The 72089-nt window shown below is 40.5% G+C and overlaps 2 protein-coding genes across 2 annotated transcripts; one reads left to right on the top strand and one right to left on the bottom strand.

Annotated features, from left to right (window-relative positions):
• Positions 1-18146: 18146 nt before the first annotated feature.
• LOC147885105 (uncharacterized) lies at positions 18147-40643 on the bottom strand. Its single transcript, XM_087397384.1, has 7 exons — positions 39203-40643; positions 22186-22251; positions 20668-20812; positions 20347-20565; positions 20019-20232; positions 19719-19917; positions 18147-18775 (listed from the first exon to the last, which is right to left on the bottom strand). Exons 1-7 carry the CDS (start codon positions 40354-40356, stop codon positions 18658-18660), a joined length of 2115 nt encoding a protein of 704 aa, XP_087253510.1. The 5' UTR covers positions 40357-40643; the 3' UTR covers positions 18147-18657.
• On the top strand, positions 40433-51575 carry LOC147885106 (uncharacterized). The gene is made up of 5 exons (XM_087397271.1): positions 40433-40498; positions 50237-50426; positions 50527-50923; positions 51034-51281; positions 51412-51575. Exons 1-5 carry the CDS (start codon positions 40433-40435, stop codon positions 51573-51575), a joined length of 1065 nt encoding a protein of 354 aa, XP_087253397.1.
• Positions 51576-72089: the final 20514 nt, after the last annotated feature.

A 72089-nucleotide genomic window follows, 5' to 3' on the forward strand; every position in this document is an offset into this window, starting at 1 on the left:
GGAATGGAGACATCTGAGATGAGAAGCATCCAAACATCCAAAAGAGTTTCCCAGATCTGATAGAGGGAAACCGAAGCCGCAGCAAATGAGAAAACTATATTCATCAAATAATGTTGTTTATCAATTTTTAGCATACCCCCCCCAAAATCAAGACCCCCATTGCAAAGAAAGGTAAGGAATACAAGTGCTTGTTCTTATGCTCATGAGACAACAAAATGCATGAAATAGGCAACCAATGGGGTCCTACTTTTGCTGTATGTACATACATACATACATGCATACATATGTACATACGTACGTATGTACGTACATACATACATACATACATACATACATACATACATATATATATATATACACACATATATGTAAGAAACTGAGTAGATAGGAGAGCTCAAAGCAAAGATGAAACAAAAGCTGATGAGAGAGAGACATGCTCTCTCATTTTATAAATCATTGAAGAGGAAATGTGCCACCTTTCCCCATACATCACGTATGGATTATGTTTTTTTGCAACTTTCTTCTTTTACAAACTTTTACCTTTTTTCACTTTCATAATTCTCAAAATTTATTTCATTTGAGATTTTTGAAAGGGTAGGAGCTTCCTATTCATGAATTGAATATGTAGAGTTTCATTTTTACAACACATGAAGATAAATCCAATAAAATCTAATGGCCCCTCTCGTTTTATGCATGTCCTTCATGGTGAGGGATAACTAGGGAATCAAAAGAATCTACCATATGTATGTATGTATATGTATGTCTATATTGATGTATATATTCATGCATACAATTTTGATAGATGGAGAAAATAGGCATGAAAACCATCTAAATTAGCTCTTGCCATTTGATTTGATGTATGACATGACCCCATTTGGATTTATAAGTCCAAAGATATGGGGTCCTATGAATGCCCAAAATAGGTAGCGCATCAATGCGTTGCCTATTTCATGCATTTAGGCCTAAAAAATAGGACCCTGACCAACCTATTTCATGCATTTAGGCCTCAAAAATAGGCTGGTCGGGGTCCTATTTTTGAGGCCTAAATGTAGGTTAGTCAGGGTCCTATTTTTGAGGCCTAAATGCATGAAATAGGCAGCAGATTGACGCATTGCCTATTTTAGGCATTCATGCCCTAAAAGTAGGACCCCATATCTTTGGACTTATAAATCCAAATGGGGTCATATCATACATCAAATGGAACAACAAGAGCCAATTTAGATGGTTTTCATGCCTATTTTCTCCATTTAATAAAACTATATGCATCAAATAATGTTGTTTATCAATTTTTGGCATACACCCCCCAAAATCAAGACCCCCATTGCAAAGAAAGGTAAGGAACGCAAGTGCTTGTTCTTATGCTTATGAGACAACAAAAAAGAGGCCTGGCATCCCAAAAATGGAAGCGCGTTAACGCGTTGCCATTTTTGGGCTACCAGGCCTCTTTTTTGTTGTCTCACGATCAAGCATACATATGGAGGTTATTATACAATATAACTAAGCAATAGTATTGAAGTAGTTCTACAATTTGGATGCATTAAGAGCATTCATATAGCAAGGAAGAATATAATAATTGAATACATTTTTTTTTTCAATACATATTGCTAGTAGTGAGGCTACAAAAAAGAGGCTCTACCCCTCATGATGTCTCTCGATATAGAATATGAGATTGCTTGATGCTTGGATTGTAGCTGTCAGCATTGTGTGGGCATGGAAATTGATGTATGCCTCAAGTGCTATAATGTGCAAATCATGGCCAAAGTCAAGACCCCTTAGAGATTCCATGAGGGCTATCATATCCACATTTTTCTTCTTTTACTACTACACACATCACCTTTAGTAATGGGCAGAACCATTCATCATCACAGGCAGCAGGTTCATGGGATGCCATCCCATGATCCAAGGCATTATTCAAAGACAAAATATTTCTAACCATTCTCAAATTGATTTTGCCAATTCCTAATCTGATTGATTTCATTCATCACTAGACTTGCAATGCTTGCAAAGCCCTTGCTTAAGCTTGAATGAGCCTCTTGTTACACCCCCAAAAACAAGAGGATCATTCAAGCTTAAGCAAGGGCTTTGCAGGTCTTGTTTTTGGGTGGCAGAAGCACGAAAATGGCACTGCATTAATGTGCTGCCATTTTCATGCTTCCCCCCTCCAAAAAGAAGACCCCCAAGCTTTTCATTGGAGACACCCAAATGAGGGAATATCGGAATCTTGCAGATGTACATGGCCTTTAAACTAGTCGATGAGGGAGAGTGCACAGTTGAAGGAGCCTATCAATGAGGGGAAGGACAACACGAGGAGTAGAGGAGCTGGCCAATGAGGGGAGGGATGTTCTTGGAATCACCAAACAAGCAGGATGCAAGGAGGTGAGAAGGCAAAGAAGCAAGGAGGTGAGGAGGTGAGGAAGCAAGGAGGTGAAGAGGCAAGAGACAGTCTTGAAGGGCAACAAGAGGGTGGAGGTGGCTGGAAGGAGTAAGCAGGAAGGGGAGGGATGGAGATGTGGCCCTTAATGAGGAGTGAAGTAGAGGAGAAGGGCAAGGAGTGGAGGAGAGGAGTGGCATCAACAAAGAGTGGAGCAATGGTGAGGGAAGGATGGATTGAGTCTTCTATGTCATTCATGATGCTAGCAAGGGAGTTCCACATGAGGGGTGGAGTGGAGAGGGAGAGTCGATGTGAGGCAGCCATTAGTGAGGACTGTAGCGGGTCTCCATTAAATACATGAATAATTTTCTCTCTATTAATAATTGCATGCATGTCATTACAACAAATAAATGCATGCATGCAATGGTTACAATAATCCATGTCTTGTCTCTTCTCTATTCATGATTAGAGGTTGAAGAAGCTTGTGAAATCATTATTATTGTTGAACTATGTATAGAAAATAGAATGCGGAATGAAAGATTTGAGGCCACACAAAGGGCCTTACAATCATATTTCATATAGGGATGCATGAGCACTCTTACCAACTCTAGTCTTGTTGAGTGCATGGCAACCACCTATCCAATATTACATCATCCACGTTTAGATTTTTCATGACTGGATGCATGATCTTTGAATTTTGTATATTCATAAAGGACTAATATCCTATTTCACATGGGGATGCATGAGCACTATTAGTATACAAAATTGAAAGAGAGGACGATGCAACTCTAGGCTCGTCGAGTCCATGGCAACCCCCTGTTCACTATCACATCATCTAGCTTTAGATTCATCATGAGTGGTTCCATGCTCGTCTCTTTGAATGGAATAATACTGACTATCTTTTTCATGGTCCAAATGCTTTTTACAAAAAGGACGAATATTTAAATATATGAATCCAAGGGAGGGTTGCCACATGTACAATGCAAAGTTTGAGGCAAGAAGAGGAACGCAAACATTATGTTGCTACCATACGACTCTCCATTATTTCCTTTTTTTAATCGTTCCATTCCTGCTTGTTTTTCCCAATCTTAGGCATGAATTTATGGTATCATGTCCTCCAATTTTTCAATCAATAATATAATAATTGTTTCACCCAAGAATCCAACCTAATAGTTTAATCATTGTTTCCATTAATAGATGCTCAACCGTTAATATGGTCTCCAACACACCAAAAATCATTTATTCAATAAAATAGGTGTGCTCCATCTGTTGCTCAGGTCCTGACTCCCTCTCCTACGTGCTCTGCTCCATCCCCACCCGCTCAGATGGAAAGCTCTACCTTCTTCCTCCCAGCCATCAGCACCCCCTTCTCACCCGTGCGCTCCTGCTTGCCCGCTCTTCTTTTGCCCCCTTCTTCCTCCTCCATCCTTGTTCTCCCTCCTCCAAGCACCAGCAACGTTTCCCAACATCTCTTCCATGCAACATCTATGCATGGAAGTAGAGAAACGGCCCTGTCCCCCTACATGAATGATTCCTTCCATGCTCCTCCTACAGCTCTCTCCTCCCAGTTCTCCTTCGATCCTCCTTCTATAGCTCCCTCCTCCCCTGCCGTCATGATAATGTTGATGTAGCATTTTATGTCATGTTAAAAAAATTGGCTTAGGTAAAGTGCAGTCGATTGTTTGCAAGAAATGCTTGGATTAATGCTACAAATGCCTTTTTTTTTGTGTGTGTTTTGCAGCATGAAATTTTTATGTCATTTTTCTATTAAAAAATTACAACATTGTTGTGATTAATTGTGCTACAAACAACTCAAGCCATAAAGCACCATGGATTAGTACAATAGTATACATCAAGATGGATGCATACACTCATATACATCACCGATGGATGCATACACTCATGCTCACATCAATTTCCAATATTGTATTAGATGGACCCTTAGCATACATGTGTGCATAAAAGACCATTTCCTACATTGATCCGTGATTTCATAGTTAAATTATTCCCTTTCTCACATCCGTATTATGGGCATATTATATTGCATTTTATGAGACTAACTTTTTTAATGAATGCTTGATAAGTACTTGTATTTGGTGAAAGAAGGTATATTATCATTTTTGAATGACAACGTTACTCTATGCTCCATTTAATCCTATATTAGAAACTATGATCACTAGATATTACATAAATATGTTGCTCCATTATATCCTATACTAAAAACTATTCTGACCCAAATACATAACGCCAATTGAGGTTAGTACTTATGACAAGTGATGAAAACATTCTAATGGTGTGAATGAGATCTTGTAAATTTTGGATTATAATCATTAGGGGACAAATGGGGTCTCAAAAGGGCCTCCAATTAGTGTTTCCTAATTTCAAGGGATTAGAGAGAGATTTGAGGTGTACCAATGAGAGTACTCCTTTGTATAGGGCACTGGTATGTTGATGTGTACAAAAGGCCAGGTTGAGCATTTATGGGTGGGTAGATATCTCACCCATGGTTTAGACCTTGATCTTCACTCCTAGCCATTGATCTGATCTACAATCTAAGGGATACATTCAAATTTGGGGTATAACACTTCCAGCAATTAGATCAAGGTCTAGATCCAAGGGATACAATCAAAGGATAAAGGGATTAAATCTAAACCCTTGAAAAAGGGAAGGATCTAATGGATGAGATCAAAATAGAAGGCGGGTCATTTTCAGCCATCCATGCAGAGATAGATCCAAGGGTGGAGATGCAAGAAAAAGGCACTAGAATTTGGGCCCTTGATTCCATCAAGATCTAGTGGAGGAGATGGATGCAAAAGGTGCTGAAATCTAGGCCGTCCAATATGCGCTTCAATATCATCCCTTGATATCAATTCCATCATCTGCACCCTCCAAAATGCGCCTCAATCTGAGCCTTGACCTCATCTCCATCAATTGCTTGCATCTCCATCCTCCAAAAGGTGCCTAGATCTCAGACCTTAGTTTGATCTCTTCATCTCCACCTTTGATTTGTCCAAGATCCAATGGTCCATAGCATATGGCGACTTCTCCCTCTTTATTAGACCCCCCTTTTGTCAACTCTTGCCAATTTAGAGCCCACCAAAGGTTCCTTCAAGCATTTTGAGCACCCTAGGCCTTTGATCCATCCACCATCCACCTCCATCCAAAGGCCAAGGTTGATCAATTTCAAAATAAAGGTAACCATTTCAATTGAGTAAATGCTAGGGGACCCTTAGCCCGTGGGTTACCATAGTGGGTTCACTTGGTCTTAACTTAATCCATTTCTTAATCCATTCCTTATGAGGCCCTTTTGAGACCCCGATTCTCCCCTAATGATGGGTACTATGTTGATTCAGCTATGACCCTTTTTAAAGGGAATATTTTCAACTTAATTAATAGATACATACTTACAATGGTGAACTAATTCCCATCTATATGTATATTCAAGTTTTACTATGTGTAAAAAAAAAAGCTTTTGTATAAGGTTAAAATTTGAATATTATTTATATTTGTTTAAGACTACCCATTGAGCTGGCTCCTATCCTTATATTGAACATGATAATGTTCATAAAGATTTTATGAATAAAAATAGATAGCATTGGATACCTTTTTAGTGATTGGGAACGAACCCTAAAAGTACTCTAAAGCGACTATGTATTCCCTTATTTGTAGCATGGAAGTGATCATGGTAGAGTGGCATAATCCCTAGTTTCCCTTTTCCACAAGTTCTTTTGCTACTCATGGTTGGCCACCATAGCATAGATCCGAATAAATATTTGGTTTTTTGCTTCAACTTGCTTGACTAGACTTTCCTTGATGATTGTTTGATTGTCCCTGATGAGTGGTCACTGTCTTAATTGATGCATTAAGTGCAATGTTTTCCTTAAAGTTTTTCATACTACAGGATACAAGTTTGCTTATAGGGGTGGAAATAGAAGCTTGTTAACGCTTGGTGCATATTTTTTGTTAGATGCAGTAGGATACAAGTTACAGTGTGTCTTTGCCAATTATTTCACTTGAATCATGCTCTTCTTATGCTTGAGTATGTGGTCACGTATTGAGTTTAACATAATAGTCTATAGGATATTAGTTCCGATAGAACTATCATTCAGACATTGGTCATAATAGAAGTATGGAAGGATAAAATCCTTTTTTGGGTCCCTAACTTTTTCAAAGCATGATATTGTCCAGATTACATAGGTATTTTCACTAAGAAAAATTAATACTGATGATGAAAATTAATCCTTATGATGAAAATGTGCTTTTTGTTTCTTTTGACATAGTCGGTTTTGCTTCCATGTTTCTTGATCAAATGTATGGACGATATTCTGCAAGCATGGAAGGCATGATATGTATATGTAGCACATGATTATGTTTATATATTTTTAATCATATATTCTACCTTATGCTCTGTCGTTATCTTGATGTGTGGATGTTCAATTTGAGTAGTGTTTGCTTTTTTAATCGCAAATTTTATCTATTGTTGTGTCTCTACCTCCCCACAATGACCCAAATGTGATAGTATGAGGATGAAAGAGAAGTTAATTGTGAGTTTTAGGCATGCCTTCACTATTGGAATATGTTTGATTTGCTTATGATCAAATCAATTGTTTCAATGATATTGAGAGGAATAAGATACTGGATGAGGGGCTCGCTCGCTTGAAACCTATTTAATCTTGCTTGCTTATTTGGGGCCGCTCACTTTTCTCTACTCGCTTTTTGGTAATCCTCAAGGCATAGCAAGATGACACTTTGTAGGGGAAGCAAAGAAAGAAAATTCCTCTTGATAGGATACTGGCGGCCAACACTTTGGGCAAATTCTTATTACTACATAAATAGACATGATGTATGCCAAATAACAATTAAGCCCAATACAAAGTCTTCAACCCCCTAACAATAGTTTTTGCACAAAAATCATTTAAAAAATAGGGGATTTATTTTGTGGGACCCATTCATCTAGCTGTAAAGGGAACATAAGCCTGCTATATCATTGTGGCCACGAACTACTTCACCAAGTGGGCTAAACTAAATAATTAAGAAATGCAAATGCTAGAAGCATAGCAAAGTTTGTATATGAAAATATGATTACATTGTTTGGATACCCCATTGAAATTGTGTCAGTTAGAGGCATACATTTTGTCAATGATGTGATCAAGGAACTTTTGCTTAGCTTTATGACTATTCATAGAAGAAACACACCCTACTATCCTAAAGGCAATAGACAAGTTGAGCCCACCAACAAAGTATTATGTATTGTCCTCACCAAGATAGTGGAACCCAAGCTATATTGTCCTCACAAAGATAATGGAACCCAAGGGATCTTGCTGGATATAAAATCTCAATGCCACCTTATGGGAATATTTAACCACACTTAAGGTTAGTACATGATTTACACCTTTTCAGTTGGTGTACAGCTTTGAAGCAGTGGTCCCATTGGAATTTGTAATACCAAGCCTACACATAGTAGTACAAGAATGCATATGAGTCCCTCAAGGAAAGGATCTATCAATTGGAAAATCATATGAAGACAAGGTTAGCTGCCTACCATTCTATGACAACAATAAAACAAATAAGGCATGGTCTGAAAGAAATCTTAAGGATACGAAGGTCAAGGAAGGTGGCCTAGCTCCACTATATAATGCCAAGGTCCACAACCTAGCAAGCTCAAATATCTAGTTCAAGGGCCATATAGAATCAAAAAGATGAATCCGATTGGATCTGTGCTACTAGAAACATTGGATGGAGTCCAATTCACCTTGATAATCAATGGGAGCCAATTGAAGTGCTACTACATCAACACACAAGCCCTCTATAAAACTAATGAAGATTTGGGAGCCCTTAATTTTCCTTAGCTCGAATTAGATTGTATCATGAGCTCTCACTTGCACATGTAAGTTTTCAAACATATAGGTAGATTCAATCGATTTGCACTTAGGCTCAGAGGTGATGACTGAGTCCTAGTTGCCTTCTAAACTTCTTGGCAAATTAAGCATATAGGAGGAATTCCCACCTCACTAGTCATGCATAGACCACTCAAAATTTTGAGCACCACAAATAAATTGTGCAAATAAAATCCCCAAGAGAATCTTACTTTTGTCCACACTCATGGCACCCTCATCATAGAAAGAGTAAAATGCATGAGTCACTTACAAAAGAAACATGCACTGTTGGTACATGACACTCTAGACACATGGCACTTTTGGCTTAGATAGGGATCTAAATCATGTATGCAAATGCCAGGCTGAAGATTGCTCAATAGTATGTGAGAAAGGCCTACATCACCATCGATAAAGAAACACCATTCCAAATGCTCCAAACCTCAACCTCGATAGCACTTCCCAAATCACTGACCTAAATAAAAACAACCCAAAGTTTAACCCCAACACAACCATGGATGGTGATTTTGGACAATGATAGTGATGAGGAAATCAATGCAACATGCCAAGGAGAGATGTGGAAGCCTTGGAGAGCCTAGAGTCAAGAGAAGTAGAGCTAAAAATGGAGTCACTACGTTCAACATGTCAGTCAATTCATGCAACTTCTTACAGTCCAAGGGACTAGGAAAGTTTTTTGAGAAGCCACAATCCTTCTTACCAACACTTTCTATGATAGGATACATCATTCACTTCATAACATCATATCAAAAAAGAGAGTTGGAGATGGATAAGTATGGCACATTGATGCATAATCAAAAATTCTATACACATTGACCTCAAGAGATCAACAATGCAGAAAGTTTTTTCATCTTTAGATTCACTAGAAGAATATCCAATGAAAGACTTGGATGCAAGATTATTAGAAATTTAGGATTGGTTCCTAGCTGTCAACAAAGTCACAAGGCAGGAGAATATGCCATGATATGATTCTAGACCCAATATGCCAAGAAGCAGCCAAGTTTGTGGTTGAAATTTTAATCATACAAGAGTGAGGAATTACATGTCAGTAAAAACTCTTACACTCCTTGGCAAGTAAAAAATGCAAGGTTGGGCTCAATACATATCCTTGTTTCTAAAAAAGTACATATCCACCACTCATAATAGCAAGAGATACATTGCCCATTTACTGGCCATTATCATTGGGTTTGAAATACAGTAAGAGGAATCTTATACACCCCTCTCAACACAAGAAATAGAGGACTTTGATGCATTAATGTTATCTCCTTAATGGGAACTTGAGTCCCCACCCACTCGAAACTCAGATGACATGAACAGGTCAAGTGGATATCATTAAAAGAGATCAAGTAATCATCCATACCCATGCTTGCATGAACATATTACTAAGGTTGACAATGTGGAACTTCATGAAAAGATGTTGTAGCTTAGATTAGAATTGCTACCACAACAACCAATGGATATTGACTCAAGGGAAGGAATAAAAGAGGTAGTGACATCTCACAAAGACTTCACTATGGACTAGATAGTCTATCTCTTCAAGAATCACAAGTCAAGAATGTTATTGATTCTACTGCTTTGTTGCCACACAATAATAACAAATCTAGTGACACTCTATAGTAGCCTAAAATTCAAAATAAAGATTAGGTTACTAGATGGGTGCATGGGAGCCAATTATATAATTAATACAAGCAAGGCAATCCCATATTTCACATCATATAGCATCACAGTCAAAATTGCAACAATGGTCAAACCTATTTGCTAGTATGGCATCAGAAGAGCAATAATAAGAAATGGAAAGATAGATGATCCCATCACTCTAAAAAAAGTTGCAAAATGCAAAGATAAATATTCAAAGACTCAAGGAGAAATTGCAACAACAAATCCTTATACAAAGTGCTCTAGAAGAAAGTAGGAAGGATGCACTACAAGCCGCATTAATGACCCTATAACAAAAACACCTTCAACTTTTAGATGCCTTTAGTTAGGAAGAGTTGGAGCATTTTATCTCCCAAATGAAAGTCTCTTGCGTGATGAATTGCAAAATAAAATAGTGCACTTAAAGGAAAGCATAATGCTTAAAGATAATAAAATCCATGAAACATTAGACACAAACACTGAGTTGCAGAAAATTCTTAGAGATTGGAAATATCAAGTTCAAACACTAGAGTAGGAATGTTAAGCATCAAAGGAGAAAATTGTGAATGCCAATGTAGAAATTGATGCTCAAGAATAAGAGATAATCCAACCCTACATAATGATCAATTTCTAGGATAATAAAAAGTAGCTCAACAATCCAACATCTAAAGCTTGCCTACCTACACATCAACACTTGGTAAGTATAAAGAAAAATGCATAGAGCTGCAAAATCAAAAAGCAATTATTTCTAGATTGGAACTTTAGCTATGAATCAAGCTGATGATCTAGAGGAGTCAACACAAGATATTTTGCTATACAAGGAACCACTATATTGTAGCAAGATCTTGTTGAAGTCCTTAAGAAAGAGGATCATCTTGAAAGATGAGCTCAAATTCAGTGCCGACATTTGTAACTCAAGATGCTACATGCAATATCTAATCTCAATTGGAACAAGTTGGTGGGTGTAAAGAATCTCTATGATCTATGCCAACAAATGGATGAGGATGTGAGAAATGTATTATGCCTCTTTGTTCATGCGAATGTCATACAAATAAATCCTAAGGCAATGCTTTTATATAAATTCTTGATGGGAATTTCTCCTCTTTAGGTAATAGCAAGACTCTTACCCCTATTGCAACAAGCTCCACTGCTCCTTGGGGTATAATTCCAATACACATTCAACCTTGAAGCTGACTATGCCTTCAAAAATTGACCAAGATTTGTCATACAAATATGTGCTCTACCATAAATCTAATCTTCCCTACCTCACTACTATCTTTTCTAATCTTCCCACATCCCTTCCTAACTCTAGTACCATACTCTATAATTTTCTTGAGATCCATGTTGCCCCATATTCCTTAACATGCGTCTTCGATCATGCCTCTCAACACTTCCTACTAATCCAAGATTCTTGATCCTACCATCCAGTAATACCTAGCTTTTTTCCACCACTTGAAAAAACTTCCCTAGAGGATTATGAAGTTGCTAAATCCCTTTGCCCTGCTCTTCCTCCTCTCTCCACCAATCTTCTCTAATTCACTACTTTCTTCCACCTCATGTCTCTCCCCTATAGCCTCTTCCTCTTCTCTGAGACCACATATTCCTCAAATACACATTAATTTTACAATAGAAGGCACAATCAATGATCTCAACCATGAGCTTCACAATCTACATAATTGAAATCAAACACCCACATGGATTTGGTAAGGATACATATAGGATTTCAATGCCTGGTAATCCCCTATGAGAATTTCAAAGGCAACACCTAGACATGCAGCCAAGAGGAGGATGGGACCTCTTAGGAAAAATAGCCAAGCATAAATCACTCTAGGCATAAGTGAAAAATTGGATCCACAACCTACATGGTGATGAAGACACACACACCATTGATGATGACCAACACACACATAGTTTCAATCTAAATGAATAGATAGATGTGCAAACACTCACCTAGTAGTAATCCTAGAGGTGTCCCTCACCATTGATGACCATCTACACACACAGTTTCAATCTAAATGAATAGATATATGTGCAAACAACTGGTCACCTCCTTCAACAAGCTATATCTCTTGAAGGGTGGTATGTGTATCTGTTTAAAGAAATGGTTGATACTAGCTTTTTAAACATTGATCAAACAATCTGTAGTGTTTGACTACAAGGAAAAGATAAAAAACAATCTCGATCCATCTATCACTGATGCCATCTTTTACCATACTCATTGGGTAAGAGAAACCGCATCACAACATCACCTGCAGACTCAACCTAACTCAAGGACAAGTAATAAATGAGTCTAGGGAAGTTGTTAAGCTTGTGGAAACAAGGGCATAAAGTACAATCTAGAGCAATGAAGATGAGATCATTGTGTATATAATTATGCTTGTCATATCTTGAGCTTGATAGATGGTAAGATGAATCTAAAAGGATGATTATAGCTAAAATTCTCTCTAGAAAAGATCCAATCATGCTTCCAAAATTAGAATCTAGAGAGGAAAAAACTAAAACTAGAGAAAGAAAGACTAAAACTATATTCTTTTTGAGGTACCTAGAAAAAGTGAACAGACCCCAAGAGGTTCCTCCAAAAAGTATAAAGACTATTACTGAAAAGGTCCCCTACAAATATGTCCCACCCTTGAAGTTCCTACAAAAATTATAGAGACTTTTACCCAAGAGGTCTCCTACAAAAGAGGTCCCACCCTTGATGTCCCTATAAAAAGTGTAGAGACTATTACCCAAGAGGTCTCCTACAAAAGAGGTCCCACCCTTTAAGTTCCTACAAGGGTTTAGAAATTAGGGATTAGGATTTAGGGTTTAGGAATTAGGGTTTATGGTTTCAAGGGTCGAATTAGGGTTTAGGGTTTGGGGGTTAGGATTTAGGGCTTAGGGTTTGATTAAATTTTTAAACAAGATCTAGATTTTTAAATCATTAATAAAGTAGATTATTGAGAAGAGACTAATGTTCTTTATAGTGGTTGTTACAGCTTGTTTGCAAAGGAAACTCACAAAGGAGATGGCTACAAAATTTATTCCGGGGATGGAGGTTATTCTATGTTGCAAAAGAGAAGTAGTTGCATTTGCTACAATCCATGAAAGTGATCCAAATTCTATTTGTCACTTTAGAAGACTTTGCGAAGATAAGGTGGCGGTTATCGTATCAAGGATTCTTAGTGCACATGTTGAGCTAAAGCATAAGTGTGGGGATATGGAAATCCTTGGAGATGTTATGCCCTATAATACTTCCAACAAAGCATTTATTGCATGGGACAGAGATGAGACTTATCCAACACATGTCATCAGGAATACAAAGTGCATATCTTTGGATTTTAAAGTGGGAGATATTTTACAAATGTTATCATTTGCAAATATTTGAACAAGTGGAACACTGGACATTTGCGTAGATGAGAATTCAAAAAGTTACTGATGATGGTATGGATGATAACTCAATGTCATTGGATGGTCCCTACTATGAGGTAGGTAAGGATTTGAGATGGAGCATGCAATTTTTAAAGATTGGAAAGACTTGGCATGTGGTTTTTAATGATAAACATAATGTATACTACAACATCAAAGAATTGAAAGAATATGCCAATGTACCAAGCTCTATTCCTTCAGAGATGAATGATTCCAATGCACTCAACTATAGCACTGACGTCTTATCAAAAGTCGATGAGTTCATTGGTACCGAGAAAGAAAAATATTTCACAAGTGATGCCTTATCCGGGGTGGATGAGTTCATGCACATTGAAAACTTGGGCAAAGATGTCAAAAGTGATATATTTTCAAGCATGGATGGCTTCATGGATACTGATAAAGTTCTTGGAGTCAAACCAAGTAACTATGGAATTATGGTAATCATGCATGATAGTATAATGAGTGATGTTCTCTCTGGAGTAGAGGAGTTTCAAGACTTTGGAGTTATGAAATCCATAGAAAGTGCATCAATGAGTGATGTTCTCTCAGGAATAGATGAGTTTGAAGATCATTCTGGACACTCTATCACCACTGACTATGGAGTTATGAAATCCATAGAAAGTGCATCAATGAGTGATGTTCTCTCAGGAATAGATGAGTTTGAAGATCATTCAGGACACCCTAATGCCATTGTGACAAGTGGTTCTATGATTGTATCAAAAGTAGGGATGAGATCAACAAAGGACTATTCAGTATTTGACTTTGATTGTGAAATAGTTAATGTTACAAATGGTTTGACGAATGTATCAAAAGCAAGGATGACATCAACAAAGGAATATTCAGTATTTGACTGTCAGAGTGATAAGATCAAGGATGCAACATCTCATGAAAACAACGTGACAAATAAATCTTACAAGGAGAACTACACAAATCCAAATAAGAATGTACAGAGGGTCCCAAAATGGACATACAGATGCATGAAAAGACAACAAGTCTAGGCAGATCCAGAAAAGCAACCAAAAAGAATAAGAGTAATGAATGAAGATGTTATGCTAAAAGCAATGCGATCTACATGCTGTAAGCGTACATGTATGCGATCCATTAACTTACATGACATCAAGGGTTGTAGAGAACGTGTCTGGCAAAGGAAAGGAAGCAGAAGAAATGAATACCTACTCACGAGATTGTCTTGCTTTCTTGTAAATGATAAGAGAAGGCGAAGTTCAGGACAACAGATAAGGCCTCTTATAAATGGAAAAAGTATTTGCAATAATGCATATCACATTATTACAGGATTATCACATGGCACGTATTGGAATTTGGCTAATAAAGCAAAGTATGGAGTTAAATTTAACATTCATGGAAACATAGGAAGGCCCAAAACAAGAGCCTCAACAGCAATTTTGAAAGATTACATTTATGAAAATGCTTTACCGCAACCCCATCTATCAGAAATGCATCTTCCGATAGGTTTGACCAAAAAAGAAGTATTTAACTCTATTGGAGAAACACAGAGGCAAAGAGGGCATGCATCGGCATACTTTGTATACTCTTTGGAAAAAAAGCTTTGGACATGTTAAAATCCCAAAGAGGCAAAAAATGTCAAAGTGCAACGACTGTGATGACCTAAAGCAAGCACTTGAGAGTGCAACATCTCCAGAACAAAAAGAAGCTTACAAAAAAAAGAGAGAATTTCATCATGGACTTGTTCGACATTCTAGAATAAAATATGCATTTTGGAAGGAGCAAGCTATTTCTCACCCAAATGAGTACATGTGCATTATTGTAGATGGTATGGATCAAAATACAACAACATTACCTCGATTCGTTAACACTCCACCTAAACTACAAGGTAAATATTTTTTAAAGACACATCTATGTGGAGTGTTAGTGCACGGATTTAAGTTTTTTGCAGACATATGGATTGATTCCTTGCATCTACATCATAGCAATCAAGTTGTAACATCCATTATGAACGCAATTCACAATGTACATGCAGAAAAAGGTTGCCTACCAGCAACGTTGAGAGTACAAGCAGACAATTGCAGACAAGAGAATAAGAATGTACTCTTCTTTGCATTTTGCTCAATGCTAATCGCTCATAGAATCTTCAATGAGATTGAAGTTGGGTTTTTGTTGGTTGGGCACACACATGAGGATATCGATCAGGTATTTAGCACAGTTTCAAGAGAACTAAAACACAAGGACATGGAGACGATGGATGACTTGATAAGAAAATGTGGGAGGCAAGTTGGTGGCCATAAGGAAGGAACAATATGCTCAATGGTTGAGAGGATGTATGATTGGAAGAGCTTTATTCTACCTTTCATACAAGAAGGTGATAATGCCCTAATAGGTCATAGCGCTCCACACTATTTTCGCTTTTTCTTAAAGGATGAAAAACCAGTGATGCAATGGCAACACTATTCTCTTGATACAAAATGGGAACCTGAAGACGATGGATGACTTGATAAGAAAATGTGGGAGGCAAGTTGGTGGCCATAAGGAAGGAACAATATGCTCAATGGTTGAGAGGATGTATGATTGGAAGAGCTTTATTCTACCTTTCATACAAAAAGGTGGTAATGCCCTGATAGGTCATAGCGCTCCACACTATTTTCGCTTTTTCTTAAAGGATGAAAAACCAGTGATGCAATGGTAACACTATTCTCTTGATACAAAATGGGAACCTGAAGAACCTTACTCTCTCTTAACTTCAATCCCGAGCAAAGAAATGCATCCAACATGGGCTCCTATAAAAGAATTCAGCGAGAAATCCAAAGGTGAAATAGAAGACTTAAAAGCTTTTATTACATACAAAGAGAAATGCTCCGGAGATTTCCTGATTGGAAGCCCTCTTGGAAGGAACACACTACTGTTGTAATTCGCAAGACCTACCAATTGATAAAGGACCTTGCAAAAATGCGAGAAGATGATATTAAGGCAGAACGGCCTTTATTTTGACCAAATGTTGGTAATGACTTGCGTCCAGCATGTGGTCTCTTTGAAAATGAGTTTGAATCGTTGCTCCCACGTCTATATTATGGACCCAAGAAGAGAGTTTATGCCACAAATAGACATAGATGTCCATTGTTTTGTTGCAGCTTGACCATCGGATGATGAACATGAGAACGTGAAGTTTTGGGTTGCGAAAGTAGTTGGCGTGAGCATGGATGACCGGGGGAGAGCTTCAACATTTACAGCGGTATGGTATGAGCCAAGGGGTAGGAAGGAGAACCAAGATAACAGTACATTGTATAGTAGTTGTCTGAAAAGGAATGGGTTCCAAACCATGATGCAATTTCAAGACTTTCCACAGAGAGAATCATAGTATCCTGAAAATCAAGGTCAAAGAAAACAAAGAAGCACATGGGATATGATGTAGAAGATAAAATAAAATTACCGCAATGAATTATTTCGCACATTACAGAGTTCATAAAGATGCTCGCCCAGGAGGAATTAGGAGATAGCGCAAATGAAGAATGCCCATGATAACACCATTTAAATATCGAGAAAGAGTGAAGATGGTGATGATAGTTAGATGAGAGTAAATGAAGATGACACCCAAGCGACAAGTGACGACAGAAAGGACATTCTAAACAAGCAAATATTTAGATCGCTCATTTCTATGATCATGATAGAAAGGGACATTCAAACAAGCAAATATTTGGATCACCCATTTATAAACTCATTGTAAAGGAAAAATTAAATTATTGAAAACGCCACAGGAGATTCTTTGTACAAAGACTCATCCAGAGTAATATTTGTTGTAAAACTTATGATATGATAATGTAAAATTGCAAGCATAGCTATTGCTATTTTTTGGAGTACAAAAGAGGCTTCCATCATGTCTCATATCTATATAAACCTTTTAATTTCTTGAATATTCAAGAGTGATAGTTTTCTGCATTGAAAGTAAAAAGAGTCTTACAAGTCTCTAATGTATACATTTTTAAAATGTTGTGAATCTTCAATAACATGGTTTTTCATGGATTTAAACTAATAACTCGAATTTTTTATTTTAAGAATATGATTCTTATAAACAAGAGATACAATTTTAAGATTTAATAGTAGTTTTTGCATTATTTGTACAACATTGTAGAGAGAGATTTTGAAATGTATTATGTAAAAATGACAGTGCCAAAAAGTAAACTTTTGATTCTCAAATGACAGTTTCATAAAGTATACTTTTCATTTGGGAAGGATTTTAAGGAATAGTCCAAAAGTAGACATATCAGTCCAAAATTAAGTGTTTATTACAAGGGACGATCCCAATTGGAAGTGGACAAGTAAAGCAAGTAGTGTGGGAAAAAGAGTAAAGGAAAACCTCATGCAGTGAGCAGGAGATCAAAGCAACACGGTCCTCTAGTAAGGGTATAAAATCAATATATGTAAAATATGTAAAGACGAGATGAATATATAGGCGAGAGGTTGCAAACGAAATGTTTGTCATGATAAGTGGTGTGAGTAATCTGTGGTGTGCGAGGTACCGTGACAGAGAGAGAGAGAGAGAGAGAGAGAGAGAGAGAGAGAGAATCTAGAAATTCTTTTGCACGCACACCATCAAATACATGGCTGCATCCTAAAAAAGAAACTCTATATGGGGGAGAGAGAGAGAGAGAGAGAGAGAGAGAGAGAGAGTGCATGTTCAGACAAGGTGAATGTAGCACATGCAACCGTGCGTGCGCACAGCTGCGTGTGTGTGTGCACGCGCGCGCACAAAGAGAGAGAGAGAGAGAGAGAGAGAGATGAATCCAAGAACGTGCCCAAATTCATCCTCTGAAAATACAACAAATGGTGCATTTTCAATCTCATGATAGTCACACAAAAGGTGAAAGCCATAAACTTCATCACACAATCATATACCCATTCCCATATTTGAACATCGCTTGATCTTTTTGATCAAAGAATATCGACGTGACTCTTATGGTCAAGCTTTATGTTACATTTCACAGTGCTCAAACATTAACATTTTTGTCAACGGCAGGCGGATGGTCCGCAGGCAATGCCTTGCAATTTACAAGCTGTGTCTTTGAGAACTGCCATCATCATGTCAGTCAGCAGGGGTGTCTACCTATGTGCCAAAGCCATCAATATACCTCCATTTTGTACCTTGCTCCTTGCCCATGATATTGTTTGCAGGATAGACTGTACAAGTGAAGGATGGGCTGCAGAAATCGAAACATGACACAGGAAATAAACCCGCCTGATCCAATCTGTAACAAAGATCTTTCAGACAAGGCTGGAGCATGTAGTCACTAAAAATGATAAATGGAGAAAGACGATGGGAGTATTTCACAGAAGCTTGTGACTGCCTTCATTAGACCTCACATCCCATGTATACAACACAACTTATTCATCTTCTGGGTCATGCTTCTGTCTCTTCCATCTATATGCTGCTTCCAAAATCTTAAGATTAGGCTGCAATCCAGTCTCTTCTGGGAATATATAGTCTGTATATTCCTCGTATCTGTAACAAAAAATTATTATATTAGCAAAGGTATTCCTTTCATAGCACATACACTGATCAGACCATCAAAAATAGATGTGTGTACGTCCTGCACTTGGTACAGACCCACAAATCATGTAGCAGGGAAGATCTAGCACTCACACAGTACTCTGCGTATGAATACAGTCGACATCAGCAAGAGGAGAGACAAAAAAACTTAATTTACCTTTGTAGGAAAACAACTCAAACGGCCACTTCACATGATAAAATAAGCAGCAGCGCTATAATGAATGCCTCAATTCTCACATTAGGTAGGACATACCAAACCTTAACACAAAGGTAAGTTCTGGATGAAAAGGAAAAACACCAGGAGCATTCTAAAAGATGTGTGTTAATCCAATGAAAAGATAAATTACAAATGAAAGAAGATATTTAAGGACAGGCTTCCCTACGAATGCTGCCAAACAGTTTCTGCCCCTTATTCCCCTATATAGCCATTCAAGTTCAACCTTCCTGAGTTCACTCATCTCACTAACCTCTAGGCTCACTCCCCCCCACCCCCACCCTCTCACCACCCCCCTGCTTCACCTTTAGAGCCCTCGCCAAAGACGGAGGAGTATGCCCCTATTTCCACAGCACCTCTTCAACCTAGCCATCACTCCTTTGTACTGCACAATTCCTCCAGCTTACCCTCTCCACCACCCCGTCTCTGTCTGGCAAGGGGCTTTATCAAGCTCACACCTCCCTAGTCACCTCACCTTCTCTAGCTCCTCCCTCCTCCACCTTCCACCACTCCCTCCTCTAGGCTTCCCTTTCTCCTCCTCCCTCCCAAGTCCCTCAATGTTCCATGCATGCCCAAGCCCGTAGCATGCTGCCTATCTGGCACACCAAGAGGCAAGCACATCATACCTGAATGAATAAACCCAATAGGGAAAAAAATATGCGCAATGGCACAATCACATACCCTGCAGAGGTGCCATCGTCATTAATTATTTGACGCTTCTTTTTAACCCGTCGTGGCATCTTTCTTTGCACGAGGGACACATCCCCAAGTTCACCAAAGCTTTTCTCCATATCACGCCATTCTTCTAAAAGCATGGCTCTTTCCTCTTTCTGATCGGGAGCAGAACTCCTCAGAGAGTCGAAGGCCCTTTCAAAAACAGCTGCAGAAAAGACAGGAGAAAAATATCAAATTACAATTTAAAAATGTGACAATTAATTTCAGTATCTAGCAGACACAGAAAGCCAGGTACAAATGGAATACCTCGGGATTTAAGGACACATTGGAGCTTTTGTTCTTGGTGATTGTTTGCATCTTCTTCTTCTGCTTCAGTTGAAGCCTCATCTAAAGGAATGGTGGCCTCAAATTTCGCATAACTCACCCATACTTTCAGATGCTTTGTCCGGTCCAACAATCGCTCATAAAGTTGTCTTGTCCTATCATGCTCCCCCTCTGAAATCTCAAACTCTATGTATGCCTGAATAAAAGGTACATTCAAATAACCCACATGTAGGAAATCAAAACTTATGCTCATTTAGAGAACTAAGCCTGCGTAAACCCAGAATAACGACAGTACATATTATGACAGTACCTTCCAGAGTAGTTCAGGCATATCGAGAACAGGTTGTGCAATTGCTAGCTCAAATATGGCTCTACCCCTCTCTGTTTCCCCTAAAGATCTTTCCAGTTCTGCAAACTTACTCCACGCATAGCAATTGGCAGGTGCCCACTCTAGATATTTCTCATATAAGGTCCTGCACCGATCTATGTTTCCAAGCTGAAGCTCGATTTCAATATATGTTTTAAAAATCTGCAGCAGGAGGTCAAACTATGTTAACAATCCTGACTTGCAGGTACAACCTTTAAATCACTAGTGGCTTCCACAGAAAACCTTGAAGTTAAATAGTTTTACCTTATCCTTGGGAGCCATGCCAATAGCATTCCCAAGAATCTGTCTGGCAGCCTTTAGGTTCTTTTGCCTGATTTCAAATTGGGCTGCTAAAAGCCAAATCTTAGCAAAAGAGAACTTCTTGTGGGGTATAAGCTTCAAGCACTCCCTGCTTTCATAGATATCCATTAAACCTATGAGTTTGTGAAAAAGAAAAAAAACCCACACAAGAAAGTAGACTTCTGAAATCGGCAAACAACTGAAGAAGAGAGTGATTCTTCATTTGTTCATTTATATTATTAAAGAGCTTCAGCATACTCAATAGCTTTTAAATATAAACTTCAAACTAAGAAAGCACTCAATCACTATACAAAACTGACAGACTGCAGAGCAGTATCAAATAAAGTGTAGGTTCCTGAAACGCAAGGTTCAAGGGTAAATGTGTAATGAAGGCCAAGATTCAACCAAGTTAGCAAGGGTTAGGCTAATTCCTCTAGGGGATGTTCAGGCCTAGAGAAGGCAAAAAGGAGATACAAAGAGTGGGGAGGTGGACTTATATAGTCTCCTCCACACTATCTCCGTTTTGCCCTCTCTAGGCCTGAACATCCCCTAGAGGAATTAGCCTAACCCTCACTAACTTGGCCCAATCTTGGCCTTCATTACAAAATGCTTGGACAAAAACACAGAGGCAAAGACAAGGACCCATGCCCCTCCTTTTTTGGAGCTTTATTCAAAAGAGACATCCAATGTCCATAAGTCCTTCACAAATATTTTTGAATCCCTCTTATTGATTCCAACAAATAATCAGGAAGGCCAAACCAAACCATACTGTCCAGAAATCAGTCTAGAAATTTGTGCCATAAGTTATAGAAGAGAGCAGTCATGTGTCTGTATAGGTGAAGCTTGTCCTTTTCCCTCTCGTTGGGCTGAGTAAAAGTGAGGTTGGTGTGCTGGGTGTATGTGAAAGTGGTGGCCAGGTTGTCCTTATGAAGTAATTCTCCCTTTGGGTCAGGTAGCCACCCTTGTCTAGCTGCCACAATCACAGAAACTGACTTTGATGGCGCTCCCATGCCACATCTACATATCTCCCAACTCTCGTGTATGCCGTCTATAGTGTGTCCTCCAAGAACTAAGGAATATCTGATGACACAAAACACTTTTATCCCGGTGTATCGCAAACGCACTACAAAAAGTATTCTAGACTGCGCTCTCTTCTACAAACCTTGTGTACACATATTTAACTACTCTTGAATCTAACAGTACTGTAGTCCAATAGCTAGATGGGATGCATGTGACATCCTACAAGAGGGATAAACCTTGCTACAACTCTGATCAAATTCCTTATATTCAAAACAACATTTAGTCTCTAGGCAAATTTGTGTCCTAGGCAATGTATAAAAGCTCTAGTAACCAACTCATGATGATACAACCTCCTGATTAGTTGCATATTTCTCATGTGTAAAGAAAGCCATGTCGGAAAAAGTGGAACGCAACACAAACCAAGAACCAAGCATTTGAATATTAACCCATTAACAGCCATACCTGTAGACATCCCTGGTTCGCTCCATATCTTCAGCCTCTAGCTCCTCAAATAATGCATAGTTGATCCTGCATGACAAATCAGCTCATGTCAGTTAATAATCTCTATGTGATAAAACAAACAAGCATTTCAAGCCACAAGCATGATAACAAATGTAACATGTGTCCATTGCTATGTTCAGCTTTGAATTTCTTCAGTACAAGGCTAAAAACTCCCATTTGGAGTAGAGCCTATTTGCTTTTATTACCTAATGCTTCATGCTAATACAGCAAGCTACCACACACAGGGATGAACAATGAATCAATTGTAATACCACCATTGTATAGCCTTCCGTTTCAGTCCCCAAATGAGGACATCAAGACTAGACCTAGATTGAGGTTTGTAAGAGCACATGTCCATCTAGGGCCGTATCGGTCCATGGACAGACTGATTTTTGGGTCCAGTTAATGGCTGAAAAAACCAATCCATGTGGGACTGTTGTAGGACCCATCGTGTCACGATCTGTGCCACGATCTGTGACGTATTCCTTTCTCTATATCTTAGACTTATGGATGGTTTGATGAATGGACACTTGTGGAAGGCTATGCCCTTTCGACGGGACACTTCCTATGAGGCACAACCCTTCACAAGAGACATTCTATGGAAGAGACACTCCTATTGTAATGTACCCTCTCATCAAGGGTCACACCCTTCACAAGGGGTACACACCTCTTCATGCACATACACTTTGGAGTACACACCTTTTCATGTGTGACTCTTCACTCTCTATATAAGAGAGGCCCAACTGTATGGATGACACACTACAGACACTCAAGCAATACAAATATTCCTTGTTCTCTGCTATTTCAGTCTCCTTTCTATTCCTTAGCACATTTCTAAATATAGTAAATCTAGGATTTCTTACAGTGGTATCAGAGCAAATTTCGCTCCTCCCTATAGGAAATGCCCCCCACCTTCTAGCGCCTATCTAATACATCTCTTTCCGCTAGAAGGATATCCGCGCACATTGTGCATGGAAGAGATGGAGAGAATGAGCGTAAAAATTTTTAGCGCCAACCCCACCTGAAGTCATCAATGGCCTCTCCATCTCCCCCACATCACGAGTTGATGTGAATGGACACGACAAAAATCATGTCTTTTGATGTGCTTGGGCTTTTCACCATCGAACGTACCTTTTGATGAAGAATTTCGACTCCTCACCCAAGGGATATACCCCATCGTGGAAAAAAGGACACACCTTTTCGTGTGGGGACACCCCTTTTTAAAACAGGGTCACACCCCTTCATAAAAAGGTACACCTATTCCAAGGGTCACCCCTTAGAATAGGCACACCCTTTGGCACCAAGCACCAACTTACAAAAGGGTACCTAGAGGGCCTAAAAAGAGCAACCAGCCCTACATCCAAGGCCTAACCCTAGACTACCCAAGGGTTCATTAAACCCACGTTTTAATTTAACTACCAACCAGCAAGGAAAAAGGGCGAAATTCAATCGCGATTTCCATCTGCCTTCTCCGCTCCAAAACGGCTGTACGTGTTTCCACCTTCTCCTTTGCAGACAGGCTGCGCCCTTCGTCAAGCTTCCATCCTACCTCTTCTGGATCGTTTTCAGAAGCTGACTCTCTCTCGTTCATCGCCATACCCGCCTGTGACCAGCAGCCCTTGCTGCCCATCTCTCACGATTCAGACCAGCCTGCCTCTTGCTGCTCATCTCGCCACCCTCGCCGTTGAACTGCCGCCTTTTTGCTGCCTTTCCAATCACACTCAAACAGGCCAAGCCCTGCTCTCCCATGGTACGCAGCAAATAGCACAGCTTCAACGCAGAAGACAGCGCCACGTTCCACGCAATCTGCCCTCTTCTGTTAATCGCCTTTGCCAAGCCTCAATCAGCCTTGAAAGTCTCGCCAGGCGCCTCTTAATCGATGGACCTCCGGACAAGAGATTTTCAAGCCTTGCTATGCAACTAATTGGCAGATCTAATCTATGCCAGGTGGATTCTTTCCATTCTATTTCTAAGGATTCTCTTTCATATTGTTATTTGACGCTCATTATCAAATTACAGCAAATGAAAGCCTCCTCCTTAAAGCATGGAAACCCCAGGTCCCTTCAAGGACACCTCAGGCATCATCTATCACACAATATCGTGTTCAGATTGCACAACCAGCCCATTTCGGAGCTTTTGCATCGTATGTCATGACAAGAGAAATGATTATTTAGTTAATTAATAGTCATTATAACTTTATTATTGTTAGGCGCCAATTTGATGGTGTGGTTATATGTTTGTATTTATGATCGATCAAGCACCGCCAAAACTGTATTTATGATTGATCAAGCACCGCCAAAACTATGTAACATTGGCCAATGATTAGTAATAAAGATGTGCACACACGTGTCTAGGTCCTAGGGGCAATAGGAAAGGGAAAGGGTGCATTAGAGTGCATTGAATGGTAGGTGCATGGGTCATAGGCTAAGGGTAGGTGTAAATGGGAAGATGAAACTTGAGTGATCTCAAGGGACATTCATGAAAGGGTATCACCCTTTCATTGTGAATCTCACGTTGCATTCTCTCTACCACATTGCATTCATCCGTCATCTCTCTCCCACCTTGCATGTAGGTCGAAAAAGAAACAAGCACTCTCACGAGGGCGCTCTTCCCCATTGGAGGGCCAATCGGCATTCAAATTCTGCATGCATTGCACACATTTGCATTTTTCGAAAAGTGTGGATCTTCACATTTGGTATCAGAGCGGCGACGATCCACGAGCGGGACGAGAAGAGGGCGACAGTTGCGAACAACGGAAGTCGCAAGAGAGGTTGCGGAAAAGGATCACGACTGACCGATCTCGAGGTTCTGAGACAATGGATTTTTCTGAAAAATTCTGACCTTCAACGGTGAACGGGGTGTCCTCACAGGGTGGATTGCCCTCCCTCCCCCCTTCCCCACCATGTGAATGTACCCTTAAACCGTGAGAAAAAGGGATCCCCGTTCTACCCAACGGGAAGTCGGATCGGAATAAGATTTTAAGGGAGTGATCCACCCATCAAGCACCCCCTATAACGGTATCTAGAGCTCCAATCCGCTCAAAACAAGTAGCCCAAACGGAGCGTACCAGTTTACAGCAAAAATACAAGAAGAAAAGCTTCAAAGAAAAGGGAAAGGAGGTCATTTTAAGTGTCTTCTCAACACAAACGAAGCGGGAGTCGGATAAGTACCACCAACTCTACAACACTTGAAGTTTGCTGTAAAATAAACCTTTTTTTTTGGAAATTACAGCAAGATATTTTCTCTCTTGTATTACTAAAAGGAAAGAATGGAAGGGGAAGGGACATATAAAAATGAACTTATTCCTTTTCCTCCATTACCCCAAGGAGAGAGAGAAAGAACACCTTCACCCCCTCTTGAAGAGGATGGATTAGGTGAGACTTATACACATCTTGAGTATGATAACCCACAGCTAGATTTACAGCAGTCTCTCCTTCAAGAACCTCTTGATAGGGAGTTCTCCTTTCGTAATGAAAGAAGAAATGATACCAACCAAGAACAAGGAGCTGAGTTCACGCCTTCAACTCAAAACCCAATACACATGGATTATAATCCAAGTGCAAGAGGAAGAGAGGAGACTCCTGTTGATAAGCTGGTTTTCCAGCTTAGCAATATGATTGAGCAGTCCATTATGACAAGATTAGGGACTAAGAGGACTTTAAACTTCGGGGATGAAGAGTTGAGTAACCCTTCTAAGAGGTCCAAATTCCAACCGCGAGAGAGAATTGAGTTCCCCAAATATGATGGCGCAAGGGAGGCTGACAAAATCCTCAATTGGATTCGTCATTTTGAGCTATACTTTGCCCATCAAGACAAGACCGAGCAAGAGAAGCTTGCTCTTGCCACATTGCATCTGCAGAAGGATGCTCTAATGTGGTGGTCCTTGTCACAAACAAGAAAAGAGCCTATTCATGAATGGGCTAAATTCGTGGAGCAACTGAAAGCCACTTTCATGCCCACGAGGCATGAAGAGAACCTAACCTTTCGTTGGGAGAGGTTTAGGCAGTTCGATAATGAGAATAATGCAGATTTTACAGCCAGATTTTGGAAACTCTCTCTAGAGTTACCCGAAAAGAGTGAGGAAGATAGGAGAAGAAGTATTTAGCAGCTTTAAGCCCAAAAGTAAGGTACGAGGTTGAAATGTTTAACCCGACCATGCTTAAGGACCTCACTAAGCTGGCTGAAATAGCCGAGAGAAAATTGAATCCTCGTAAACCCTTCAATAAGGAGTATGGGTCATCATCTAAGACCAATAATATACCCACTTTTAGGAAACCAAACCGGTTTAAGAATAATAAAGGGAAGGGAAAAGCTCTTGTAAGGAATGTGAACAGCCAATCACGTCCTGGATGGGTGCCATTTCCTTCTATGACTGACGAAGAGAAGAGGAAGTTGATTAAGGAAGGAAAATGTTTCGGGTGTAAGAAACATAAGCCAGGGCACGTATGGCATAAGTGTCCCGTTCTCTTGGCTAAGATTGCCAAGATGAATTCAGTAAAAGGGAAAGCCAAGGCATCCAAGCAGGAGGGTGAGGCTTCTACCTTGTCACCCTCGAAACCTACTATGACTATTAAGCCAATAGTGAATGCTGTCCATTCAGCCAATACTTTTGGGCCTCATGATCTTTTTAAGGTGTATGGATTCGTGAATGGACACAGAATAGTGGTTCTCCTAGATGATGGATGTAATTATGACTTAGTAAGTGATAGATTGGCAAAACCGGTATCCGATTCCAAGAGTGGATGATTTATTGGATATGCTTAAAGGTGCTAAAGTTTTTAGCAAATTGGATTTGAAATCTGGTTATCATCAACTTCGTATGAAAGCTGGGGATGAACATAAGACTGCTTTTCGCACTCTCACTGGACATTATGAGTTTTTGGTCATGCCTTTTGGCCTAACTAATGCTCCAGCCACTTTTAGTAGGCTGATGAGAAGGGTTTTGCGACCCTACTTGGGAAAATTTGTCATAGTCTTTTTTTATGACATTTTAGTATTCAGCCAGAATGAGGAAGAGCATAAGGATCACCTTGCTAAGGTGATGGAGCTCCTAAGGAAGGATCGATTGTTCCTAAATACCAACAAGAGTGAGTTCTTCAAGACAGAAATAGAGTATTTGGGACACATTGTGTCTGCCGAGGAAATTCGGGTTGACCCTAAAAAGGTCAAGGCCATAATTGAATGGCCAATACCCAAAAACATACATGAGCTGAGATCCTTCCTAGGGATGTGTAGGTATTATCGCAGATTCATTAAGAATTTTGCACGTCTTGCTTCCCCACTAACAGATTTGTTGAAGAAGCATTCCTTGTATGAGTGGGGAGAGGTTCACCAAGTAGCTTTTGAGGAGCTTAAGAGAACATTGGTGACTGCACCAGTGTTAACACTTCCGGACGTGAATAAAGAGTTCTTTGTTGTATGTACAGATGCAAGTGGTACCTCGATTGGGGCAGTGTTGATGCAAGGAGGGCATCCCATTGCTTATGAGAGTAGAAAACTTCAAGGGGCTGAATTGAAATATATCACGTATGAGAAGGAGTTATTGGCAGTCATTCATGCTCTAAACTTATGGAAGCATTATTTATATGGTTCTGCTTTCAAGATTAAGACTGACCATCAAAGTATCAAGCACTTGTTTTCTCAACCCATTGTCTCTTCAAGGCAAATCAAATGGGCTGAATATATTCAATCCTTTGGGCAACCAAATATCGAATATCAGCCAGGAAAGGAGAATTTAGTAGCTGATGCTTTGAGTAGACGGCCCCAAGTTAATCACGTTTCTGTGATTAAGGAGAAATCATTAGGAGCAATGGTTGAAGCTTATCCTTTAGATGAGGACTTCGCTGACATTTATGGGAAGATTCAGCGTAATGAGGTCGGGGATTTAGAGGCTTATTCCATCGTGGATGGATACTTATTTTTTATGTGTACCCAAAACATTTCGGTATCTAGTCATGAGTGAGTTACATGCGAGTCCATATTCTGGACATAGAGGCATTAGAGGGACCATTGACAATATTGAGAGATACTTCCATTGGCCTAAACTTCGCAAAGAAGTTTCGACCTTTGTTCAACAATGTGACGTATGTCAGCGCATTAAATCTGACACAAGTAAGACTGCTGGTCTTTTGCAGCCTTTGCCTATTCCTTCGGAAATGTGGGAACACATTACAATGGATTTTGTGTCTGGTTTCCCCAAGGTTGGTCAGTTTGAGCAGATTTTCACTATTATAGATAGGCTGAGTAAACAAGCTCATTTTATTCCCTGTAAAAAAGAGTTGTCTACTCCTGAAACAGCAAGGTTATTCATTAGGGAAATCTTCAGGTTACATGGGTTACCAAAATCCATTGTATCCGATAATGATGGCCGTTTCATTAGCAACTTTTGGACAGCCCTATTAGAGAATCTCGGAACCAAACTGAAATTTACTACAACCTTCCATCCTCAAGGAGATGGACAAAGTGAGAATGCTAATCAAACCATAATTACTTTACTTCAAGCTTATGTCCATGACCAACCTAGAAGGTGGCCAGAGTTCTTACCCATGTTAGAGTTTGCTTATAATAACACTGTACATACTTCCACCAAGAAAGCAAATCATCTATGGGCAATGTTTACCCACTCCAATAACACACTTGGGGGAGCGAATTTTTGCTGCTGACCAGTTTGCTGAGGATATGTCACAGGTTATTGAGCAGGTAAAAGAACATATTAAGAAGGCCAGGTTCAACAATCCAAGGCAGCCAATAAAAAAAAGAAAATAAGTTTATTACAAGGAGGATGATTGGGTTTTATTGAAGATTGATAAAAGAAGAATCAAGTCAGTGAGAGGAAGTACCAACATGTCCAGAAGAAGGATCCAGAGCGTATGAGCTGAAGTTACCAGCCCACTGGCGTATGAAGAACATCTTTCATGTGAGCAATTTGAAGAGATACCATGGCGATACTTCTGCGTTTTTGGATACTCAGCATCAAGAAGAACCTGAACTTGAAGATGGGACTGAAGTTCATACTCCGGAACAGATCGTGTACCATAAAGAGAAGAGTACTCGTGGAAAGAAGAGATATATGTATTTACTGAAGTTTAAAAACCAGCCAGCTAGTGATGCACAATGGATGGAAGAAGAGTTCTTTACAGATTTTCCACAGATACTCGCAGATTACAAAGAGGCGATGCAATGGCAGAAGTAACAAGAGAAAGTGCACGTAAGAGGAAGAGAAGCAATAATCCAGAAGAGGACTTCTACTCATTCAAGCAGGAGGGAGTGTCATGACAAGAGAAATGATTATTTAGTTGATTAATAGTCATTATAACTTTATTATTGTTAGGCGCCAATTTGATGGTGCGGTTATATGTTTGTATTTATGATCGATCAAGCACCGCCAAAACTATGTAACATTGGCCAATGATTAGTAATAAAGATGTGCACACACGTGTCTAGGTCCTAGGGGCAATAGGAAAGGGAAAGGGTGCATTAGAGTGCATTGAATGGTAGGTGCATGGGTCATAGGCTAAGGATAGGTGTAAATGGGAAGATGGAACTTGAGTGATCTCAAGGGACATTAATGAAAGGGTATCACCCTTTCATTATGAATCTCACGTTGCATTCTCTCTACCACATTGCATTCATCCGTCATCTCTCTCCCACCTTGCATGTAGGTCGAAAAAGAAACAAGTACTCTCACGAGGGCGCTCTTCCCCATTGGAGGGCCAATCGGCATTCAAATTCTGCATGCATTGCACACATTTGCATTTTTCGAAAAGTGTGGATCTTCACATCGTGGGTCTTCTGTGTCACGTGCCCTTCTAGTGACTTGGACCACATCCTATACCTTCTGCGTGAGGCACCTCAATTACATTACTTCCTCAGCACAGTCCAGGTTGTGTTCCACGAGACACGTAGATACCCAGAACCCGATATTCCTCACGAGTTTGCTGTCCACCTTTGGAGAGACTTTTACCCCTCAGCTTCAGCATCTCCAGGGTACTCTCCACCTCCTTCAGCTCCCAAATATCCTCCTGCACAGGTTGTACCTTCCCCAAGAGTATTTACACTCTGAAGGTACTCCTTCTCCTGGATATCCTCCACTCCTGATAGGAGCTCCTTATCCCTTCTCAGATCCATGGACTCTGCAACCTACCCATGGACTCTCACGAGTAGTAACACCCATTTCGGCATCACCAGTGTTACCTCAGACAAGACCTCCTTTACCAGATTTCCACAGGTGGTTCCATCCTGCCTCGCCTGCCCCCTCCAACATGAGCAACCTCAGGGAGCAGCCTGGATCTTCTTCCAGGAATGGTACAAACTAGAGCGCAGGTTCGTGCTCTTCTCACATAGACCTCAGATATGTCGCAACGCTCGCGTGTAACCTCTCCGAAAATCAGCGACTCAAGTCCAAAAAAGACCCTTGAAGTCAACTTATAAGGCGAAGCACTACTTTAACTTCAAATTTCCCAGCTTCTGGACAGCATCTCCGACTTGGTCCAGAAAGTCCAACAACTCCAAGATTCTCGCTTACCACACATACAGAGGATGACGTGACGCCACCGAACGACGATGTGGACTCGTTCCCACCTGAGATAGAAAACACTGAACTCTGTACCCTCTACCGCTTACTCCAAGCTTCCAAAACTAAAATACTTGACATTAAACTTCCGGAAGCCTACACTGGTCAACGAAATCGCCAAACAGTTGACCAATGGCTTGCAAAACTGCGCATGTACTTTGATACTGTTGACCTCACTGAAGGCAAAAAGATTGCCTTGGCAGCCTCCCTCCTCAAGGATACACCTTTCCTATGGTGGCAACGACGCTTAAAGGACGGCAAAAGTGTGTTAACTTGAGAACGTTTTGAACACGTGCTCCGTAAGCAGTTCATACCTGCCAATGCGGACTTTCAAGCACGTTCAAAACTCAGACAGTTGGAGCAAACATGCTCCCTGTCTTCCTACATCTCTCAGTTCACCACATTGGTGCTGGAGATTGATGGTTTAACTAATGATGATTGCCTTCATGCTTTCATCTCAGGCCTAAACCCCTCGTTACGCATTGATGTTCTCAAAGCAAACATCACCACCATTGCTGGCGCTATTGCTTACGCAGAGTGCATTACAGATTTCCAAAACACAGGGAAGCAGAGTGCTAATAGAACACAGAACTCTACTATGTCCAAAGGTGCTCGCCCTCAAGATAACCCCAAGTTTAGAAAAAACTCGGGTAATCAAGATCAGCAACAGTCTCAAGATCCCCACAAGTCTCAGAAATCGTATGCTGGATTCCAACAGAAGCACTCCTCCAAGGATCACGCCTCTTCTTCTTCACAAAGTCATCACCGTCATCCCCAACATAAAGGCGGGGCCACCAACTCCAACACAAAAGGACTTTGTACCATCTGTACAGGCGATCATAGATGATTCGATTGTCCCAAGTGACCAAAGCAAAATTCCAATATGGAACCTAGCACTTCCCAAACAGAAGATGCTACCCCAACACAAGACAAGAAAGGCAAAGCTGTTCGAATGGCAAATATCATCCACATGAGCCTTACCAGCAACCCCAAACCTTCCCTGGCCACTCAAGTACTTTGTGTCCACGGATCGATTCGTGAAACAACAGTCACTATCCTCATCAACACTGGCTGCTCTCATAACTTCCTAGCTAGTTCTATGGTCGACAAACCTCGGTTGACCACCAATCCTAGTCCCATGGACTATCAGATTAAACTCGCAAATGGAACTACCTTCTTGTGCAACACCAGGATCAAAAACTTGTCTTTTCGCATACAACATTATACGGACAAGTTGAACTTCAACATCATGCCTCTTTCTCGGTACGATGTCATACTTGGACAACAGTGGCTCTACGACTATGATCCATCAATCAGTTTTCGCAGCCATACTATCCAGTTTGTCCACCAAGGAAAACTTATTGAGCTAACTCGTTCTAGGGACTCTCCTTCAACCCCAGTTGCCTCTGCCCTATAAGTAAAGAAGTGGGTTCGTAAACATCAAGTAAAGACTTCACTTCTGTTGGTTACGGCAGTAGAGGAGACACCAACAAAGAATCCTCCTGAAGACCTCAACCAATCTTTTTTCCAGCCCTACCTGGATATTTTTCCACAGGAATTGCCAAAGCAGTTACCACCTCGACGACCAGTGGATCACCCAATCGAACTTATTCCCGGCAATAATCCACCGTTGAAACCTCCTTATCGGGTTTCTTACACTCAAAATGAAGAAATCCAAAGACAAGTGACCGAACTACTCGACAAAGGTCACATTCAGCCCAATCGCAGCCCTTTCAGATCTCCTGTACTACTTGTGGAAAAAAACAATAAGTCAATGCGCCTCTGCATCAACTACCGAGTCCTCAAGAAGCTCACTATGAAAAACAAGTATCCATTGCCTCGCATTGATGACCTCTTCGACCAACTTCTACACCCAACACAATTCTCAAGGATTGATCTTCGTTTAGGTTATCATCAAATTCGCATATGAGAAGGCGATAAGTACAAGACAGCTTTTCGAACAAAGTACAGACACTATGAATGTTTGGTCATGCCTTTTGGGTTAAACAATGCCCCGGCCACATTCATGACATTAATAAACGACATCTTCATGCCTTTCCTCGATAAGTTCGTCATCGTTTACTTTGATGACCTCCTCATTTTCAGCGGATCCCTACATGAGCACAAACAACATCTTCACCAAGTTTTTGAAGTTCTCCGCGCAAATTCTCTCTACATCAACGTTGAGAAGAGTGAGTTCTTCAAGACCCAACTCGAATATTTGGGACATGTTATTTCAGCTCAAGGCATCTATGTGGATCCCAAGAAGGTCAAGATAATCCGAAACTGGCCTACTCCTAAGAATGTTCATGATGTCCGCTCTTGTCTCGGATTGGCAAACTTCTACCATACAAAAGTCTATCAGTTTTCTGAAATCGCAGCTCCTATGTCCGAATTATTGAAAAGCACAACAATTTTTCAGTGGCTTCCCGAAACAGAGTATAGTTCCCAACAACTCAAGCAAGCACTCACTACCACACCAGTTATGGCTATTGCTGACCCAAACCTTCCATTTGAGGTCATGACCAACGCTTCCGACATCACTACAAGAGCAATCTTGATGCAAGAAGGCAGAGTTATTGCTTTTGACAGCCATAAATATTCCGATATCCAAACCCGATACCCGGTTTATGATAAGGAGTTTCTTGCCATTGTACATGCTTATCGCTCTTGGAAACATTATCTCATGGGAGCCAACTCGGTGGTCAAGACAGACCATCACTCTCTAAAGTATATCCTTTACTCAGCCAGTCATGAACGCTCGACAAGCACACTAGGTTGAGTTTCTGGCCAACTTTCACATGACCATTGAGTACATTCCAAGACTACGCAATGTAGTTGCAGATGCTCTCAGCAGGTTAACTCTAGCATTAGCTATGGTAATCTCTACATTATCTGTGGATGTTCCGAATTCATTCCAAGGGAAGTATTTCAATGATAAAGACTTCGGCACATCAGTACAAGTTCTTTCAAAAGATCAACCTTCGACTTCCGAACAGAAGATTTTCTCATCCTATTCTTATACGGACAACCTTCTGTATTATCAAGATCGCGTCTGTGTACCACATGACAAGGATGTTCGACGTCTTTTGTTAAAAGAGCATCATGTAGTTCCTTATGCTGCCCATCCAGGCATCAACAAGACTTATAGGTTACTCAGTGCAACATACTACTGGCCTCAAATGAAAAGCGACGTCATCAAAATGGTTACATCTTGCTTATCTTGTCAACAAATGAAAGCAAGCCGACGACTTCCAGCAAGACTTCTTTCACCTCTTCCAGTTCCAACTGAAAGGTGGGAAAGTATTTCCATGGATTTCATTACAACACTACCACGATCCTCCAGAGGTAACACTCAGGTTATGGTAATTGTTGATCGATTGTCCAAAATGGCACACTTTGTTACTTGTTAAAGAAGTGCACAGGCTCCGAACATCGCCAAACTCTTCATACAACACATCTTCCGACACCATGGATTGCCCAAGAATATCGTATCCGACAGAGATCCTAAGTTTACCAGTCACTTTTGGATTTCACTGTTCGAATCTTTGGGTACAACTCTACTGTTCAGTTCAACCTACCACCCAAAATCAGATGGCCAGACTGAAACAGTCAACCAAGTTCTGGAAGAAATGCTTCGACATTATATTCAGTCACGCCTAGCAGCTTGGGAAGAGTATCTACCACTCCTTGAGTTTGCTTATAATAACTCTTTCCATAGTGCCATTAGCATGTCTCCATTCCAAGCAACTTATGGACACACTCCGATTGTACCAACGAATTTTGTACTTCAACATCGAGTGGCCCTAGCTGATCAACTCGTTCAAGAAATGCAAGACATTCTACTCCAAGTCAAGGATCATATGCGAAAAGCGCAAGAGCGGTATTAATGGTCTGCCAACAAACATAGACTTCACCTGGAATTTGACACTGGTGACATGGTGCTATTATTTGTAGCCCCACATCGCTATAAGATGGTTAAGTCTGTGTTTCCTAAGTTGCGACTAAGATACCATGGACCTTTCTGGATCGTCAAGAAAAATTCACCTTTAAGTTACAGATTGGAATTACCACAATCATGGGGTAAAATCCATCCGACATTTCATATTTCTTGGCTCAAGACGTACATTCTAGGCGATGAAGCAATTCCTCCTGCAAGTGATTATGTCCCAGAAATCGAAGACGATTATGTTCTCCTTATTCCTGAGTATATTCTGAACCATCGACAGCGAGAGACTCGACATCGACTTATCACGGAATTCCTTGTTCTTGAGCGAGATCTGAACGACTCCGACGCTACTTGGCAATCTGATGAAGACTTACAATAGTACCCTGACATTTTACAGCAGTATTTTCAGAATTTACCATGATATTTTCTACATCAGTTCATTATCTCCACAGGGTCTTATTTTGAGTGGGAGGGGATGTCACGATCTGTGACGTATTCCTTTCTCTATATCTTAGACTTATGGATGGTTTGATGAATGGACACTTGTGGAAGGGTATGCCCTTTCGACGGGACACTTCCTATGAGGCACAACCCTTCACAAGAGACATTCTATGGAAGAGACACTCCTATTGTAATGTACCCTCTCATCAAGGGTCACACCCTTCACAACGGGTACACATCTCTTCATGCACATACACTTTGGAGTACACACCTTTTCATGTGTGACTCTTCACTCTCTATATAAGAGAGGCCCAACTGTATGAATGACACACTACAGACACTCAAGCAATACAAATATCCCTTGTTCTCTGCTATTTCAGTCTCCTTTCTGTTCTTTAGCACATTTCTAAATATAGTAAATCTAGGATTTCTTACACATCGACCTATAAGGGCACTGACACTGAAGGTTGGCCAATGCTAGCCGTCTTGTAAGACAGACACTAGTGAGACGGAAACACGATCTCGTGTGGCTAGTGCATCACCACCCAATGTAGATCCCTACTAGGATCACCTTCAAGCTAGAGGTCAACTGTGCTCTTCCATGTGCAGAATCCAGATGCATGTTCATTAGGGTACTTCTTGGCAATATAGTCCTACCACCTACTAAGAGCATGTTAGCTCACATGCATATTACATGACGAGCAGGTACTCCACTTTGTACTTGCACGTGTTCTCTTCATCAATTGTTTGCTTTGTATGCACACCCATTGCTTTGCATATGCTCCGCTCAAAGCTTGTGCAATTTCTTCACTCCACACTCGTGCTAAGTTCTATGCTCCAAGCATATGCTTTGCATGCACAATGCTGTGAGCCATTGCTTTGCACACACTCAAGACAAACCGAGTTTCCATAAAAGCAACATTCCAGGACAAACAAGCATTCCATTTGATCTATGCCATGGGATGCAAGACGTTCATTTTCAAGTTGATCCTACTATGGCATTGTATGCATTCGACATCAAAATTTACTATCTTGTCAGTCACTGTGTCACTTCAAGCTTTTCCTATGGCATTTGGTAGACATGCAAAGTAAACATTGTATTTTTGCAGTACACATGCAAAGTAATTTTATTTTGCATTTTTAACATTTCAACCTGCAAAATATACCTCTCTGATTAAAGGGCGTGTGTTAGAGAGCTAATAGAGAAGGTGAAGTTTGAGCAAAAGTACCTACTGCCAACTGAGCATGCAGCATTTTCTAATGGGGGTGAGAATAAGGTCAATCATACACGTCAAGGCTTGCTGCATTCACGGCACTATATTCTTGAGATATGTGGTGATAGCAAAAAGTAACTCTATAAGGGCTCCACCAGATACGTGGGTTGAGATACAAAATCTCAGCCAAAAGTGTTGCCTAGCCAAGAGCCAGAAAACTGAGAGGCCAAGAGCCTCACAAAGATCTGCTGCTGCTCCTCTTTTGCCACACAGCCCGTGGCATGCTTCCTACAGGCTGCAGCGCCATCAAATACTGTGAAAAGCCTCAGAAGACAAATACTGTTCAAAAAATGCAGATTTGACTTTTTGGCCAAAAAGGCTACGCATTTACTTTTTTGTCAACGTTGACATGTGACCAACCTGGTCAACGCTCTGCGTTGACCCAGAGCGTTGACCAGCCGACTAGGTCGGTCAACCTGCCCTAAAAGCCAGCCCCTTGGCTTCATTCTTCATCCATCTACTTGGGCCTTCAGTGGCTCAGCTCAGCAGCCAGGACTCAAACCAACAGGGCAGCCTAGACCTACAGGGATCATCAGAGTGAGGATTCATCCCCTCTCCATAGTTCCATCTCCATTACAGTTTTGTAGTGAGGGCTTCATCCCTTCATACATGTATACCTTTGTAAGACTAGCATAAGTCCAATCATCCAAATTTAGAGTTTTTGTTGTTCTAAACACCAAAAATCTACACAACAATTAAAAGAGAAGAACAAAAAAAAAAAAGAGGTAAACAAAATCTTTTATGAAAAACAAAAGGAAGACTTACTTAGCAACCAAAGCAACACTTATGTCGTCATCAGTGCCCAAGCATAAGCAGCTATACTGGGTTTCTAAAGACCCGCGGAGTCTCTTGGGCAAACCCAATGCTTACTAAAATACGTAAAATAAACAAAAGAGAAAGAAAACAAGAAAGGAAGAAAGGAAGAAGGTGACTAAGCAAAAATAAACAAGCAAGTCAAGAAACAAAATCTTCCAAAAAACTAGAATTAACTCTCTCTCTCTCTCTCTCTCTCTCTCTCTCTCTCTCTCTAAACATACCTAAGGCTGATACACCATAGATAAAAGACTTCATATCTAAGATGGTGTGTATTCAGCCCATTCATTCAGTTATATATTCCTCTTCAGAGGCCCGCTATATTCTCTCCCTCTGATTCTCTCTCACATCCACAGCATCACTTGTGTATGAGTGCATCATTCTTGCAGTTCAGTTAGTGTTGAGCAGGAGAGAGACTAAGTCAGTATATCTCCCGCTACATTGGTATCAAAGCTTCAGTTGTTAGAGACAGCCCCCACTGTTTATGGTCCAAACAAGATCCAGTAAGGACACCATGAGCGCTAGTGAGCAGTCCAACCCAAATCCTGAGGATACTTCTATGTCTACCATAACAACCATGTTGCAAACTTTGATGCAGATGCAACAGCGACGATCCAAGGCTCTCTTCACCAGCATGACCCAGCCTCGAGAAATGCGGGAGGATCGTGAGCAGGCCGCCAGAGAGCACAAGAGGGTAACTCGGGAGGCAAAAGAATAACACGATCGAGAGGCTCAGTAGGCCAGGGAACATAGAGAACATACTGCTCGAGAAGAGAAGGAAGAATGGGACCGGCAGCTCCTCATTTCTCTGCTCCGACCAACAAGGGTGGACAGGAGAGATTCCCACCTCTTAAGCCTTCTTTTTTGAGGAAGATCAACTTCACACGGTACGAGAACCTTACTGTTGACTTGGTGGCTCAATCAATTCAAAAGTTATTTTTTAGTGATGCATACGTACGACGACGAGCGGTGCATCCTAGCATCCATGCACCTTACAAGCGAGGCGGTCACAGTGTGGCTCGAGTGGCAGAAGGACCACTATGATGCAGACGAGGAGACACCTCTTTACAGATAAAAGAAATTCGTGAAAGATCTCCGATCACGGTTCCTGCCACCCCAGTACTTGGACAAGCTTCAGAGTCAATTATACGAGCTATGCCAGGGAGACACCGAGTCGGTGACCAACAAATTCACTTAGGTGTTCGTAACCCTTGCAAGTGGGAAGTATGGGTTAGGGTCCATGAGCTGCTTTAAATAGCCAAAGGTGGAATCTGCCCTTGTAGCAGACAAGTACGCCATGTTCTTTCCACACTAGTCTGCACATGCTACCTATATGAGTGTGGAAGCATGAGGACTAGCTGAAATAGATAGTAATGTACACTCATCTACATGCATGCAGCATGAGTATGTGAGGGTGTAAAAATGCCAAATTTAGAGTATTTGTGCCTTCATGTCAAAAGGCAATTGCATGCAACTGAAGGACTTCCTGCTCCTTACTAAAGTGAAGGCATAAGAGCCCTCTTATGAAGATGGAGTAGAATGAAGGACTAGGGGCCTTTTATAGGCTACGCCCCCCCGGTTGAATGGACCGATTGGGCCTAATGACATGGCCAACCGCTGATGTACAGTCAGCTGTGCTAAGGCTCACCGTTCCCTGAGTCCTTTGAGTCTTCACGACATCCTCCCTTAGATATGGCTCCTTTGTATCTGAAGATTTTAACCATGGAAAACAGATGTTCGTGCCAGAAAACAGTTAAACCGCAAAATACAAGGCGTGCAGGATCACCCTGCAAAACGATGTGGAGGTGAAGGTCCTTCAAGGCAAAATTCAAATTCTGGGGCCTAAATTTAAACAATTATCTGCTTGAGACCCAACATTAGTACAGACATTCACCCGTTCAAAAGACTTGAGCATGTTGACATACTGACCAGAGATAAATGTAACGTTGCCAATAACGCTTCTCCTCTGCAGGTGGTACATTGGCAATGGCCCTCTCGTATACTTCCCTGACCCTTTCCTTGTTGCCAGCAGATTCTTCTAGCTTTGCATAATCAAACCATACATCATAATTCAGTCCGTTTTTCTTTACTTCTTCCTCATACTGAAACCTTTTCCTGCCTAAAACCACATCTTCAATTCCTTCCGTATTCCCAAACTGTTTTTCAAAGACTACAAATTTTCTGTACAAGTCTTCCGCCTGTCCTTTAGGGATATGGTCCAAAGCATACTTATAGATGCATCGGGCCCTTTCAATCTCTTTGCATCGCTCCTCAAAATAGGCAAAGGCTACGAACAGTTCCTCAGTTTGCCCATCTTCACCAAGTTGTTCTACAGCCCTCTCATAGCAGGTCCGAGCACGACCAATCTCTCCATTTTTCACTTCAAATTTGGCATACTTTACCCAAGCCTTAACAGTGGGCAAGCATTCTACATATCTATCGAAAATCTTCCTGGCTCTCTCCACTTCGTTGTACCTCAGCTCAAACTTTATGTAAGCAGACCAGCCGTGATGATCGGGTTCCCACTTCATCCACCTCTCAAAAATCTGCCGAGCACCAGCAACGTTGCCCAGCATCTCTTCCATGTGTATGTACTTGTACCATAATTGATCTATCCGCGGAAGTAGAGAGACTGCTCTGTCCCAGACGTTTCTCGCATGATTGATGAAACGATGCTTCATTTCCATCTCCGCGTACTTCAGCCACAAAGTAGTGTTGCGATAGTCTACCTCGAGGGCCCGCTCCCATATCGACCTTGCTCTGGCAAAGTCCTTCTGCGACTCCTCCCACTGCGCGTACTTCACCCAGACACTCTGGTTCCATCTGACTCGGCGAATTTGGTCTTCAAACTCTTTCCTCCTCCTCAGTCGATACTCTCCTAGCTCGTCCGAGTCGGTGATTTTCTGCTTAGGAGGCCGGATTTCAGCCTCCTGTCTCTCCCGAGCCTCTCTCAAGATTTGCTCAGCAGTGATCTGGATTGGCGCAGGGGTCTTGTTTTTCACGCGGGTGGGGCGAGGGAGTTTTACCTCGGTTTCCTTACGGGTAAGGAACCCTAAGGAAGGATCGGCCTCCTTAAGAGCCATAGTCACGAAGGAGATGTACAAAAGCTAGGGATTTGGAGAGCAGAAGGGATGAATACCTGAGGGGTGAGCGTTTCAAATGGATTTTCCTACGGAAGTTCAGAAATTCTTCGACGGAAGCTCAGAAATCCTTCGACGGAACACGGTAAGCACCCTGGAATCCGCAAAGGCCATGGATGGGAAACACATCATATGATACGTAACCTAGCCATTAGGCTAGGTGCCTACAACATTGGAAATTGGGCATTTGTATTAGTCACGATGCCGGGAGTTGTCCAATTAACCTAAGCTGAAATTGTTTTGTTGAGGATCGATTTCACATAATAGAACAAATGAGGAATTGTTGAGTTAGGTGGGAGAGGCTTGCAGCAAGTGTTGTTTATGTTGTTGATGTCTTAATCTGTTTGCATTGCTCTTCTGAACCTATTCAACATGCTCTGGATCTTCTTGCTGCATAGGCTCTGTCAACTCGTACTGGTAAATGCAATCTTGCCAAAACTATGTAGGTTGGAGAGTTGATGTTTCGCAAAATATCCATTTGTCTCTTACAGGACGGATTTGGCATAGGTCACCAACCAAAATAACATAGAGGCCACCAAATGGCAGATGTTGAACATGCATGATGTCACACAATCTCTGATCAATAAATTTGAACATTCTACTACCTACAAGAGAAATTTCATCAATTACTATTGCTTTGAGCTCGCTGTAAGCTTTGGTTAGCATGTCTAGTTCATTGTTGGCAGTGGAGGGCTCTTGTTTAGGGTTGTTTTGTAAGCGCAGGTGTGTTAAGTTCTTACAATTAACGAGAATTCCTAAAGATGCATGAATTGTGCTCCCGTCTATGTGGCATGTGGCTTTACCAGTGTATGCAGTTTTCAGGACTTTTAATTTCAAGGGATTAGTGCCTAGTTCTTTGTTGTAGATTCTAGTTAGTTGCTCCACTAGCAAGCTTAGGATAGTACTTTTTCCTACTCCTGTGCCTTCAGTGATGAAAATATGCAATGGAATGGCAGAACTCGTTCTTTTTCTGCACATTATGTCATCAAAAATCAGCCTTTGTTCTCTATTTAAGCCTTGAATTTGATGATGATATTGTAGTGATGATAACATGACATGCTTTAGCTGAATTGTTTCAAACATTGGTTGGTTTGTCTTTTCCTGTCTTGTTACGATGTTTGTGGCAATGGCATTTATATCAAGATTAGGGTCATAGTTTGTCATGTTGATTGTTGTTGTTGGTTCTGGTAGTGTTGCTCCTTGAAAAGCTTCCATCCATAGTGTGTTGTGTGATTCAGTTGCTAGTTCATGAGCTCTTTGCTCTATCTCATTCCATTTTATGCTATTGTTGGCACAAGTTGTTTGCACATTGCATGTGAACTTGTCTCGAGTTTCTTTTATTTGTAACTTATATCTTTTGAAAGTATCATGCCACGTTTCATTTTGTTTTTTTATATTGTCTTCTTTTTTGCCAAAAGGTATGTACAGAAGTATTTGTTCCCTGTACTAATTTCTTGGATCACGGAATTTGTTATAATGCATGTACCGAATGATCTGTGGCTTCTTTCTTTTTTTAAAGTGTTTGTGCATGTTGTAGCATGATGTTACTTCAAATATGAAGGCTAGCCAACAAATGTATCTGTCAATTATAGATGGACAAATGATATCAGTGGAATCGGCTAGTAAGGTTTGTAGCACCGTAGGTGTTTTTCAGAACAAAAGCACAGTAATCTGGTGGTGATGTATTGATGAATTGGCATGGTCTAGATGAATGGTGCATTGGAAGTGATAGAATTATATACACTGCTTGTTGTGCCGACATTTGTTGCATGTTAAAAAATGCACTTCCCATTTTTTGAATCCGAGTTGCTGCATCAGTTTGATGTCGATGACATTGTGCCATTATTTCATGCAACTCTTTTGTGATTGTGTTATCAACTTTAGTAATGTACGATGTGCAGTAGCTTGCCGTTGTGTAAGGGTCTAGTATGAATTGTGCATCTGTATTTGTTTGCCAAAGAGGCATTGCATGTTTGCTAAAGCAATTTGTTCATATGCTGTGCAACGGTCTTTTCAAAAAAAGAGGGGGTCTTCGTAAGCTACTTCAAAGGCATTTTAGATATTGTTCTTCATCCAAGTTAGGTTCTTCTAAGAGCTGTAGCAATGTCCGGTCATTTGAACTTAAGACTGAGTTTTATGCTTGGTATATTTCTTGTAATGTTTTACTTCTTTGCAATGATTTTTTAGTGGTGTAAGAATCATCGTTTTGTTCATTGGTGGTAAAGGATAATGAAAGCGACATGTTTGTTGCTCATTTTTTTGCAAGTGTAAGTGTGATGATGTGTTTGGATGTCACAGATAATAGGGTCCAATAGTTTTTCATCACAAGACATGTATTTGTCACTTTATCATTTGTTGTGTTGTTGTAGCATGAAGCATTTCTTGTCCAAAGGAGTAAGTGCTCTCATGAAGGCTTCCTCGATTTTGGGCTTCTGTAATTGAGAAAAAATCATCTTCTTGTCCGAACATCATATCATAGGTTCTCAAGAGTGTTCTCAGTGCTTGCGATCGGTGATTGTAATAGCATGCACTTGTTACAAGTTCATTTCACATAAGCTCATGCACAGAAATTTCTTTTGTGTCCTACCCACATTCTTGAACCATTAGTTTGCTTAGAGCAGTTGTTAAAGGGGCCCACCTACTCTCACGAAGAATGTTGGAGGCCCTAGCTGTCTGATCATTCCAAATACCCGTTTGCATAGGCGTTCCAGATAGTATGGCGATGTCCGAAGTTTGGCCAAGTCTAGATATCCTACATCTAATTGTAGGATTTTATCTAAATTAGGCTTTGTTTTAACGTCTTTTGCTACTATGAGCTCTCATCCTTGTAGCTTCGCTTTTTGTAGACGTATCCATGTAGAGCTTACAACACTTCTGGAAAGTAAGGCTTATTGCCTTGAAAAAAAGACTTGGTGTATGTAAAGCATGGCATCTATCTTTGTGAAGAATCTCCCATTTTATACTTTGGTGGTAGCTATTATTTTGTAGAAAAAAATTTGACCTTGGATATCCAAAGAATAAAGTTGGATAGGTTTGTTCTTCAGAGTGTTTGTCTTTTGGTATGAATATTGGTTTTTGGTCTTCACTTGGAGCTATTGCCAGTACTTGAGTTTAATTGTCAAAGATGACATGTGAACTCGTAAAACCATGCAAAAGCGTGTCTATGTACATTTCATCTGTGTTGCTTTGATGCATGTCTATATAGTTTTTTGTATTTTTGATGTTGGTGTCCTCGATTGTAGCTGAAAGTTTGAATAGTGGTAGCCATTCTGCCGAGATTGTTACATTTTTCTTCTTTATAAATAGTGGTAGCCATTCTGCCGAGATTGTTACATTTATAAATAGATTGTTCATAACACAATTTGGACGTAGTTCCTACAGTGTACGTATTTTTTTAAATTCTAGATGTCTTTTAATAGCAACAACAATTATTGTTCCATCATCTGGTTGGCATGGCAAAATGGATTGTAAAATATCTATGTTGTTTGGTACATTAATGATGCTTCCTTTCATGATATATTGCCCATATCTAGAGTACTGTCGTATCTGTGTAAAAGTTGCACGTGGTGCTATCAAGCGTTCTTCGAGTTGGTTTAAATTTGATATCTCTTTGATAGATATATTTAATTCCATTCTAGTTGGATCAGTATATCGTGGAATTTTGTCTTTGTTAACGTCTTACAAGCAAGCTTTGCATATGTCTACATTGTCAACAAAGTTGAGCCGATGCAATGTAGCTTCTTCACATAAGAATGTTATTACAGTTTCGTTTGCTTCTCTTACCTGCTGAAGGAAAAATAGTCTATGACAATAGCAGCATGGGTAAATAGGAGTATCTATAATAGTATGCTTGAAGCATGTAACAGCCTTTGATTCTGTCAAGCTTGAGCAGTTGTCCTGATGGATAGCTTTTTTCCTGTTGAGATATTTCACATGGCGAGCGATTTGAGCTGTGGTCTTAGTACTTTGACATGTGTCTCTTACGAATGTATTAGAAATGTCCTTGTAAGATTTCGATGGTGTTTCTTGTAGCATTGAAAGAAGCTTTTCATTATCATGTAATGACTATGGACTATGAGAATATTGGTTGGTCTTGTTTCTTTTTTTCTGTTTCTCATTCAAGGCTGGTGGGGAATACTTTTCTCATTATACTTTGAACATTTTTTAGGTACTTGAATGCTGAAATTCTTCATTGAAGTATCGTCAGTTTGTTCTTGCAACGTGTTTTGTTGGCTTTGTTTGCATAAGATTCGTATGCGTGCAATCGCCTATGTACTATTATATTCATTTGCCCCTCTTTGTTTTATGAATTGTTCTACAATTGTTATGTCATTGTTTCTGTCCATTAGTTCATGAAGCGAGTCATTGTTCTCAATTGTCCACTTTCTGCGTTTTCTTTTTGTATTTCGTATCATGTTTATGTTGTTGCCATGATCTTGTGTTGCTAGAGGAATTGATTTCATTTTGATTTTAATGATGTTTACCCCTTGAGTTTCTTTGACTAGTTTAAGAGTCATAGTTAATCGACGTTCGTGTTTGATATTGATAGTTGGTGCACATTCTTCTGTACATGGGTACTGATCAAGAAGTGTTGTGTGTGACCTGGTCTATCATCGTATGCTATTTGCATAGGAGGTGTTTGAAAGTGGTTGCCATGTGTTATTATGATATGAGAGTAATGTTGCGACCAAACAAGAATAGGTCTGAGTAGTAAATCTGATATCCACTGGATTGAAAAGTGATCACCCCACAGGCCACCTTGTTCAGCTGGTAAAGTCATTCAGTAGAGGTACTCGCTTGGTTTCTGGACATTATGAAGACTTTGTAAAAACTCCAGAGTAAGGGCACATGATAAACAAGATAGTGCAATGTTATCCTATTGTTCGAGCTTTTGCATAAAATGTTGTACCATCATATGTCGTAAGGTCATGGATGTTAGACTTTGTCCTATGCAATATGAAATAGAATCAAATAGACTTTCACCAGTGTGTATGGATAGTTGGAAATCTGTGTGCAATGTCGACTCAATAAGACATTCTCAAGTGAAATTAATTGTTGCATAGGTTTAGATCGTACTTTTTTTTGCTTTGTCATTGTTTTTGTGATATTATAATGGTACAATATCATATAAAAGTTTTGCACGACAAGATTTATTGCAATTGAAACGGTACAATAACTCTACACCATGTACAAGAACCTGTAATATTATTTACAATAGGAGAAAAAAGCACTAGAAATATTGTTGCAAACAGGTTCACGTGCACAACTGTCTAGTCTTATGTTTTCCCCTTCTCTTTTTTTGGTGCTCTGGCTAAGATAAGTACAGTTTCATGAAATTGTTTGGCAAGAGCTAAGTACTAGATCTGTTCTATACCATTGAAACTAGTAATGCACATAGACACATTGACGTGAAATTCACCAAATTTCTTTATCCTATATATTTTTCGGTGAAATGCAACCTCATCTTGCATAAAGTAGGTAGCTATGTCTTCATGGATTTTGCATAAAAGCAAGGAGCCATGGTTCACGTACAGTGACGCTAACAATCTCTCAGTCTAGAACTAAGACTTGGCCATGCATTTGTGCAACATGTACAGGGTCAACTTTCTTTTTACACCGTTTGTAGAAGTCGTCGTCTCGTGCCACTTTAATTAATGATGCCATGTTATTGCATTCCATGCAAGTATTGAAGTATGGTGCTCCAGTGTTTTCAAAGCTAAATTCTCCAATGATCTGTTAACATAACAACATAAAAAGTTTGAATTTTTTTATTTTTATTTAAAGTGTGTCTATGTATTTTAAAGTGTGTCTATGTATTTTAAAATAGAAGTGAAGTGTAAGAAAAAACAAAAATGCAGTTCACCTCTTTTACATAGCTTTTTTTTAATTTATGGAATGCAGCTACCTCTACTAGCTTCTTTACATCTTCTTCATATGTTACAAGAAATGCAAAAGAGTAGTATGTAAATAGCAGTTTCCTTGTTGTCATAGCATCGTTTGTGAGCCCTACATTTTTGACAACGTATGCAACAGCGACCACTGAGCAACTCCTTAAGTGTACTCTTTTTAACGTCTTCAAAGTCATCCCCAAAAGCAAGCTGTAGTACAAGTAAGAAAGTAGCTACAATGAGCCGAATAAGAAGCATGAACAAGGTAATGGTTGTTGACATTTGTTAATTTTGTATGAGTACTTACTGTTGTAACATCCTCGAATGTAGTTCCATCAGCAACTTTTAGATAGTTGCTTTGCATATTGCCCTTCGATATATCATGCATCTGCAAGTACAGCGAATTGAACAGTTCCTGATATGAACCTCTCCCTTTCATTGCAAAAGCTTGCAATGTTAACTGTTGGGAACATTTGCAAATGAACTTCAAATTTTGGAACTGCTATCATACATGTCTCGCTAGTTACTTTGATCAAAAATTCTAAGTCGCCTTTTTCATATATGCTTCCTTTTCTTCTTATTACTTGAAAGTTTTCAACTCGAACACATGTCTCGTTTAATTAGTTTCTCATGAAAAGCAATTAGGGTATTGTCAAGTTGTAGAGTGATTGTGAACAGCCCCAATTGGTCGGTCCAATCCGCACTTACATTTTGGTATTTGGAGTCCTTTTTCCTATCGTATGTGTGATATCTATTTTGAATTAAACCTTCAAATGCAACATCCCGTATGTTCATCTCAAGGTTTTTTATATGCACAACCTCAAGTTTTGAGTTCACCTCCGTATAGATTCTACCTGGCACATTGGAGTATTTATCTATGTTGGTGGTGTTACTTTTAGCAATAGCAGTTTTTTTTGCAACAGGCAAAAGCTCATCATCATGTTCTCTTTTCTGAGTACTTAGAAATTGCTTTTTCATTTCCATGTCTCAAAGCATGCTTACCTATCAAACCAACAAAAAAGTTATTAAGATTAGTATACACATTTTCAATATGGAATGTAAATTGCAATATATTGGAATACGTTATTATGTCTGGACATACACAAATACACGTACGGACACACATGGACATGCATACACATATGTACATATAAATATACGTGCACGTAGGCACGTATACATACATGTAATGTACGTATTTATAGATTCCATGTGATAATGAAATTGTATTCTAGTCATACTAAAACAATGAAATTGTAAAATGATATAATTAAATGTTCAAAAGTGTCTATGATAGAGATAAATTAAAACACTTAGATATTGCGTTTGTACCTTGTCAAATATCTTTTTCAGTACTCTGAAACTTGTTTATGATATTGTATTTGTACTTTTCAAGTACCTTTTTGAGATCTTTTCTAATAGATTATGACTTGTTCATGCTTCAATAACAAGAGTAAAAACTATAACTGTATTAAAATATTCAATTGCAGAAGTTTTATTTTTAAAAAAGCAATAAGAAATATTTATTTTCTAATAATTTTATTATTATTATGAAAAATTAGCACAAGAGAAAAGAACAAGCGAACAACTACATTGTATACAAATATTGTAAGTACAAAAAATTACAATTTGCACAAGACAAATCAATAGCTCTCAAATTCTATCTATTTACTATTACATTGAAGTCCTGAGTTTATAGAGGCCACTATTCCAAGACGACAAGCACTGGTCATTGTGTCAAATAGGTCATCAATAGTAGGACGATGGGCAGAGCACTAACAGAGAATGCTCTTGTATATACATCATGAAGCTTGTGCAACACATATCTTGCATTGGGTGCACTAGTACATTCTATCCCTTTTACTAATTTGCTTATGTTAAAGCAAAGTGAATAGATGTCCTACACTTTGCAATATTGGGAGGATTAATGCTAAAACATTCAGGTGCAACATGTCAAAACTTTTATTTATGTTGCTTGAATGTTTCCATAGTGCCATCTGGAAAAGCCAGGATTGTTTTCCATGTATCAGTTCTAGTGCTCAAGCTCCATCCTACTAAGCCAACGAAAACATCATTTGTTTCTTGTGAAAAATGAACCATTACATTTCTAGAGTGTAAGTTGTTGTACAGAATGCCTTTACTGTGTATATATTTGACAGTTTCAATTAAACCATTGATGATGTCAAATATATGACATTTGAAATGTTCCAAAGTTCCCACTTCTTTAGATATATACAGAAAGTCTTTGGGTACAAATCTAGAAGCATTTGCACTCATCAAGTACAACCTTCTATCCAAGTGGCTACTGTTCCAGTATTTCTATATGACCATTGGCTCATTTTCGTCTCTGACTAATCCTATTGCACTGACAATACTTGGATGAGTAACATGTACACATGTAGCTTGCAATAGTGCAACTACTTTGTTGTTTTGACTACTGCTTCTTACAGAACATTTTGAAGCAAATACATCATCCTTAAAAGTCTCCTTAGAAATCCTAACCTTGCTGACCTGTGTATACATGCCAGTTCCTATATGTGCTTCTGGTAAAAAAATAACTTGCCTATGGTGTAATAACTTAACAAAAGGTGAACTAACTGATGGTGGTGTATATACAACGTTGCAAACTTGTTGTACATTCACTTTTTCTTTTGAGCAATTGCCCTTGCCTTTATAATCCTTATATAATTGTTCAATCAAAGTAACCTTACTCTAGAAACAAGGATCACTAGAGAATTGATGATCTAGTGATTGTGCAGATAGCCAATTTGTTCGACAATTCTGAGACATACTCCACGTACGTATCCTTCACTCAACAACCAAGTTTGACTCTCAAACTTTGGCTACTTGATACATAGCTCTCTAAATGCAGTGTTTGCTAAGGGTTCCACCAAAGCAGGAACAACCTTACTATTCACACTAAAGACATGTCTGAGTTCCTCGCCCTGCATATTAGCCAGTGTTGTAACCACACATTGTGAATAGTACCAACATTCCATTTTTGTTAAGTCTACCCTTTTTCTTTATTCTCCAAGATGTGCCATGAGCTGCAACATTTTAAATAATAATAAGTACCTATAGAAAATTGTAAAATAAATACTCAAAATATATATATATATATTATTTAAACACAAAAACTGTATATACTCTCCCTAAAAAAGGTGTACTATAACAATATATAGTGGATAGATGTAAATGAAACCACTTTCGGAGTATTTATACTATTCTATTATAAAATAAAATATTCTGACTATGTATACTAAAATATATTAATACACATAATGAAGACGTAATGTAGTTGAAATTGTATATATTATGCACTGGAAGCAACACGTGGTACATACATCACGTCATAATAGCATATATATATATATAAATGGAACCACTTGTAGAACATCCATACTATTTTATTAGAATACAAAATATGTGCCCAAGTACAATGAATCTTAGAGTGTTCACACTATTCCATCATGAAATAGAGTGTGCACACTAAGCTATATTTATAAATTAAGTAGAACTACAATAAAGGTTAAATTGTATATATCATGTTTGGAAATCCTCTCTTCTTCTCCCATCAGCTATTATAGTTGCAAGGCGAGATGGAAATGGTTCTTTACCTATTGCCAACTACCATAGTTAGATCATGCGTAGCCTTATAGCCCACAAACAAAATCATATGCTACTACCAAGAGAACCTGATTCTCTCATCAAGTTCGATTCACACATGACAAATAAAATTTTATAGGGGCCACAAGCTCCTATGCAGCCGTCTCTTTAAAATGCCAGATGCAAAATGACGAGATTAGACACCAACTTAAGGTTTTATGCTAGTCGCTTTCCTCTACCTTCGAAGGCAAATCCTGGAGACCAGACTTCCTATGCTCGAACCAACACAATCAAAGTTGTTCTCGAACTGAGACTCGAAACGAGAGCAGAAGATGATGTTTTTCGGGAGCCAGGGGATGCGACTCCTGAATGTGTCAGATTTCAGGGATGAGTCTCACTCGAATGCTTGGGATCATTCATCCTTTGTGCAAACTTACGGGATGTACCTGGACAACGGCTTGGATTACTCGATCGGATCGCTTGCAAAGGTCAAACCGGAGATGTGGATCGCTTGTGAAGGTCAGACCAGAGAGGAGATCTGCCTATAACGCGTCTAAATACCATCACGGAAACAATGGTTACTACCAGGATTTCTGTGAATCTGGCCGTCACTATGAAGATGAGAGTCGACGAGAAGAAGAATTGCAGCACAGACCGAAAAACCTAGCGGTGAAGGACATGTCGACGAACGAACTCTTGGAGAAGTTCTCATCTCTTCAGCGTTTGGTGCAACCAGTGCTAGCCAGCAGACCGACTAAGGCTGCAAAGACGAATCGCCTAGTGCGCATTGCTCTCTACCCTGTTGTGAGGAACAGCTTCCAGTTCTACAATAACATCCACGATGGCTTGCCCATTCTCCTTGACGCCTTCTTCGACATGGAGCAGCGAGATTGCATCAAGGTGTTTGACATCTACAGCAAGGAAGTGAAGCGGGTAGAAGAACTCACCTCAGAATCTCTAAGAAATTGCACCGATTTTGCTCGCCCCAGCCGGATCCCAAAGAGCCCCAAGCCGAGGTATCACAACCCCGCATGAGATTGGCAGGAAACGGCCGAAGAAACGAACTGCGAGATCAACGGCACAAAGGCTCTACTGGCTCCTCCTGTGAAGCAAAAAGAAAGAATAGTTCCCAAGCCAGCAGCAGGGGGGGATTCAAAGCTGCAGATTTCCCTGCAGGCGGCGAGCCGAATTTGCTCGATCTGAAGAAGCCGGAAATATCGAGCGAGGAGCATTCGCACAGGCTAGCAATGGCATTGTTCTCAAGTACTGAATCAAAATCAGCAACAGTCAACATGACATGCAAAACGTTCTCCTCGTCTGCGGGGGAGAACAATCGAATGCGAGCAGCGGGAGTGCAACAATGGCGCTGCACAGGTTAGGAGATAGGAGCTACCATTGGTGGAGTCAGAGAGATTTGTCAAAGAAACCAATTGGGAAGGAACTCGCGAGAGACTTCAATCAATTGTTGCTCGATAGTTTCTATGATCAAGGCCTAGATCGACAGAAACTTGCATCAGCGAGATGGCACCTTCCGGCAGTGCAACCAGCGTAACTGTCTCAGGTCGTCCCCAATCTTCGTTCCTCGCCCTCCGTGCTCATTCAAGAGCAGCACCTCTGGCTTCAATACTAGCAGCAGGGCCACAATGGCCTCATGAAATTTCCCAATAACCCCTTCACTGCTACTCCCTCCTTCCAGGCCAAACCTTACACCGTCCCCGCCAATTCTTACTACCTAGTACCGCTAAGTTTCATCGGATGCCTTCCTGTTACTGCTGCTCCTCCTCCTTCTCACCCTGCTCATCCATTTCACACCATATCATGGCTCCTTTCATCCCCATTCCGTGACATGCTGCTTTACTTATAAAAATGAATAAAGCCTGCTCTTATAACTCGATTGTTTGAGAGCGCACAATAATCTGTAGCCCGCCTACGAGAAGGTTGAGGCTTTTGTCAACTTCTCTCGGTCAATTTGACTTAGCATCTTGAGAAAGCCTGACGGCCTCGAAACAAGGCTGAAAATGCAGATTGATAACTTGTTTTCGAAAAACGAAAGTTCTAAAATAGCTGTCGGAAATGTAAAACACTATAATTTTTAGACGAGGCGGAGCACAGCTGTGACATTTCGTCATTATTTGAAATCTTTGCAACTGCTAAGAGTGAATGGATCATGGCATTTCTTTGTTTCCTTGCACTACGATGTGCTAATTTACCTAGACTATAAGCACGACCGTTTGCCAGAGAAAAATAAATATCTAGAGCTGCAGCAGCGAAAAAACCATCCAATGACCTTCGTATTCGTAATATTTGCAACAGCCGAGAGAGAATTACAACCGCGACCTTCTAATGAAGCAGTTCGGGAGGAAAGGGCGACCTTGGAGTTTGTTTGGAGACGGAGCAAGAACAATGCAAAGAACGACGATCCACAGATACGATAACGTTTCAAACGCGCGATAACAACGACAAAAAATAGAAACACGAGGTAAGTATGGAGCAGGCATGAAAGTGGCTACGTGGCGGAAAAAGTATGGGACACTTTTTTTTAAAAAGTGTAACGATAGTGCTACCTGGAAGGAAGTGAACAGGGTTCATCTGGCCCGCCTTACATCGTAAGACCTTAGTACTCATTTAAAAGCTTTGTGTGTAAGTCAATGGTAAGACCAATAGATATTTATGTGTGTGCATTGCTGGCGATGATGTCCATAGGTGGTCCAAAGGAGTCCTATGGAATGTTGTCAATGCAAGGATCAGTTGTTCCATTTCTTTTGTTGCGATGTATTCGAGCAGGCTTCTCTTTTTGTTGCTATCTCTGCTGTAGTCAATATTGAAGCCACCCATAGCACATGCTTGAATTGTACTTGCAAGGTTCATTTGTATTTTTTGCAGCGCTACTATAAGGCCTATGTGCGATGCATGCAGGGACTTGTGCGAGTTCTTTGTTGTTATTTGTCTTTAGGATTGTGAGGATGCACTCTGTACCATTTTCATTCAATTTTTATGTGTATTCAAGTTTGAAATTGTTATCATAGTACTTGAAATTGTTATCATAGTACGTTATGAGCCCCAGCCCCTCCGTTGTTGCAATGTGTTTCAGATTTGGCAATGCCAACTCATCGGCAGTTCTCGCGTGTGTTTCTTGCAAACATACTTGCTACGTTCATCAAATACGGGCATTGCAGGATTTCTTCTCTATGGCTATTGAACGCCCTAGTATTTAGGCTAACCAGGTCCACCCTTGTAGTGTCCTTGCTCAAGAGGTTCATGTCCTCAAGTTCCCACCGACAATCATTTTGCAGACGCCTGATTTCTCGCAAGACCCTAGGGTCCACTTTTATGTTTTCCTAATGTATAGGTGAGAGGAGGTATAGGTTTGTTAGGTCCCTCACCCTTGACAAATCTATGTAAACAAGGCCATGTGTTTTTATGCCAGTAGGGTCGAATGCTAGCCTGGCCATTGTCAACCCTTGAGAGCGGTGCACAGTTCGTGCAGATGTCGGCTATATAGGAAACTATGTTCTAGGTGTGCTGTTCAAGTGGTTGTTCCCTATTTGGAATTTCCTTGTTATTTGCAGTATTGGTGTCCATGATCTTGGTGCATGGTTGAACCTTGTCTTTCTAATCAGTGCACGAGCTTTCACTCTTGTTGTCTCGTCAGACAGTTTAATCCAAGCTATCGGTGGTCTACTTTCTGTGTCCGACCCTTCGAACACCCCATCTGCTCTGTTCACTATTCCGTCCTCGATGTTGAAATGCCCTGATTAAATTTTCACAATCATGCTGGGTTTCAACCTCAATTGCAAGCCTGTTGTTTTCCTTGGGTTTGGAGGGATTTTGATTCTCTTGTAGCATGTTCTGTGCCTGTGGTGGTCGATTGCTGTAAGAACATGCGGGTTCAAATGTTTGAAAGACGAGGTTGTTGTGCTTGTCCTTGGCTGCGTTTGTGTAAAAAAGAGGCGGTGTCTTGTGCTTGTTTGGAATAGGTCGAACATATACACTGTTGAACTCCATGAACTCCTCATTTGTTTGCACTCCAACACGGATTTTGTTCAACATTTCAAGGAAAGGGCCATTCTTTTGTCTCATTGGTTGTTTTAGCTCGTGGTAGTGTATTTTTGTCATCCAACATGACCCTAGCAGCAGAGCAAAGTTCCCGCTAGTTGCTGGGAGAATACCCATGAGTCTTTTATGGGGCTTGCTTGGCAAAAGTCTCCACAGAAAAGGAGGTCCACACCGCCGAATGGCTCCCCGTGCCTATGCTGTATTTCTCGCATGCGCATATCAGCCATCGTGAACGTGTTTGCACCGACCATTGAAACTTCATCGATGACAACTAGCTCAACACTCTTATATAAGGATGAAAATCTTTGTAGCTTCTCTGCTGAAAAGGGCTGTGTAACTGCTTGCAAGAAGTGGCAAGTGAAGGGTCGCGTGTATCATACTTTCGCCTATACCTCTGACTATTGTTCCTGTGTAAGCTAGCAAAAGTGCTCTTGGCAAGCCAACGTCTGTTGTCTCTCTGTCTGAGTATAGACATAGCAGTGCTTACACAAGCAGCATCATTGTGAATGTTTTCTTAGACCCTACGTTGTCGGATATGAATATTTGGAACCTCTCCTCTAGTCTCAGCGTCTCAGCCTTTTTTTTCTATAGGATGTCGTCTACAATGGCACACTATTCTTCATTTGTTTGTTGGTACATTCAATAGTATGCCTTGTTTGTCAGCAGGTCTATTGGACGATGTTGCACTTTTTTTTTTGGCCTCATGTTGTCTACATTGCACATTTCTTGTTGCAAGTCAAACTTGTCGGCATTGAGTGCCAACCTCGATGTGTTTGTTGAGCTGAAAGTGTCATTACTGTCGTTGGACATGCAAATGTCTTGGAATGTTCCTTTTTTGTTAAACAAATTCTTGTTTTTGAAGATTATCACACTGCATGGTCTTGCCATGTCGGGTGTATGCTATCCAACAAATGCTCTGTCTTTCTGAATGTCAAGTAGAGGAGGCATTTCTCTCTGTAGTGTTCCTTTGATTAAGTGTTCTTGTTGTAGTTGTTGAAGCATATTATCTTGCTGTGCTTCCTTCTCTGCTCTCGCCCTCTTGTTGTGTCGAATTCGCTTGTTGCAAACGTTGCAAGGCACAGGTTTTTCGAGGTATCTAACCGTTTGATGTACTTGCTGATGATGTCATCAAAGAACACATCCGTGTTGTTCGTGGGCTCAAGCCTCTCAAGTTGGGACCATCTCTTTAGTAAAAATGTTCGCTCCTGTGCTGCGTGCTTGTGTTTATGTAGATGAATTCTCTTGTGACGCTTGTGAGCAGTAGTGAAAGGCATAGGTAAACGGCTTGCTGTGCACTGATATGTTGCATGTTAAGTATGGCATTTTTGACTTTCTGTATGCGCTCATTTGCTAGCAAGCTATTTTCGATATTGTGCTTGATTGCTTCCTTGACTGCGTTGTTTGTTTCTTTGTCAATTTTTGTTATAGAGAATGTACAATAGGAGGCTGCCCCATGTGGGTTCATTACAAATTGCATGTCTATATTTGTCTCCCATAATGTCGAGATTGTGGGATTGAAGTTGTTTGTGTATATGTCTTTTGGTTGTCTTCATAGAAACAAGGAGGATTCTGAAATGGTGCTTCACAGTGCTAGCATGTATTCGTCCTCTCTGTCATTCCTAGCTTTGTCAAAAAATCCTCAAGGCTGAGTGCTTGCATATTCGGGTTTTCAAGTGTTGTTGCAGAAACCTTCTTTGAGTTTTTCATGTGCCTACCTTTGCAATCCTTGCTTCGTACAGGGAGGAGCACATGTGTCTCCCCCCAGAGGTGGATGAGGGAAGCCAAATTGGCAGTTCTTGTTTGTTTTAGCACATGTTTTCTTGTGCCTGTGCGTCTAAATATCTCTCAAATGCAACAATAGTTGGGAGCAGTCAATGGAAATGTGGTTATCCACATGTTTCTTGATGGCCTCTGTGTCATCACCATTGTAGTTGGGTGCACCCCATCTCCATATAAGTTCATGGTCATGTAGGCTTCCTCTATTCCTAAATTTAGTGACGAAAAAAAAATCGTGTATGGGGCCTAGTATGCTATCGTTTTGCCTCAACAAAGTCTTCATGGCCCAAAATTTATCTGTGTAGTATTGTATTGTCATGACACAGTTGACCGAACCATGTTTTGAACATCATATGTGGTCTCTATGTGCCCACCATTCTCGGTGGTGTTGCGAAGCTTGCGTAGGCAAGAAACCAAGGGCTCCCAACATTTCTTTGTAGCAGAGAATGTCACGAAGAATGTCAGTGGACCCAATTGCCTAAGCATTGCAATTCACAAACACGTTTTGTTTCAGCCTTCGCTTGTAATCGACTGATGTGCACAAGGAAACGAAGTCTCGGTAACTAATTTTTGACTGCAAAAGCTAATCTATGTTTGTATCAACAAGCACTGCTTGCACTTTCAAACATATTCCTTGGAGCTGTCCCTTGCGCATTCTAACCCAGCTCAAGGAAACTATTTGTTGGGCTAGGACTTTCATGGTTTTAAAGAACAAGTTCTCTATGCATAGTGCAAACCGTCAATCCTTGTGTCTAAGCTCCCACTTGACAATGTCTTGGTATGTTCTAGTTGGTGTTGGCCCATAGTCTCTCTTCTGCCCATAGAAAAGGGTAGGGAACCCTAGCTCCTTACAATGCTTGTCGTATAGAAGCCCTAGTGGTGAAAACCCCTCCGATGGAGCAACACTTGAGGTTTTGTCTTCAAAATCTATCACTTGTTGTGCTGTGTAGATGCCATGCACTTGTGTGTCTATTCCCTCTATTTCATTTGCCTCATCTTTTTCATTATCAAGCAGAAATAGTCTTGCACTTGTCTCATTATCTTGCATTTTTTTAATATGCTGCATCCGCATTGTGTTGACTTGGACATTGTTGTCCCTGTACAAGGGGGTGCCTCTAACAATTCATGAAGTGCGCGCATGGTAATGTTTGGGCGGACCAACCCGTAATCATAGTTGTGGCTGTATTGCAATCGTCACTTTATTTCTTTGACTATTGTAGCACTATCATTAATGAAGCAAGGAAGAATTTGTTGGGCCCTGTCGACATCGGCAAACACGTTGACAACGCTTTCATGTAGCCCAAGCTGACCCTCATATGTTAACTGCCTGGTCTGACGGAAAGGTATTCTCACAGAGATGAGGCACTCCTTGACCTTGTTCAAAGTTGTTGCAATGCTTGTTTTTGGTGCAAGCTTTGTTGTGAGGCAACAGAATTTTGGGGTTGTATGGCATTGATGCGGTTGTGGCAAGGCGAGCATAGGTATGCTTCCTCCGTTGTTCCAGTTTGCTCCCAAATATTGTTATATAACATTCATGAAGTCTTTGTGGATGTCCTGCGCGAGCTGCATCTTTGTTCTAAATGTGAGACACTCGCATCCCGTGCACTCAAAGCTCAGTGTGTCTTTGACTTTGGTTAGAGCATTGGTCGGCTTTTTGGGTGTTTTGTTTGGGTACGTTGCTTATGCTTATGCACTGTGTCGAACTACTTGGAGAAGGCAAGAAGGTGTCCGTATAGCAACCCAATTCAACGGTACTCTTTTCCAAACAAAGCCGGGAGCCCACACAAGGCACCAAACTAAATTAAACACGAGAACGAAAAGAGAAGTCACACCAAGCAAGGAGGTCTTAATTTATTTGGTTGGCATGTATAATGGAGATTTTATTTTGCATGGTGAGATTTACAATGGGAATTTTCAGTGTTGGAAGGAGGGAAGAGTCCCCCGGGAAGAGTGCTTGGAAATGTGAAACTCGAAACACTTGCAAAAGCCTTGAGCACTATTTACAATGGAACGATCGAAGGAGAGTTGTCAAGCGCACCCATTGTGAAATCTGCCACAAAGCCAACACTGTTTACAATGAACTCCCCTGAACGCTTCTTGTCAGACAGCATGTTCCTCGTGGCTATAACACTATGGCTGTGAAACTCTATGAAGGGTCAGTTTAGCTTCAACACATCATCGACATGGTTCCTGTGGATTTGTATGGTGACTTGGGAGCCGTCACGGTCTACAACACATCCTTTCAAGGAGGGAATGCAAGAGATTGTCTAAACACAATCACAGGTGTAGCAAAAAGGATGCACTGGATCTCTGCTCACGCGTGGGCTGCCACAATCTCCACATTGGAATTCAACCAGTGGGCCATTGAGGCCGATAAAGTGCAGCACTCCAGAGACTTAACAAACAGGCAGGCACGTTGTCAGCATGGTGTTACTTTAAGAATATTCAATGCAAAAGTTGCACCTCACCTTTTTGCCATAGCCCAATTGAGATACTTGGCTTACGAAAGTTTCTTGCAGTGCCACACAGAGACTTCCCTCTCGGACTGCCGCTAAGATAGTAAAGTCAAACACAACAAGAGCGTGCCTTGCGTGCATAAAGGATATCTTCTTCACAATGTACATGACAAGGCCTTTGTCTATGAATTCCACCTCCTAAGGATTGGGGGTGAACAAAAAGTGGACACCCTTAGCTTGCTACTTCCCTGACCACCTCAAGTGATCAACACTACATTGAGGTTCAAGTATCATAATTGATATGGTCAAAAAGTATATTTTATCATGTACTAATAAAAACACCTATACCGCATCCATGGATTCATTTCTCATGTTACTTTGGTATAGATCCAAACATTACTTTTGTCATATTTTTCAATAACTATACCATCACATACCAGTATGATATTTAGAAATAATAACAAATTCAATGCTTAATTCTTTAATTCTTTTTCTTATGATGTTATACTATTCTATGGCTGACAGAAGAATATAATATGCACTTCATTGTCTAAATACACTTCAAAGTTTTCGATTTCTTGAATTATTAACATAATATCATGGTAGCTAGTAACGATACCACATATAGTTTTCGTTCGCATGTGTAATGCAGGTCTGAAAGAATAGAATGGGGGAGCACCTTAAGTGGGGCGCTAGTGAGTACTTTAGTTGGACTCGTGGCCAGTAATGCAGGCCTCATAGCGTCGGAGGCACCCGCCTACGCAGTGGTCGATAAATATTTGATGCCCTTGTCGGTCCCGTTGCTGCTATTCTCTGCGGATCTGCGAGTTGTAGTGGCCTCTACGGGACTTCTTGCTTTCTGCTTGGGATCTAGTACCACGAAGTTGCCCTTGTCAAATTTAGTGCTAGCATTGTTTTTCCCTTTTGTGTAGTCCTGGCATACTTACACGTCCCTCGCTCCCCCTCCCTCCCTCACTCCTTCCCTCCCTCTCACTCACTCTCTCTCTCTCTCTCTCTCACACACACACACACACACACACACACAAAAAGTACATATGTGTCCTACGTACACAATTCATACATCTACATATATATATATATGTATATACATTCATGCATGTATATATATGTATATTGGGGTTTGAATGTAAGCTCTATAGAGATCGACAAGGAAAAATAATTTGAGGGGAGAAAAATCAAATGGATGATGGAAGGGAGAAATATAGAGATTCTATCCGTTTAATGGAAGTAAGGAGGAGGAAACCATGGTTGCTACTTGGAACTATGGTGATTTGAGGTTCCACCTTTTGTTTTTAGCAAGGAAGAAGAAGAAGGGAGACTTTTAGCTCACCCCTCATTGTGGAGGTGGTGGCCTTCACCCATGGCTTAATGCAAGGAGGGGCATCCAATTGTGAACGCATGTGCAATGGGGACTTTAGTTCGATATACAAAATCGTTTTGGAGGGGGGCTTGGATATAAGGCCTTGATTAAACACCCTCCTCACATGCTCAAAAGGATGTGACACGAGCATCCTTCATCTAATACATACCCCAAGGTGTCTATTATGCTTGCCGAAGCTTAAGAAAACCCTTAGGATCCCTTTAAGACTCTATTGACCCTCTGACGGAGTGGACAGGCCTTCAAGGAAGGAGCATACACCTGGGCGAATGGCATTGCCTTTGGGGAAACAAGGACTGACAAGGCCCAAAACTCCTCAAGGTACAGGATGAGCAAGCGCGCCAACATGGATGCGAACCAGGTGAGAGTATAAGATGAAGAACACAGCAAGGTTGACTCAGCCAAGCCTCTGGTGTTGACCTGTGAGTCCAAGCTCTCTTGTTCTAATAACCCACAGGCGACGATATGAAAAGCCAGTGTAGAGCCCCACTGTTTGCTTTATCTCCTTTAGCTTCCTTTGCATAGATGCGGGAGAGATAACATCGCATTTCTCATAGATACATGCTAGTTAAAACGAATCAACGGATGGCCAACCCTCCTTGCACCATCGTTGGAGTCAAGCTTGTGTAGCTACCTCGACCACCAAGCAAGGGTAATATGTAGAACAGCAGAGTCACTTGCGGTCTTCGAGTTATTAAGTACATCAGCTTATAAGCATTTATACGCACAGTTGCAGTTATGGGTAGAACGCTTAGAAACTCAGTTTTGCATGAATTTGAGCGATGCTTCACCCAGATTATGGGAGACGCCCTCAATCAGTCCACCACTGGAATCTGCAATAGTTCACGCTAGGATATACGCAATAATTCTGAACTCACCACACAAACATATGTTCACATCCCTTACAGCACACGATCTACTCTACGGTAGGCACTTGGTGTTATGAAGAAATGAGCCATCGTAACTACGACTTGGTACAGAGCTAGTGGGCAAGGAGCCACTTCGTTCATGCTTCGCTTCTCTTACTATACATGGTAAGCAAAGTAGGCTAGTCACATATGAGTCACACGGGATGTATACCCAGACATGGATCCGATTAATCGGAACATAGTCTAATACGTCTTCGAGGCATATACACAGCCACACGAGGCTTTGAAAAAGTTAGAATATGCAGTGGAACGTAAAAAAGAGGTCGTGAATTCCAGTTTAGGACTCTCGAGTTGATTACAATGCTCAGGTAGACTAGCTCTGCGTTTACATGCTAGGGCCAGTTATGTCCCCGGTGCTTGGAGGGACTCTCGCTTTGCAGGTAACAATAATAACATGGATATTCAAAACAAATGGATCCTGGGTTTAGTTTCCTTGCAAAGGGTGATGGGGTTGTGATGGTCGGTTGTCTACGCCTTCGTTGTCACAACTTACACTTTGTTGCACAATACTGGTAGATGTTGGAAACCAGTAACTCTCCTTATGCGTTATGACCACTCGTTGGGTGCGCACTAGTAGGAGAGATACTCAGACAAAGATGCATAGGTAACTGATTGGTTCGTAGTTTAGAAAAATACGAGTTGTTTTAAACTGATTGTGTAGCGGACCTTCAAGCTCCATAGTCTCCTCGATACAAATAAATTCTTATTTCTAACTACACCTAAACATTGCTGAACTAGGATGACTAGAAAGGAGATAGCCTGTGAACTTCAATATAATGGGTGTGATACTAATTAACTATAAATTCAGAGATGGAAAAGCTTTTAAAGATGTTCCTTGAAAATCGTGTAGATGGACATGGATAATATCTATATAGGGTTTACGAAGCCTCTCTTCCCTCAGAAATCTAATCTATGATGGTTTCTTTGGATGGTCGTAGGTGAGTCCCTATATTTCTCTGTGCGGTTTGCTGAAGAGCATGTTTGATGGAGCCGGAGAACTATGTTTTGGCCAAAGTTTACAAAATAAGGAGCCGAGTTTTTTGATAGAATAATCCTCCCTTTTTTTTTCTTTTTTTTTCGAAATACTCTATTTGCATGCAGTCCCATGGGCACTGTGGCTAGAATGCCACATGATGTCCTGAAAACATTTAACTTACGTTCTATGCTTTTATTACACAAATGGATATGGATATTTCTTTGAGCTTATGACGGATTGAAGTTTAAACCAGAATTGGATCCTTGAATTTTGAATAAGGACAGATACCTATTCTGGGAATGACCATCAACAATTATATGTTGAAGCTGAGATACTACTTAGGAGCTGGGAATGAAATATACTGACTCTTTTTGGTATCTGTTGACAGCTTATTAGATAGGAACTTCTTTTGTTATTAGTTAAAAATGACTGTTGCATTTCAACATTAGCTTTAAATTAAAGCTGCTCTAAATGGTCCCATTGTTTGGGAAGGATTTGTTTGATTCTTACAAGGGACATTTGATATGACTCTTGTTCTGATTAAAGTCCGAGCTCTCTTGTTCTAATAACCCATAGGCGACGGTATGAAAAGCCAGTGTAGAGCCCACTATTTGCTTTATCTCCTTTAGCTTCCTTCGCACAAATGCAGGAGAGATAACGATGCATTTCTCATAGATACATGGTAGTTAAAATGAATCAATGGAGCTTCGTGCCCGACGGACAACCCTCCTTGCACCGTCATTGGAGTCAAGCTTGTGTAGCTACCTTGACCACCAATATGTAGAACAGCAGAGTCGCTTGCGGTCTTCGAGTTATTAACTACGTCGATTTATAAGCATTTTATACGCACAGTTGCAGTTATGGGTAGAATGCTTAGAAACTCAGTTCCGCATGAGTTTGAGTGATGCTTCACCCAGATTATGGGAGATGCCCTCAGTCAGTCCACCACTGGAATCTGAAATAGTTCACGTTGGGATATATGCAATAAGTGTGAACTCACCACAAAAACATATGTTCACATCCCTTACAGCACATGATCTACTCTACGGTAGGCACTTGGTGTTATGAAGAAATGAGCCACCATAACTACGACTTGGTACAGAGCTAGTGGGCAAGGAGCCACTTCGTTCACGCTTCGCTTCTCTTACTATACACGGTAAGCAAAGATAGGCTAGTCACATATGAGTCACGCGAGATGTATACCTAGACATGGATCCAGTTAATCGGAACATAGTCTAATATGTCTTCGAGGCATATACACAACCACACGAGGCTTTGAAAAAGTTATGATATGAAGTGGAACGTAAAAAGAGCTCGTGAATTCCAGTTTAGGACTCTCGGGTTGATTACGATGCTCAGGTAGACTAGCTCTGCGTTTACATGCTAGGGTTAGTTATGTCCCCAGTGCCTGGAGGGACGCTTGCTTTGCAGCTAACAATAATAATGTGGATATTCAAAACAAATGGATCCTGGGTTTAGTTTCCTTGCAAAGGGTGACGGGGTTGTGATGGTCGGTCGTCTATGCTTTCGTTGTCACAATTTACACTTTGTTGCACAATATTGGTAGATGTTGGAAACCAGTAACTCTCCTTATGCGTTATGACCACTCATCGGGTGCACACTAGTAGGAGAGATACTCAAACAAAGATGCATGCGTAACTGATTGGTTCGTAGTTTAGAAAAATACGAGTTGTTTTTAACTTTAACGACTGTGTAACGGACCTTCAAGCTCCGGTCTCCTCCATACGAATAAATTCTTATTTCTAACTATACCTAAACATTGCTGAACCGGGATGACTAGAAAGGAGACAGTTTCTGAACTTTAATATAACGAGTAACCTGACCCGTCTACGACGGGCTAGCGACCCGCTCCACCGGGTCTCAAGATGCTAAAATGTTTGAAACTAGCAACATATTCTAACCAAAAAAAATGTCTACGACATAGTACTTCAAAATATTACATCCGAAAGTGAAATCAGAGAACTCATTGATATGTCCAAATACACATCCGCATACAATGTCATAACTGAACATACAAAATCTACAATAGACACACAAACATCCCTAAAGGAAAAAGTCTGCGGCCATGTACTATAGGGAAAAGCTTGCGTCAGCCATGTACTCCACATCCGCCATGTCCAAAAAATTCGATAGAAAATTCATGTCCCCACACATTCTTCCGTATCCCAGCCAGCGAACAGTGATGGTATGTGGTCCATCATCCCTATGAACCCAGCAAGCCAGGACAGCGTAATATCCCAAATGGACTTGTCCATCCAAAGAGTTGTGGATGTGGAGATTCATTAGAAACCTTAAATCAAGAACAGTCCTAAAAGACAAACAATAGCATGTTTTCCCACTCACATATAATCGAAAAAAAAACCTTTTGTTTTAACAAAAAAATAAAGCAACAAACAATGTACACGATTCTTACCCAAGGTAGCTCTCCAGCTCAAGCAAATCCAACAACAGTTGTGCGCTCTCCAGAGATCCCCAGCTCGCAAGATCTGCATTTTTCTAAAAGTGAGTGACTATACTATTAAACATGTCAACATAAAACATGGTTGTCAAGCAGCTATGTACCTTGCACTTGCGCTCCTGTTTTCGATGACAAACGTGAACTGCCTAGACATCCTATCGCATTGCAAAAAAAGAATGCACGTGTCGATCTACATATACTGGAAAAAAACAATAGGCTTGAAGAGAAAATAGGTTGTAGTATATTGCAAACCCATGACTCAAATAAAAAATGAAATCCAAACATTATCAAGGACAAAGTCATGAAATATTACTTCTCAGTTCATATTTCTGTAAATAGCCAACATTCTCGAAGACCTATGATAGTTGGAATATTGAAAGAAGTTTAAAAAAACCTATACAAAGATTACCGAAATGAAGATTTGCCACCCAAGAAAGCCTCAAGAGGGTTTGAAAGAGCAATGTCATACTCCTAGGCTCTTGCTGTTGCCATTTGCAAAACTTCCTTGTACACAACATTTGTGGTAGAAGTATTATCCATCTCCTCGCCCCTAGCATTAGACGCACTCTGCAAAATGAAAACCTTAAGTAACAGTGTTTGATGCTCGGATATGTGAAAATGCCATGTATAGTTGGCCATGATTGAATACCGGTGTCACCAAGTACAGCCCCAAAACAAACAATGTTTGGCCCTGTGGCTTATTGATTGTCATGCCAAATGCCAAATCGGATAGGAAATTGCCATCTCCTCATGTCGAATGGGAGTTTAAGGTTGGTCGAAATGAATGTTATCCTTCAAATAAACGTTCTATCACCAGCATTGGTACCCGTAATGATTTCAGCTTCTAACACTTTCCTGTGAAACTCTTTCCAAATACACATCTGCAAACAAAGTCATAACTGAACATATAAAATCTAAAATAGACACACAAACATCCCTAAAAGGGAAAAAGTCTGCGGCCATGTACTATAGGGAAAAAGCCTGCGCCGACCATGTACTCCACATCCGCCATGTCTAAAAAAAATTTTCTCTATGACAGAGTACTTCAAAAATATCACATCCAAAAGTGCAATCACATGTATGAACATGCAATAGCTACATCAAACAACTAATTGATATATCCAAATACACAGCCGCAAATAAAGTCATAACTGAACATACAAAATCTACAATAGACACACAAACATCCCTGAGGGAAAAGTCTGCGACCATGTGTTACACGGAAAGGCCTGCGACGTTCGCCACATCCACCGCAGTTATGAAAATACAACGGGGTACCAACATTCGTATATGGGCCAGCATCACACAGAAAGATAAATTGGGAACTATAATTATTGAGCCGGCAATCTAGGACAGCGTAATATCCCATATGGACTCGTCCATCTAAAGGATTGTGGGCATGGAGATTCATTAGAAACCTTGAATCAGGAACAGTCCTAAAAGACAAACAATAGCATGTTTTCCCACTCAAATAAAAACTTTTGTTTTAACAAAAATAGAGCAACAAACAATGTACACGGTTCTTACCCAAGGTAGCTCTCCAGCTCAAGCAAATCCAACAACAGTTGCGCGCTCTCTAGAGATCCCAGCGTTTGATGCTCAGATATGTGAAAATGCCACGCATTGATGGCCATGACTAAATACCAGTGTCGCCAAGTACAGCCCCCAAAACAGACAATGTTTGGCCCTGTGACTTATTGATTGTCATGTTTAATGCTAATCAGATAGGAAATTGCCATCTCCTCATGTCGAATGGAAGTTAAGGTTGGTCGGAATGAATGTTATCCTTCAAATAAACGTTCTATCAGCAGCATTGGTACCAATAATGATTTTAGCTTCTAACACTTTCATGTGAAACTCTTTCGAGTAACCTGACCCATCTACGATGGGCTAGCGACCCGCTCCGTCGGGTCTCAAGATGCTAAAATATCTGAAACCAACAACATATTCTAACCTAAAAAATGTCTATGACATAGTACTTCAAAATATTACATCTAAAAGTGAAACCAGAGAACTCATTGATATGTCCAAATACACATCCGCATACAAAGTCATAACTAAACATACAAAATCTACAATAGACACACAAACATCCCTAAAGGGAAAAGTCTGTGGCCATGTACTATAGGGAAAAGCCTGAAGAACTGCTTGATATATCCAACTACATAGCCGCAAAATAAAGTCATAACTGAACATACAAAATCTACAATACACACACAAACATCCCTAAGGGAAAAGTCTGCGGCCATGTACTGTAGGGAAAAGCCTGCGACGGCCATTCAGTCTATGTCCACCACGTCCGCCGCGTCCACCGCGGCTACGAACATACAACGGAGTACCAACAATCGTATCTGGACTAGCATCACATAGAAAGACAATTTAGAAACTATAATTATTGAGCCATAAAACTTTTATACATGTATGTTGCTAAAACCCAACTCATTCTTTAGAGTACTTACTCAGACGCAAAGGGCTGTCAACAATGCTGGCAAAGGTATACGTGTAGTCCCGATTTTGCCCTCGATAGAAAATTCGTGTCCACACACATTCATAGTATCCCAGCCAACGAACAGTGATGGTCTGTGGTCCATCATCCCTATGAAGCCGGCAAGCCAGGACAGTGTATTATCCCAAATGGACTCGTCCATCCAAAGGATTGTGGACGTGGAGATTCATTAGAAACCCTGAATCAAGAACAGTCCTAAAAGACAAACAATAGCATGTTTTCCCACTCACATATAATCGAAAAAAAACATTTTATTTTAACAAAAAAATAAAGCAACAAACAATGTACACGATTCTTACCCAAGGTAGCTCTCCAGCTCAAGCAAATCCAACAACAGTTGCGCGCTCGCCAGAGATCCCCAGCCCATACGATCTGCAATTTTCTAAAAGTGAGTGACTATACTATTAAACATGTCAACATAAAACGTGGTTGTCAAGCAACTATGTACCTTGCACCTACGCTCTTGTCATCTCCTCATGTCGAATGGAAGTTTAAGCTTGGTCGGAATGAATGTTATCCTTCGAATAAACGTTCTATCACCAGCATTGGTACCAATAATGATTTTAGCTTCTAACACTTTCGTGTGAAACTTTTTCGAGTAACCTGACCCGTCTACGATGGGCTAGCAACCCGCTCTGCCGGGTCTCAAGATGCTAAAATGTCTGAAACCAGCAACATATTCTAACCAAAAAAAAATGTCTACGACATAGTACTTCAAAATATTGCATCTGAAAGTGAAACCAGAGAACTCATTGATATGTCCAAATACACATCCGCATACAAAGTCATAACTGAACATACAAAATGTACAATAGACACACAAACATCCCTAAAGGGAAAAGTCTGCGGCCATGTACTATAGGGAAAAGCCTGTGCCGGCCATGTACTCCACATCTGCCATGTCCAATAAAAAATTTCTCTATGACAGAGTACTTCAAAAAATATCACATCCAAAAGTGCAGTCACATGTCTGAACATGCAATAGCTACATCAAAGAACTGACTGATATATCCAACTACACAGCCGCAAAATAAAGTCATAACTGAACATACAAAATCTACAATACACACACAAACATCCCTAAGGGAAAAGGCTAGCGGCCATGTACTGCAGGGAAAAGCCTGCGATGGCCATTCAGTCTACGTCCACCATGTCCGCCGCATCCACCGTGGCTACGAACATACAACGGAGTACCAGCAATCATATCTGGACCAGCATCACATAGAAAGACAATTTAGAAACTATAATTATTGAGCCATAAAACTTTTATACATGTATGTTGGTAAAACCCAACTCATTCTTTAACTTACTTACTCAGACGCAAAGGGCTATCAACAATGCTGGCAAAGGTGTACGTGTAGTCCCCATTTTGCCCTCGATAGAAAATTCGTGTCCACACACATTCATAGTATCCCAGCCAACGAACAGTGATGGTCTGTGGTCCATCATCCCTATGAAGCCAGCAAGCCAGGATAGCGTATTATCCCAAATGGACTCGTCCATCCAAAGGATTGTGGATGTGGAGATTCATTAGAAACCCTGAGGAACAGTCCTAAAAGACAAACAATAGCATGTTTTCCCACTCACATATAATCGAAAAAAAACCTTTTATTTAAAAAAAAAAAATAAAGCAACAAACAATGTACACGATTCTTACCCAAGGTAGCTCTCCAGCTCAAGCAAATCCAACAACAGTTGTGCGCTTTCCAGAGATCCCCAGCCCATACGATCTGCAATTTTCTAAAAGTGAGTGACTATACTATTAAACATGTCAACATAAAACGTGGTTGTCAAGCAACTATGTACCTTGCACCTGCGCTCCTGTCATCTCCTCATGTCGAATGGAAGTTTAAGGTTGGTCGTAATGAATGTTATCCTTCGAATAAACGTTCTATCACCAGCATTGGTACCAATAATGATTTTAGCTTCTAACACTTTCGTGTGAAACTTTTTCAAGTAACCTGACCCGTCTACGATGGGCTAGCGACGACCCGCTCCGCCGGGTCTCAAGATGCTAAAATGTCTGAAACCAGCAACATATTCTAACCAAAAAAAATGTCTACGACATAGTACTTCAAAATATTGCATCTGAAAGTGAAACCAGAGAACTCATTGATATGTCCAAATACACATCCGCATACAAAGTCATAACTGAATATACAAAATGTACAATAGACACACAAACATCCCTAAAGGGAAAAGTCTGTGGCCATGTACTATAGGGAAAAGCCTGTGCCGGCCATGTACTCCACATTTGCCATGTCCAATAAAAAATTTCTCTATGACAGAGTACTTCAAAAAATATCACATCCAAAAGTGCAGTCACATGTCTGAACATGCAATAGCTACATCAAAGAACTGACTGATATATCCAAATACACAGCCGCAAAATAAAGTCATAACTGAACATACAAAATCTACAACACACACACAAACATCCCTAAGGGAAAAGTCTGCGGCCATGTACTACAGGGAAAAGCCTGCGACGGCCATTCAGTCTACGTCCACCATGTCCGCCGCATCCACCACGGCTACGAACATACAACGGAGTACCAACAATCGTATCTGGACCAGCATCACATAGAAAGACAATTTAGAAACTATAATTATTGAGCCATAAAACTTTTATACATGTATGTTGGTAAAACCCAACTCATTCTTTAGAGTACTTACTCAGACGCAAAGGACTGTCAACAATGCTGGCAAAGGTGTACGTGTAGTCCCCATTTTGCCCTCGATAGAAAATTCGTGTCCACACACATTCATAGTATCCCAGCCAACGAACAGTGATGGTCTGTGGTCCATCATCCCTATGAAGCCGGCAAGCCAGGACAGCGTAATATCCCAAATGGACTCGTCCATCCAAAGGATTGTGGACGTGGAGATTCATTAGAAACCCTAAATCAGGAACAGTCCTAAAAGACAAACAATAGCATGTTTTCCCACTCAAATATAATCCAAAAAGACTTTTGTTTTAACAAAAATAAAGCATTAAACAATGCACACAGTTCTTACCCAAGGTAGCTCTCCAGCTCAAGCAAATCCAACAACAGTTGTGCGCTCTCCAGAGATCCCCAGCCCGCAGGATCTACAATTTTCTAAAAGTGAGTGACTATACTATTAAACGTGTCAACATAAAACGTGGTTGTCAAGCAACTATGTACCTTGCACCTGTGCTCTTGTTTCGGTGACAAATGTGAACTGCCTAGACATCCTATCACATTGCAAAAAAAGAATGCACGTGTCAATCTACATATACTGGAAAAAAACAATAGGCTTTGAAGAGAAAATAGCCTGTAGTGTATTGCAAACCCATAACTCAAATTAAAAATGAAATCCAAACATTATCAAGGACAAAGTCATGAAATATTACGTCTCACTTCATCTTTGTATAAATAGCCAACATTCCCAAAGTCCTATGATAGTTGGAATACTGAAAGAACTTTAAAAAAGCTATACAAAGATTACCGAAATGAAGATTTTCCACCCAAGAAAGTCTGAGGAGGGCTTGAAAGAGCAATGTCATACTCCTAGGCTCTTGCTATTGCCAATTGCAAAACTTCCTTATACACAACATTTGTGGTAGAAGTATTATCCATCTCCTCGCCCCTAGCATCAGATGCACTCTGCGAAATGAAAACCTTAACAGCGTTTGATGCTCGGATACATGAAAACGCCACATATAATTGGCCATGACTGAATACCAGTGTCGCCAAGTACAGCCCCAAAACTGACAATGTTTGGCCCTGTGACTTATTGATTGTCATGCCAAATGCCAATCGGATAGGAAATTGCCGTCTCCTCATGTCGAATGGAAGTTTAACGTTGGTCGGAATGAATGTTATCCTTGGAATAAATGTTCTATCACCAGCATTGTTACCAGTAATGATTTCAACTTCTAACACTTTTGTGTGAAACTCTTTGCATATCAACCGTGTCCCATTGCACAAACCCTGGCGAGGATTCAAATTACGCAACAAAATTATAGGAGCATTCCTTTTCAAAACCAACCGATGTGGGGGATATCCACCACCAAGATCAAGACTGTTCAAATACTCGATTGCAAACAAAAAGGAATCTCCCCCTAAGTTGTCCACTGAGTCTGCACTTAGGTACTCCCTTTCCTCACCGGGCCTTCCATGGACTTTGTCTCTAAAAGCATATGCGATGGAATCACAACAGTATCTTCTTTTGTACATCTATTTATCCCATTGCCAATGTCCAGAACCCATTGCATGAACTCTTGCTCAGCACAATTATCACCATTCCGAAGGACCCGCATATTCTGCGTTAACTTCAATACTGTAGTGCGACCCCAAATTTTTGAGTGGCATAAGGTAGCATTGACAATGTCCTCTCGTCCTGCCTTTGGAAGAACTGGCAAGACTTGCCTAAAATCTCCCCCCAACAATACCACCTTCCCACCAAAAAGTTGCTCATTGGACATGATATCTCACAAAGTTCTATCTAGTGCCTCGAAAGCAAACCGGTGAGTCATGGGTGCCTCATCCCATATTATCAGCCTAGCCATCTTCAAAACATCTGTGAGTACCATCCAGCTCCAACGGTATCTTAATATTGCAACGGTATCAGACTATTAACCTTAATATTGCAACTGCTAGTACCATCCAGCTCCAACGGTATCTTGAATCGTGAGTGTGCCGTGCGTCCATTAACTAGTAGCAATGCAGCAATCCCAGAAGATGCACATGCCAAAGCGATGAGCCCCTCCCCACGCAATCGAGAGAGCAAGCAATTGTAGAGAAAGGTCTTTCCAGACCCTCCTATACCATCGAGAAAAAAGACCTCACCACCATCTCCATAAACCCTTGCCAAAATCCGATCGAATGCAGCACGTTGACAGTGATTCAAGGACATTTCCATTTGCTGGGCAGTCTGTGCTTCTTTCACACAATCAAACATTCTTTCTTCTTGCAATAAGCCATTTCCAGCTTCTGACAAAGATGTTCTATCTACAATAGGCATTCCGTCAAACTCAGCCAACCTTCATCCATGTTGTTGAAGTATGTGCTCTAAGTGCAATATAGCCTTCTTTATTGCTAGTTCACGACGACCAATTAAATTCCCCATACTTGATTCCAATATATTAAAAAAATCATCCGAAAGCTCAAGGGAAAATTTTTCCCACAAAAGTTGAGGAGACGTTGGCTCACAAAAAACCAATATTGTCACAAATAAGTGTCTCAATTGTGCACTATTTTGATAAAACACAGCCTCTTGCATACACACAAACCATTCATCATCACTCTCCAACAATCCCCGTGCTATGCATGCTGCCTTGAAAGTAGGGTACACTTGGCTGTCAAAAGTACGTAGGTCATCAAAGGACTTGCATCCCGTGCACACATTAAGAAGCATACGCATGAAGTAGAGCTCACCAACTGAGGGGGAAATATTGTACATCCAACCTATGGTATTCCCCTTTTGTCTTCTAGTCCACCGCTTACTGGTTTTGTTCTAAACCAACTTGTCTGGCAAGTCACCATACAGCAAGTTGCTTGCGTCATATTGCAACTGATTATAAGTGAACCATTCTGTGAGGGTGGTCTTTTGATTTTGTTCCCTGCCTACAACATTTTGCAAA

Source organism: Dipteris shenzhenensis, chromosome 26 (genome assembly GCF_047967505.1).
Source record: "Dipteris shenzhenensis isolate YYH24624 ecotype China chromosome 26, Dip_SZ_1.0, whole genome shotgun sequence".
In the NCBI taxonomy this organism is placed as follows: Eukaryota; Viridiplantae; Streptophyta; class Polypodiopsida; order Gleicheniales; family Dipteridaceae; genus Dipteris; species Dipteris shenzhenensis.

Excerpts from the sequence above, each read along its gene's own strand:
- LOC147885105 (XM_087397384.1), bottom strand. The coding sequence starts at position 40,356 with ATGGCTCTTAAGGAGGCCGATCCTTCCTTAGGGTTCCTTACCCGTAAG. Across the intron at positions 20,813-22,185 it reads CGAACCAGGGATGTCTACAG|GGAGTGCTTGAAGCTTATAC; the intron begins GTATGGCTGTTA and ends CTATGAAAGCAG. Across the intron at positions 20,233-20,346 it reads TGCCTGAACTACTCTGGAAG|GCATACATAGAGTTTGAGAT; the intron begins GTACTGTCATAA and ends CCTTTTATTCAG.
- LOC147885106 (XM_087397271.1), top strand. The coding sequence starts at position 40,433 with ATGGATTTTCCTACGGAAGTTCAGAAATTCTTCGACGGAAGCTCAGAA. Across the intron at positions 40,499-50,236 it reads AAATCCTTCGACGGAACACG|AAGATGATGTTTTTCGGGAG; the intron begins GTAAGCACCCTG and ends AAACGAGAGCAG. Across the intron at positions 51,282-51,411 it reads GCAACAATGGCGCTGCACAG|AAACTTGCATCAGCGAGATG; the intron begins GTTAGGAGATAG and ends CTAGATCGACAG.